Source organism: Zonotrichia leucophrys, chromosome 1A, assembly GCF_028769735.1.
Source record: "Zonotrichia leucophrys gambelii isolate GWCS_2022_RI chromosome 1A, RI_Zleu_2.0, whole genome shotgun sequence".
In the NCBI taxonomy this organism is placed as follows: domain Eukaryota; kingdom Metazoa; phylum Chordata; class Aves; order Passeriformes; family Passerellidae; genus Zonotrichia; species Zonotrichia leucophrys.
The window spans coordinates 39,657,200-39,725,806 of record NC_088170.1 but is presented as its reverse complement, the minus strand read 5'-3'; the positions used below and the strand labels follow the sequence as shown (position 1 = coordinate 39,725,806).

Sequence of the window (68,607 nt, the reverse complement as noted above, 5' to 3'; positions counted from 1 at the left end):
CCATTCCACTATTTCAGGGAAAGAACTGATGGCATGTGGGGAGAAAAGAGTGTCTGTAGGGGTGAATGTGAGAATGCCACAAACCCAGAAAAGCTTGTGTGGGGCAAACAGAATGCTGTTTGCTGTTTCAGGCTTCCCATAGAAGATGCTTGCTCTAGGGCACTGTTGTGTCAAACACCTGGAAGGTGATCAGGGCTCCAGAGCAGGGGATCAGAACAGCGAAAATGATGCCTGCAGGATGTGGGTCAGTTAGACAAGAGACCTATTGTCTTCCTTCTTCTCCGTGGACCATTTCTTCCTCTGGCTACTTTGAAGCATTGCATCTGCCCTCAGCAGCACCTGTGAGGCTTGGGCACATCTGCCCCCTCAGAGGTGCACTGCAGCTCACACCAGCAGTGGAGGCACCTCTGCACTTCTCCATCCTCACCCACACTGGCAACGGGTGCAAGTGTGTTAAAATGGATCAAGATAAAGCACAGATTCCTGCCTCCCCCTCACCCAGGGCTCCATTTACAACCTGCCCAGGTAGATGGGGAATTCCCTAATCCTTAGCTTGTCCAAGCTGAGAGCTCTACATCCTGCTCCCTCCCATCTTACCTGTTGCAAAGAGAGACTGGGGAAAGCGTGAAGTTTTGCAATAATTCACAGGTCATTTGTGAGTTAAGTGACATAAACCCAGGAGACTGGATGGTCTGTGGAATGAGAAACTGTCGGAAGCTTTTGATTTAAACCTTCTGCCTTGGCCCTCAGTGTGGTGTAACTGCAAGGCACGAGATCACAGAGATCTCGTGGGTGAAGGAGAAGGTATTTCATTATTTGAGGGAGCTGTGCTTGTGCCAAAGAGGCCTGGAGCCTCAGCACCCTCTGCCCACCTCCTGATAGCATCTTCAGAGTGAGCCAGGCTTGCAAAGGGCAACAGTTTCCGTTGTCAGGAGGGCGAGAGGTGTCCATGCGAGGTTGGTATGGGTGTTGGCATGCGTGGGCGTCACAGCAGAGCGTGCACTGAGCTGGCCCCTGAAGCCTGGCATGACTGGGCCAGGGCCTGCTTTTCCACTGTGGTCAGAGAAGGGCCACACCACACGAGGCAGCGTGCAATTCACACTGCCCTCAAATGCAGCTGTGCCCCACCATCCACATAGCCTTGAACAGGGTCCACATCCAGCCCTCTAAATCCTGTGGGAGCTCCCAGCCAGCAGTGGGAAAGGGAAGGTGAGAGAAAGGAGGTCTGGGCAGGCTGAATCCACTGCTGGTGCCTGGCTGCAGTGTGCTAGATGGAGGGAGGTGGCAGCTCTGCTTGTGGCACTGAGTGATGCTGGCTGGGGTGTTGCATCACCCCCTCTGCCTCTCTGGGCCCTGGGAGATGAACAAGGCTAGGGTGTGAGTGAAGCAGGCTGTCTGGGAGGTTTGGGAGAGGAGGAAGGACAGCAGGCTGCAGCAGAGGGGAAACTTGCTCCAGTGCAGCGTGGCAGCCCCTGAATAGTGCACTGATGTGGGGCAGATCTTGCACCATAGCTGGCAGCTGAGGCAAGGCCAGAGACTCTTCCTGTGACTTCCCCTCCTGTGACAAAGGGGATGTGGAGCCAGGTCTTTCCTTGTGTCCCTGCTCTCCCTGGTGCTTTGGGTGCAGGCACATCCGCCTGTGCCCACCTGCAGGGTTCAAGGGCCTCCTTCATCCTTTTCTTGTCCTGCTTCTCTCATCCCCTTTCCCACAGCTACCACAGGGCAAGGAGCTATTGCAGGGCCTTCAGCTGCTCCTGACTTGTCCCTGGCATGTGCTTCCTTTCCCAGGGACAGCTCCATGTCCTGCACTCCACCTCCTTTCTCCTGCTCCCTTCCTTTCCTACCTGCAAGACCAGAGACCTGCAGGAAGGCAGTTTTCAGGGACAGCCCTGTGATAGATGCCTTGAAAAAACTTCAGACATGTCCACAGAGCCTTTTGCAGCAGAGCTGGGATCACTCCTTCAGGGGAAAATATAGGCACAGCTCCAGGGGTAGTGCTGTAGCTGTGCATCCCAGGGCACTTGCTTGTCCAGGAGAGACATTCTGGCTGTCACCAACCCCTGAATTACATTCCACAGGGCAGCTCCATTGCATGGAAAAAAACACAGACCTGGGGTGAATGAATGAATGAATGAATGAATGAACAGTCCCATGGCCTTCTGGGCATGGGTGCACTCACTGGCAGGCCAGCAGGGCTGACATGCCCCATTCTAGACCTTGCTCCTTCAAAGCATTGCAGGGTTCCCCTTGCCTGATCCGAGCCCCACCTGCAGCAACTCCCTGGCTCATTCATGGTGTGATGGGTGGCACCAGCTACAGACCCTGCATCTTACCCCAAGGGATTTGGCTGAGGAGAGTCTTCAGGGGCCAGGCTGAAAGGCTGAATCATAGAAAACTTTTCTTGAAGATCTGACTGCACATTTCCTGTCCCCCCTCCCTCCCTCTCTCCTTTCCTCACCTTTTGTAAGTGTGACAAAGTCACTTCCAATCTGCCAGCATCTCACCTCAAGGAACAGGAACACGCACAAACACAACCACTACACTTCCTGAGGACACATTTTTATCTGCTTCCTCAGAAGTAAATAAAAAATGGGAAGAAGGCTGGGCTCTGACCTGACAGAGCATTGCATTTACTAGGATATATATAGCCCTTGCTCTGGGCCTGTCACAGGACCAAAGAGGCCTGTAGGGATGTGTATGATTATGTATTCCACCCTTTGCCAAATGAAGTGTCTGGTACACATCAAACCACAGGAGAAACTATGTGAAGGCAAATTAAACTCAAAACAGAAGGTCCTATATGGGCACCTTGTCTTGTTCTTTTGCCTGTCCTTCTACCTCAGCTGGAGTCCCCTCAGTCCAAAGATGATAAACCATACCCCATGTACCTCTTTGACTTGGACTGAGACCACAAAAGGCATCTCCCTGTCCTTAGGATTCTGTCCTTCCAGATCTTTCACTCAAGCTTACAAATCTCCAGGCCCTGCTCACGTCTTCCCTTCTCCCTCAACTTTATGAGCAATTGCCACTTGTCCTTCCACCCCTGACCTGAACCTCAGGCCTTTCTCATCACACACAGATCTTCCAAATAAGCATTCCAGCTTAACTCTGGAACTCCCACTCATTCCGATATTAGGAAGCATAAGTGTCCAGTCAACAGTTTACTGTCCCTCCTACACTCTGCTTCCTGGCCTTCAGCTCTTGGCAGAGAAAAGAGAAATGCCATAGGGAAAATAGTGCTTACCAAGTACTTGATAGAAGAATGTGCTAAAAAAAATTCATATGCTAAAGGGATCTGATCTCCTTTAAGAGAACTCCAACATTAACCCAGCCTTCCTCCATATAAATAAGTACTTGAAGCCTACTCCTACAACTCATTGTATTGTCCTGGGAGTTTTTTGGTGATCTCCAAAGAATCCTTTTCTGAATTTGCTGAAAGCTTTTCCAGCAAAAGGGAGAGGGTTGTCATAATTAGAAGTGTTCAAGCAGTTAATATTTTAAGGTAATTGTTCCTTGCAAAGTAAACAGACACAAGATTGCCAATGATTACCCAGGGAAGTTTCAGAGCTGAGTTAAACTCTGTACCTGTCAATTTCAGGCCAGTGTCTTTTCCATCACATCATTCAGCACTAACCAGAACTAGGAGGAATAGGTTGGGAGAGAAAAACAGATTTAAGTGCAAAACAACCAAGGAAAAAAGTTTAATACCACTGAAAAAAATATATATATACAAAAGTTCTTGGAGTTTGTTTGGTTTTGTTACATAAAGCACCATTAATTCCAGAGTACATCACAACTCAGCCTACTACACTTTCCAGAAAGCACCCAATACTCCTGAAATCTGATTTAGCACCAAGGGAATGCCATCTTGTTTAGCACCAGAAGCCTGTTAAACACACCCTTTGGTCCCCTACCCTCCTCTCTCAAGTGCATCAGGCACCCTCTGGCTGCTCATAGATAGCACAGGAGACCTGTCACCAGCATTCAATCACCAAATAGGAAAGGAGAAAGAAGGAAGTTTGTTTATGGAGATATTCAGTGTTAGAGAGGCTTGCTTCTCCTCAGGGAGGCATGGGGCACTGTAAATTGACTATCTTTGGGTTTGCAGCCTGTTAAGGAAGAGAGAAAGGGATTCAGTCCCAAGCATCACTTCCAGCTTTCTGCTTCCTCGGCTATCTGAAATCCTGTCTCTGAGCAATTCCACACACTTGACCTGCTAAGGGAGAGGAAGAAGCCCACAGTGTCCTTTAGTTTCCATGATCCCTTCATCACATGTTTCCCTGTGAAAAATCCGCCTTGCCTTAGTGAAACTTTGTTTTTGTACCCATTGCCTCACTGACAGTGGTGGGGAGGATCCAGAGCCAGGTTCCTGAAACTCATTGCAGTCTGTGCAGCTTCCTTAAGCATGGAGAGTAAGCAAACAGGATAAGAGAGAAAATGCCCTGCAATTTTTTCAAGGTCAGTTTTAATATTTAGCCTTGGTCCCTGTACCTTTGCTATCCCGGGCTGTGTGTACCAGACATAATCTTGTACAATGATGCACATTTCTTCTGTGAGAGCCCTGGAACTCCCAGGTGCTATAGGCAGAGACCATGGCAGAGAGACAGCAGAACCCGGGTAAGTCCGAGGATTTCGTGACCAGTGATGAGCAGAGGAGAAACACCTGTGTCTCTCCTGCTTGTCCTGCCCTGAGTCTCAAAAAGGAGACAAGTCCTGGCACTGCTGTTTATGGGAGCATCACATGTGGAAGTAGGTTTCCTAAAGTGCTGAGCCAGCCTCACCTGCTCCCCCAGGACTGCAGCATCCCCACCAGAGGGATGCCAGTGGGAGCAGTGATAGACCAATATAAATAGTACTAGAAAACCCTACCAGTGGCATTCCTTTCTCACTGCGACATCTCCAACCTGACAAAAAGAGCGAGGGTTTGTTTAGCCACGTGTTTTCCTCACTTACTCTGATGAGATTGCCAGAAAAGGGCATGGAGCATACAGCAGGGAAGCTTTTAACGCTTGGGCAAGGTGCTGTTGTCTCACCTCCATCTCTGTTCCATCACAGAGGCAAAGACAAAGCAGCTTGTCCACGTTTGGAATGGATTGAACTGCAATTGCCCCTACAGCCTCAAGCTCAGGCCCTGGAACAGTGGTCCTTCAATACCACTGTGGGAGAACCGCCTTCAGGAGGACAATGAAATGGCACCTCTGCCAAAGGAGAGCAGATTTGGGTTCCCTCTCTGGACTAGCTTCCCATAGCTGATGAGCCAAGACTCAGTAGCACCCCAGGGGAGGTGTGGGAGGGGTTTTCAAGGTTTTCTCTCTCTGTCTCTCTTTCTGTACTGCTGATCCCTAGTGGAAACAGAATGGCTGCCTCTACTGAATCATGGGCAGATGCCCATGAAGGGTCTGGCCAGCTGTCTGGCCCTTCATCCCTTTGGAGAGCTAGAGTTGGCACAGAGGAGGACAATCCCACCACGTCTAGGTTCAACGGCCAGCCTGGAGTCTGACACAGAAGAGTGTCTGTGGAAAGCCAGTTTAGAAGGCCAAGTGTTCTCCTTTTGAAAAGACAATATCCTCTCCCAGTGCTCCTACATCTTCCTTGTGCTACAGGAGACCATCAGACCTCAGTCTGCTCTCCAGACTACAGATATCAGAGGTGACATCAAGACCTTGTTTCAGGCTGCAAAACTGAAACATGTCTAGTTGGGATGGAGAGGAGCCAGGATGTACCTCAGCAGTGGGGACTTTCTAGTCCTTTCCACAGGAGTCCTTTGTGTATGAAGCCCCAAGGAGGGACACAGGCCCGGGAGCAGCATTTTGGCTTCCTCTTGCTCTAGAACCCTAAATGCCAGAGGCAGCTTACTGGCAGATGGAGAAGAAGCCAATAACCTAAATTGGAATTATGAGGTGAGGGGCAGGAGGTGGTAGTGTCATGATGTAAAGTGGACAGATACAGGTCTGGCTACAAGAGAGCGTGAGGTGGGAGCCAGTGTGGCAAGTTTCACACTCGGTGCCTGAGATTTGACAGGCTCATTTCCAAGTGATTTGCAGTGGTTACGGGCAGTAAAGAGAGAAAAAGAGAGAGAGAAAGGAAGAGAGAGGAATAAGGAAAAGGCCTAAGAGCTCTAAGGAAGAGGACTTATTCAATGCTGGGCTTGACCAAATACCCGCTGAAGGTGATGTACACATCAACATCATCACTGTAAATGGCATTCTCCCGCTCCCGCTTGTAGAGCCTCACCCAGATCTCATCATTTTCCTGGAGCTCCAGCATGAGGCTCTGGCTCTGCATGATGCTGCGGTCGCTGGGTTGGGCATACAGGATGACAGCCTCCTCTTCGTTGTGCATGATGTGCATGTAGGTCTCCTTGAAGTTCCAGGTGTGGACATTGAGGCTGAAATAGTAAAGTCCACCCACTGAGCAGTAGAACTTGCCATTGAACATGTCGAAGTGGCTGTAGAGGTTGACGAAGACGGTGTCAAAGATGAGGACCTGGAAGCCCTCGCTGCTGTGCAGCGCTTTCTTGCGGCCCACGGAGAAGGCAGCGTACTGATGCTTGCAGGGGTCTCCCGCCGTGCCCATCTGTCCCTTGCTGCCCTTCTGGCCCTGGGCACCCCGCTCGCCTCGCGGTCCTTCTTTGCCCCATTTCCCTGGCATCCCAGGCTCTCCCCGGTCTCCTTTCTCTCCTACAGGAGGAAGCAGAGGACAGAACTCCTGTGTGATACCAGAAGATGTGAAAGCGGCAGTGAGAAAGCTAATGAGGAGGAAGAGGATTGCACAAGAATGGGGCAATGCCAGAAGAAGGAACACTTCTGAGGGTGACAATACCACTGCTCTTCATGGGAAAGCAGCTAGAAGAACTCTGGGAGTGACGGGAGTCTCTTCCCCAATGAATCCCCTGCTCACCAAATGATGTGGCTCTGCTGGAGGCACCAGGATGTCTCCCTAGGAGACTTCAGCCTCAGAGGGAGCCCAGCAGCCCAAAGTACTGCTGGGGCTCTTGGCCTCTTCTTCTTCCCCCATACTCCTTTACCTCCAGCACAGCCTTACCTCCCATGCACCTCTCCTATGACCCAATTATCCACAGAGGATGCACACTAGTCGGGCTGTAGGCTGCAGGAGGGGAGGAACTGCTAACACCTGTGGGGGAATATGATTAGGGAGGGACAATAGGGTGGGTCAGAGGTAAAAGATCCAAGCTGGACAGGGTAGATGGAGCACTGCAGCTTAGAGGGATGATGCTTTCACAATACTGGCGTGCTTTGAGCGTCTTGTATAACTAATACTGCAATTCTAACGTGGAGTGTGTGCACCGCCCATCACACACTTGGGCAGTCATCAATACATAGAGAGACCAGCACCAGAATGTACTTGTCTATACAGAGAAGAAATGGGACTCAGAGCAACCTCCAGCTCTAAGTGACAGCATTCAAAATCTGTATCTTGTTCTTTTCATCCTCTCCATTCCCTGCATGGTATTGAAGGTCCCCCTATGACACCCCACTCTAGTCTAGGCCTCTATCTGCCCTTCTGAGCTTTGATGGATTATAGCTACTTCCAGGCAGGGCAGGGAAGGGAGAGCCTCCACCCAGTTAACCCAGAAAAACCACAGAGCTACAAGAAGCATGTGGCAGCATCCAGCTGGGAACAGGCTTTTGCCCACAGCAAAGGCTAAAAGGGGAGTCCTGAAGGGAGGAGCTGATCTAAAATAGGGAACCCTTTCCCGTTAGCCAAGCCAGCCACTGCAGGGTGGAATGAGCTGGGGGTCATTGCAAGTTTAACCTGGAGGTGCTTGCAAATAACTGCTGTTTCCCTTTGCTCTCCTCATGGTCCCAAATGCACATGACCCATAGTGCTGGAGAAGGTTTCCCCACAACCTCCCTGGGTGCCAATGCCCTCCAAACAGCTTATTTTGCAGTTGATAAGGAGTGTTCCTTCCCTCAGGCACTATAGGACTCTGTAAGTCTGAGACAAGGAATGTGTCCTCCCAGCTTGGCAAGAGTCTGTCCTGTGTTAGCAAAGAGGAAGAATTAGCAGCAGGCACATCCCGAGATCACAGCAGAGATAGCACTGACTTCTATCCCCCCAGGCTACTCCTCATCACAGCACAAAACACCTAAACCCTGGGCACAGTGTGTGAGGTCACTCATTCTCCAGGATGGCTCCTGATGGTCTCTGGACAGTAATCCAGCTGTCACCTCCACTGCAATGTCATCAGTCCATGAGCCAGCCTTGGCATCCCGGGGCAAAGACTTACCCTTCAGAATGGTGATGTTGATGTAGGGACGGATCTCTGGCACTGGGTAGGGAAAGTGGTGGTGGCTGGGAGGGACTGGTGGGGTATCTGTGGAAGAGTCCAGTGAGTCACAACAGCGCTTGCAAGCACCAGGGCCTGGTTCTGTGAGGTTGGGTTCATCAGCGGGTGCCCCAAACACAACAAGAGGGAGAAAAAGGAAGGTCAGGGATGTGCGCAGGTAGGTTATGTCCATGGTGACCTGGGAAGATACGAGGAAGTGCCAAGAGTGAGGTATAAAGAAGGGAGAGGACATAGGGGATGGAACAGAGATCATGATAAAACATCTTTCTGTGACTGGAGCTGGGGTGGGATGAAATAGCATTGTCCTGTGGAGGGAGCTTACAGGCCTGGTCAAGGCTGCAATCGGAGCAGCAACCGCATGGCCCATGCGGATGCCCCATGCCCTTCTGCCCAGGCCAGGGGAGACTCGGTGCTGACTCTGGGAGAAGGCTTGGTGCTGACTAGGCAAACCATTAAAGCCACTAGAATATGCAGTCCTCAGGCTGGGATAGAGGAAGAAGGCAGAATCATAGAATTGTTAAGATTGAAAAAGACCTCTAAGGTCATTGAGTCCAACCTTTATAGCTCTTTATCAAAAGCATGCTCTGGTAGGCTGCTCAATCTGTGGGACTCATTGTAAAAAATTCTCCAGCCCTCCTATCACTGCATACCAGCTCTTTATTGGAATCTAACTCCAAAATCCCCACGTCCCAGCAGAGATGCCTCTTCCCCTGTGGGCTGGGAACCTAACTCCAGCCCCCTCCTTTCCCCACCGAATTCCACCCGTCCGGCGGCTCGGTCCCCTCCCGCCAGCGGGTTCCCAGGCAAAGCCCAGCACCTTCCCGAGGGGCCGGCCCCACGCAGCCTTCGGGCAGGCCCGAGGGGAGCTGCCTCGCTGCCGAGGGTGAAGGACGTGAAGCTCCGCAGCTCGCAGAGAGTGTGCTTACGAAAGACAGGCCCGCCAAGCAGCGGAGAAAGCCCCTGTGGCGGCCTGTGCCCTCATGGTGCTGCCTGGCCCCGCACCGCGCAGTGCTCACCCCGCGGGCCGCAGGGTCCCCGCTCCGCGGCCCAGCCCCGGCTCGCCGGCTCCCCGTGCCTGCGGGGCAGGCCCCCGAGCCGTGGCTTTAAGGAAGCCGGCTCTTGGCACAGGCCCTCTCAGCGCTGGCCGGGCGCGCAAGCCGGGCTTGGACCGGCTCCCTCCCCTCTCCTCTCCCGCCTGCTCCCTCCCTGGCTTTTGGGTGCTCTCCATCCCAAACCGGCTTGGGTTTCAGCGTCTTTTTAACTCTTTCCTAGGAAGCGCCTTTTCCTTGCACACGATGTTGGTTTGGTTTTATTCTCTGCCTTTTCAATTCCAGCCAGCAAAAAAACCAGGCAGCACAGACTGTGCCCTGTGCGAGGGGTGGACAGCAGCAGGGCAGTGTCCCACCCTTGGCATCTCAGGATGGACATGGTAAGGTGCATTGGTGCAAGAGAGACACTTTCCTTCAGGCAGGGTGCTGCAGAATTCTGCCCTCAGTCCTTTGTGCTAGTCCCTTGTCCCAGGGCCATGCTTGGCCATGCTCTCTCCCCAGCTGTGCCTGACCCACTCATGGTCCCCAGACTTCATCTTTCATTCTTTCCTGCATTGTTTTTTCTGCACATCACTGTGGCCTCTTGCCCTAGGCATGATATTTCTAGCAGGAGCAGCTGCCAACTGGGAGAGGCATCAGTTTTTTCCCTCTCTGGTCATCCCCTCTGCCTGGGCAGAGCCCCAAGCCTTGTGCTCCAGCACGTGTCATCCCTCGGTCATGTCCCCTGGTTAGGTCCTAGGCCGAGCTTTTTGGATGGGAGGGGTGTGCCTGCTCTGAAGCAGAGCCTGGCTCCTGGGAGCTGCCTGCCAGCAAAACTGGGGATCTGGAAACAAACCCTGGCTGTGACCATTGTCCCCAGCTTGGCGCCAAGCTGACAAGCTTGTGCCTTTGGGGTAAGCACAATGTGGATGCACCAGAACATTGGAATGAAGGGCATTTTGGAGGGGAGAAGAATGCAGGGTGGGAGAGATGAGAGATTTTTCTCACACTGCAGAGTCTGTTGGGAAGAGGATTGGAGGATTCTATCCTGCACCAAAACTGACCTGGGTATTTATACCCTGGGTATGTTTGGGGTGGGGGGGTGTGTGCACACACAGATCTTTGGGAGGCAGAAGGAAGGGTGGACAATATCTCTGCTCTGCAGGGGTCAGAAATGCCAAGTCTGCACTGTGCCTCCTGCAATTTCCAAGTGGAGCTGCAGAAGGCTCCAAAGTTTCTGAGGGGAATCAGGTTTTGAGCGTGTCTACGTGTGCTGGGACTTTTTTTCCCTGTTTCCCTTCTCCCATTTGTTTGGTTTAGGAATGGGAGGCCCCGCTTCCCAGAGAGTGGCTGGCGTTTGGCAGGACCCCAGAACCACTGGAGAAGCAAGCGGAAAACTCTGGGAAAGTATGCACTGTGAGCTGAGGGGGAAGGGAGGAATGGGGGCTGGGAGACCTGGAGATATTCTCAGGCTGCCTGTCAGCCTGGAGCTCAATGAACATGGAGTGAACATGCCTTCCAGCTGGGGCAGGAAGAGGATGGAGAAATGCACTGCTGAGTGTGGGAGCTCCTCACTGGGCTCCAGCACTGATGTGCAATGAAATCCACTGCAAATTGCCTATGTTTGCCTGTGCCTCAGTTTCCCCTTTTGGGAAACAAGGCGGGGGAAGTTTACGGCAATATATCTGCTAATGGAGCCTTACCAGCTGACAGAAGAGGAGTTTTGTGATGAGTTGTGTTGTCTACTCCTGGCTGCTGCTGGTGGGAATTTTGGCAGCTGGCAGTACTATTAAAGGCAAGAAGAATTTCTGGGGTGCATGAAAACTTGGAGACTGATACAGAAGACAAAGCTTCTGCACTGTCTCTCTCAGGTTCTCTTCCCTGGCTTATTTCCAAACATGACATTACCCACTTGGGCTTCTTGGCCTTATGCCTGGCCTCTTCCACCTTTCTAAGGGAAACAGGTAACAGGGAGGCCATTGTCCTCATTTCCGTCCCACATTTCCATCTGCACTCCTGAGCTGCTCACAGCCAAGCAGATGTTCTTCATGGGGGACCTCATCTGCTGGGGGCCTTTGCCTGTGTCTCATCTGATTGCAAGAACAGCTCACAGTGGGGAGCGAGCAGGACTTTGTGTTTAATGTCTCATCTGGGCTGAACAGGGACCTGCCAGGAGCCAGCAAACAAAGATGTGCTCTGGTGGCATTGCCCAGCTGTTTGTGCCAGTAAAGACACTTTTGCTAGGGTAATACTGCCCTGCTCCCCAAAGGGAACAGTGTGTACCAGCATTATTTTGCCAGGGCTGTTACATTTACAGGAGATTTTGAGAATTCTATCCAGGAAACCTGTGCCAGCATGCTTTAAAGTGCAGTCCAAGCCTGAGGGCACCTTGTGTGCCCAACAATCTTCGCTCTCCCTCATCACACACTTTGCCTTGGAGGCAGCCCAGGCAAGCACTGTCCAGATTTTACTGCAACAATCCCTGCTCAAAAGCAGCTGTTTCCTCCTCCTCCATTTCCTCCCTTTTCCTGTACCCATCACAACACTGGCAAAGTAGGGGGACAAAGACTGTCTCTACCTCAGTGGCTGCATCCATCCTATTACCCCACTCTACCACAGGTATGGAGAAGGAAATTGATGCTTTCTCTCCTCTCTAGCCCCTGTGAACAGCTCAGCTCCCCTGTGGCACATGTGGACCTGTTGCACACACACACACACACACACACAGACACTCGCCCTTCGCAGCTCCTCCCTCACCAAACCTCCAGGGTGAAGGGGGATCATTTGCACGAAGAGTCAGAGGAAGAGCCGCTTCTCTTCCCCTTCCTCACTGCTTCTCCTGCACCACAGCTGCCTTTCCTTCCCCACGCTCCCCGCGCCTCTGCCCCTGATGTTCCAGAGCGCCAGAAGCCGGGCGGGGCAGCGGAGCAGCCCTTACCTCCGCTCCCCTGGGCAGGGTCCCGCGCTGGGTTATCGGTATCCCGAACCCCGTATCCCGTATCCTCAGCTGCTCCTGCTTAGCAGCGCGGGAGGGAGGGAGCGAGGGAGGGAGGGCCGCCGGGGCCCAGCTGACTCCAGCCAGATGCTCGCCAAGTGCTCTTATGTAATTACTGTCTTTTCCATCCTGCCTCCAAGGCTTTGTGAGTGCCTCCCCTCCTGCTCTGGCCCGTGTCAGGCTTGGCTCTCCCTCCCTCTCTCCCTTCTTCCCTCCCTTCCTCCCTCCCTTCTTCCACCCACCCTGCACAGCATCACAATTTGCTCAGCTCAACAGCTGATTCCTTCTGGAAGCAAAGTTCAGGCTTTTGGCTACTGCTGTTACTACCCTTGGAGAGAGCTCACATGTGTTTCAAGAGCTGGGAAGGGATCAGCAGCCCTGCTCTGCACTTGCCTCCTCTCCACCCCAGCCTGGCTGCTCCTGGGTGGCTTTGCCTTGCCCTTCCATAGTGCCTGTAATTGGGGAGGGGTGCACCTGACACTTTAAAAGGTGCCAGTGTGGTTTTTTGCTTCAGTAATTTGTGGTGCCCTCGGGTTATCCTGTAACAGCAGCTGTCACTCTGCTGTATCAGGATCGCTGATCATCTCTGGCCAGGCAGCAGAAGAGGCTGGGAAGAATAGATGACCTTTAAAGGTCCTTTCAAGCTCAAACTATTCTGTGATTCTATGATTAGATGAATCTTTTCCAGCCTGGGGACTCCACGTCTGTGCACAGGGCTTGTGCAACAGCCAGCCTGTGTTACTCAAGAGCACCAGCATGGTTCAAAATTACTGGCTTAGAATACTTTCTACGTCTCTAAGGATGGGCAGAGTTATTCGATGTCTGCTGCATGGCTACATTTCTCTTTAGACTTCTGCCCATGTGGAGCCTGGACCAAGTAGAAATGACACGTTCCCTGGCTTTATGCAGGCTGCTGCTGAGTTTGAAGGCACTTCTGCCAGCAGGGATTTCTGCTGTGTGCTGCTTGGCGGCCTGGCCTGTCTCACACAGAGATCAAGGCCTGGCAAAGACTCTGCTTTTTTTTTTTTTTTTTTTTTTCTTTTTGCTGTGCATTGCTGAAATGCCACGTGGCTGAGGAGCAGCTTGAAGAGCCTCACCTGCACTCATTGCTAGACCTGGCAGTCTCCAATACTGAGCATGAAAGTGTGAGCTTGTCTCCTACATCCCAGTGCCCCCGCAGCCAGTCCTTGTGTGACGCAGCTGAGCAGGGAGGGAGTCAGACACTGGCTCACAAGCTGCATCAGCTGGAGATGCCTCACAGCATCACCCAGGCTGCCCCTCTCCCCATCAGCAGCTTTTCCAACTTGAGTGTCCCATCTCTATTACCCTGGCCTTGTGACCCTGCCTGTGAGACCAAGGAACGGTGCTGGTATCCACCCCAGGCTCTGGCATATAACTACAAGGACTATCCCTACTGCAACAAGGAAGTTGCAGGAAGAGTTTGCTGCTTTGTGAACATCTAGATCCAGCAGCTTGGCTGGGTGGGAGATACCAGGTGACATTGTAGCCTGTTTGAACCAGTTCTTAAAAATAACCTTCAGGCAAGCCTGCTGCCTTCTGTTTCTCAGAATCTACATGCACCTGAAGGCCCCTTCCTCCTATCCGCTCCTGTGTAGACCCAGAAGATTTTACTCTTTCACCACTTTCTTCTATGCAACCCCCTCCTCGACCTGCCCGTACCACTTATCAACAGCAGATCACTGCTCAGGGCATATCAGCTCTCACAGGGAGTGCTGAGAAAGTTGCACAGCGGTTTGGGTGAGAAAACTTTCTTCAGAGATAGCCATGAGCTTTCTCACCAAAGAAACAAAATCTTTGTGCAGGGAGGAGGGGGTGGTGGGGCATGAGAGGACAGGTGGATGGGCAAGGAAGCTGGTGTTTAAGAGCTCACAAAATCTTGGATCTGTGAGGGGTGCTTTCTGCTAAGGGAACCACACTGACATGACAGAATTATAGAATCACAAGATGGTTTGGGTTGGAAAAGACCTTCAAGATTATCTAATTCCAAGCCCCCTGCCATGGGCAGAGACATGTTCCAGTAGATCAGGTTGCTCAAAGCCTGGCCTTGAATGCTGCCAGGGATGGGGCAGCCACAGTGTCTTTGGGCAACCTGTGCCAGTGCCTCACCACCCTCACAGTGAACAATTTCTTCCTCATATCTAATCTAACCCTGGCCTCCTTCATTTTAAAGCCATTCCCCTTTGTCCTATTACTACATGCCATTGTGAAAGGTCCCTCTCCAGCTTTCCTGTAGTCTCCTGTTAGGTGCTGGAAGGGACTATAAGATCTCCATGGACCCTTCTCTTCTCCAGGCTAACAACCCCAATTCTCTCAACTTGTCTTCAGAGGACAGATGCTCCAGCCCTCTATCTTCATTAATGTCATCTTGGACCTGCTCCAATATGTCCATGTCCTTCCTATATTGGGGCTCCCAGGCTAAGATGCAGCACTCCAGATGGAGTATCACCAGAGAGGAGAAGATGGCAAGACGTGCTTGCCACGTTTCGTTTGATGCAGCCCAGGACACAGGTGTCTCTCTGTGCTGCGAGTGCACAGGTCCCTGCGGATGTCTGACACCGGGGGGTTAACACGGAGAGGCTCCAGCGCCGCTTGGCAGCCCCGGTGAGCAGGGCAGGAGCCGCTGCCGGCCGGTGTCCGATCCCCCTCTGCAGGACGCGCCGCGCAGCGCCCGTATCCCCGCACCCCCGCCCTGCATCCCCCGCCCCGTATCCCCGTATCCTCGCATCCCCCGCCCCGCATCCCTCGCCCTGCCCTCCCGCCCTGCTGCGTGTCCCCCGGCGGTGTCCCCCGCGCCCAGGAGCAGGGCAGCACCGGGACGGGCTCTCGCGTCCCCTCCGCCCGCAGCTCCGCGTCCGCTCCGGCTGCCGGCACGGCGGGGAGCGCGGCGGGGCGCTGCCTCCCCGGGCCCTGATTGCCAGTCGAGGCATCCGTACTGCCGTGCCCCGCGGGCCTGTTTGTCACGGAGAGCAGGCTGCTGCACGTGTCCTTGCCCGGCTGCATTGACGCACTGGCTCTGTGTCTGTTTGTGCATGACGCGCCGAGTGCGAGATCTGCGTGAGCCGGCTGCGTGGTGTGTGGCGTTTGCATCGTTTATGCTTGGGAAGGCAAAGAACAGCAATTTTTCATGAGCAAATATTTGCATATTTTCCACTCCTTCGAGCAGATAAAGCATTTCAATTCTCTGTCAGATCCTCGGGAGAGCTAGGAGCATCTTCTTTTGAAAGGTGTTTTCCCTTTTTCTATTCCCCTGTCTCTTTTCTCTGTAGGCTACTCCATTACAACAATGCTTCCTGCCCCCTCCACACACCCCCTTGTTCCAACAGCAGAAAGCAGAACATGACCTGGACAGTTTTGCTGTTGCCTGATCTGAGCTGCTGTGATTCCCTGCTGATGACAAATACAGCGGCTCCCTAACAACAGCTTCGAATGACATTATGTGTGGGCTGTGCTGGTAGCAGCCTGGAAACACACCCTCGGTTCTCCACACTGGAGCCCCTCTGCCATCACCATTCAACACCCTTCCAGTTTTCCTACTGAATATCCACTGCACGGCAGAAAGGCCACACTGAGTGGGTCAGCAGCTGCTCCAGACCACTGTTGTGTGATTTGGTTTGGCGTGTGTATGTTTGTGTGTATGTATGTTTGGGTTTGGTGTGTGTATGTTTGTGTGTATGTGTGTGTGTGGGTGTGTGTATGTTTGTGTGTGTGTGTGTTGTGTGTGTGGAGGGCCCTTGGCAAGGCGCAGCTGCCCCCTCCCAGCCTGAGCCTATTGCATTAAGGTGAATGTGCTGAGTTCTTGGCGTTATTGCTTAGGCTGAGCAACACACAGAGGTCTGGGTGTGTGGGCACCTCTGTGGGTGGCCCCATATGGTCTCATGCACACACATATGTGCTTGAATCCGTGCATGGCATGAACATGTCTGTATGTTTATACACATCTATGTGCACACACACACACACACAGGCATGCAATAATGCAATAAACACTCATTTGCATGCATGCATGCATGCACAGCACACACCAATGCCTCTCTCTATCTGCTCTTGTGGGCTCTGACGTGTGTGCACAAACTCTCTGACAGAATGGGGTCCCCATGTCTCTATCACCCCATCTCCAATCACACGTTTGCTGGGAAGAGGATTGCACAATGCTGCTGAAATCATTGCAGCCCTTTCTAGTCTTGCAGCTCTGATTACTACGTGACAAGAATGAAACCTTTTGTGCAGCACAGGGCTTGATGAAGCCCTTATCTCTGTGTCTCTGCACCCAGAATAGAAAAGCACTTTTCCATAGCTGACTGGAGCAAATCCCCCCTGAACACTTCCAGACTTTCATTTAGCCACTGCACATGGTCCCCATGGCCTCTGGGCTGCCCAGGGCCAACCACAGCATCGTTAAGGAGAAGGAGAGGGATCACAAGGGCAGTCAGATTAATGCCATTACCACAGACAACTCTGGGGATTCACCAACAGGGAGACAGTGCTGAGGAAAGAGCAGGGGTCAGGAGACAGTGACCTCCTGATCATCGTTCCAAATGCCTGTTCCTATGAAAACCAGCCTTTAAATCAGTGGTGATTGTTTGAAATTTTTTTGTGGCATTCATTTTCTCCTCTTGAATTTTGGAAAAGAAATACCTTTTCCTTCCCCTCCCCCAGTCTTATTTTCTGTTCATCTTCATTTTTGTTTCCCTAATTTGTCACTGCAAAGCAGGATACAGCCTAGGGGGGCGAAGAAAACACAAGACAGAAAAACGTGATGCTTGTGTCTCTTTTCTTTTAAACCCCTATTTAATCTAAAGATCTCCAGTTGTTGGGGTTTTTTTTTTTTTTTTTTGCAGATCTCCCTGGAACACATTTTGTTTGCCCCAGCAGGCTGCCCTGCAGAGCTGCCTTGGTGGGAGCTCAGATTCCGTGTGTCAAAATGATGTCTCCTTGGCACGCTTGCTTGGTACTGGCATCGCAGTGCTTGGGCTCTTAAGGAATGTTGGTATTTTAAGAAGCCAACCAGTCGACAGAGTTTCTTGAATGGTGATTTGCAGCAGATGGAGCTGCAAAGGCATGTGAAATGAAGTCTCAGCTCAGTGTGGTGGTGAAGGAGACTGTCTCTGTTAAGTGTGTTGGCAGCTGGGGAACTCCCCCCATCTCCCCACAGCAGCTGGGCTGCCACTCCATGGATAAGGAAACCCAACCTATATTTGCCCCCATCCTCCTGAACTGCCTCCTGCAAGGTCCTTGATCACAGCCACATGTCTTCTTCAGTGCCTGGTCATCAACCACAAGCAATGTTACAAGCTCCTCATACAATACAATCTCTGCTCTGTCCTGCAGGGATTGCTCTTGTAGGGGAGTCCAGCACTCACCTGGCTCTGCTCTCTCTGCAAAAGGAGCAACACAGACTGGAGTCTGAAGTGCTGTGTTGTCCATCTATCTGACCATTTGGTTGTCAGCCCTTTTAATCTTTCCATCACTTGCTGCCCCTTATAGAAGCAGAAGCTTTGGCAGTCCACCCTTATTCTGGCAGGATTTCTTGGTCGTGTTGCATCCAATGGATGTAGCAGGAGCTCCCCAAGAAGCTAAACCAGAGGCTTTTTTTAGTCCAACAAACTTTATCCCACGCCCATGAATAGTTTGGCTGCTTTTCTGACTGGGGCCCATGGTGTGGGAAGCTGATGCACGGATTGAAGGAGAAAAAGATGTAAAGACATAGCAGAAGATAGAAACTGGCTACTAAGCTCTTTCTTTTCCCCATGAGCTGAGCCTGCACTCCTGGGTGTCTGACTGCCCGTGCTCAGGTGGGTGCTGTAAGGGCAGCTGAGCAGTTCCTGTGTGGTCTGGCAGGCAGCTCAGCTCCTGAGGCTGAGCCTGCAGGCATGGACAGCTTGGCACCACCATCCCAGGCTTAAAGAGGAAACATGAGGATGTAGGATTTCAGGGGACAATCATTGTTGTGGAGGTGGTGGCAGTACCAGTGGCTGAGAGCACAGCTGAATGTGTTTTGGTTGGTTATGTCTGCAGTCCCTGCCTACCCTTCCTCTGCTCTCTCACCTGGCTAGGAGATGTCTGTTCATCTGACATCCTGTGACTTTCCTTTTCCAAAGTTGGGTGTCCTGCACTGCAGAACACAGTTCTGAGGCCTGCCAGGCCTTCTCACATTGCCTTTGCATGACCTTGACTCTTGCTTCCTTATAAAGTGGTTCTGTTCCCATGATCCTCAGCTGCTGCAGCTTGTTCTACTTCCCAGTCCAGGACTTTTGGCTTCTGTCCCAGCACACCCAACCCCATGCCACTCCTTCCCTTCTCTTACCTTTTCTCGAGTGACCTGTGAGACATCTTTCCATTACCCAGCTATCTCCCATAATTGACCTTCCACAAGTGACCTCTTGCAACATCTCCTGACCTCAGGGAAGTGTGTGTCCTTCTGGTGCGTCCCTCCTTCCCCTTTCTCAATATTGTTTTTAGAGAAAACTGCCCAAAGGGCTGTGGTATGAGGGTCATTTCAGTGGCTGTAACTTAGCAACCGCATTCATGGAGAAGTTAAAAGTAATTTTTACAGACATTTTATATTCAACAGACATTTTAGCAGAGCTGCAGGAATGAAGCCAAAGTGGAGAGGGAGACCTTCATCCCACCCACCCTTGTACAGTGCTGCTCCTCTAGCCTGCACACTCAGATGGGCCCATCCACGACTTCCCTCCAACAAGCAGTGTGCAGGAACAAGCACTCATCCAACCCCACAGCAGCACATTTGCTCTCCAGCTCTTATCCAAGCACTCACATCTGTACTTACACATCCTGCAATTACATAAACACACTCTCTCACCTGTGTTTGTGTACACTTACACACATGCACACCCCCTTAGGTACCCCTGCACACATGTGCACACCCCCAGCAGATGAGCATCAGTGCCCAGGACTGGCACCAGCCTCCCACCAGCCCTGACTCCTTGGTCTCTGATCCTCTTCAGCCAGCCCCCTACATGTACAGTCCAGGGAACAAAGTTTTGCCTACAGCTACCTTTGTGCACATGCACACGCACACATCATTTGTTCACCATTCTGGGCCAAATACTCTACCACTTCCTACAGGATAAATTGGTTCCTAGTATTGCTCCGAGTCTTTACAACCACAGCTCTGACACACTGGAGATCCCCTGACCTCTGTCTGCTTCCTGCCCCCATCCTGTACTGAGAGCTGCCTTCACCTCCTGTGCCAGCAAAACATGACTCTGTACGGAGATTGACTCAGCTCAAAGACATTTTTTATTCTCAGGAGAGCCAAATCTATAGTGCTCCCTTCCCTAAACACATAGAACAGTTTTGCCTATCTGGCCTTCCAAGTCCAAAGGCTTTTTCTTTATTTATAGTAAAGCTTAAGGAGAAGGAAAGAAATGCTGCCTCCAACTCATGTCTCATTGTCTTCTTCTCTACCCTTGTTACACCTCCCACCAGAGTGCAGAGGCACCAGGAGAACCCTGAGGAATGTGGAGTGTAGGAAAGAAATTATCGAACTTTTTCTCCCAGGTAAGTCTCGTCATCCTGCCCAGAGTCCATAAGAGCTCTGAAAAGAAAGAGGAGGTTTTGAGCAGTCAGTGGTCTCCAGCCAGACCACCACAGGCAGGAAATCTGTTCCCAATACTTTTTGAAGAACTAGAGAGGGCCAGCCATGCATGCAACTGGCTAGTATATCTTTGCTGCAGACATTTCTCTTTCCTGTTCATCTTTTAAGGCAGACCATTTCTCATGTTTATAAGTCAAGGCACTGGGTTGCCTACATGTGGTATATGCCATCTGGGGACTTCCTCAAGGTGCCACCATGAGATGGCAGCCTATGCCCTCCAAAGCTGGATCACCTAAGGGCAGATCACCACTCTAGGGCTGACCTTGTTTCTCTGTACTCCCAGTGCCCATCACCTCTTCAGCTCTCCCTAAATGCAGTCTGCTCTTTACCTGGTGTTGCCAGATGAAAAATCATTTGCTCCTGGTGGCAAATACGATGCTTATTCTTCAAAAGCCATGGCCTATGGAGCTGCACAATGTTTATTCTGTAGAAAGAAGAACTCAAAAGCAACCAGCCCAGTTATGCCAACTTTTACCAGTTCACCAGGCAGTCAGGTATGACTTTGGGGTCACCAGCCATAGGGGACCACCAAAAGACTCCCATGACAGAAGAATACATGTGTAAAGGAGAGGGAAAATACATTGATGGTTTTGGGGAAATTAATATCATATGTATGTTTATACTGGGAAAATTAATGAGCATGTATGTAAAATATAGTACATAAATGGGAGCTTTTTTGTACTCAGCATGCATGATATTTTGAAGGAGATATCCCCTCGTGCATCCAGCCAAATAAAGAATACCTGCTTCTGAATGCTACATTAGTGTTAGGGAGGTTTTATTTTTTACCAATTTCTGGTAACACTGGTACCACACACACCTCAGGTGTCTCTTCCAAGCCAAGAACAATGCCTTGCTTCTTCCACAAGATCATGGGGCCCTATTCATCTTTAAGGCTACTCTTGGACTTTATTATTCCCTTGTATCATCTCCCATTGCCTTTGGAAGTAGTGAAGGTGAAGGGGATCCCATGTCCCGATGTATCTTACCACCCCTTTCATCATAAATAGCTGACATGCAACTTGCTGCTCTTTTCGCATCCCGCAGGCTCCTCGGGGAGTGGTTTTTGCTCATTGCTTTTTCCTTCCCCACTGCTTAGAGGGTGCTCCTGCCTGCCATTTCCATTCCTGGTGATCTTGCTGATCTCACCCTCTTCCCTTTCGTCATCGATCTTCTCAGGGGGGCATGCTGGCACCTCCTGGCTCTGGACTCGGCGGGAAGGCCTGAAGATGGCCCTGCGGAAGCCCTGCTGGAAGCGGTAGGAGAGGAAGCCATAGATGATGGGGTTGGCGCAGCTGTTGGCATATGGCAGCACCACCACAAGGAAGTAGACTCCAAAGAGGGATGGCTCCTCCGGCAGCGGGCACACAACATTGATTATGTTGAGGACATAGAAGGGAAGCCAGCAAAGGACGAAGACGGCCACCACAGTCACCACCATGCGGGTCACTCTGCGCTCTGAAAGCTTGTGCTTGGAGGACAGAGCCCTCACCCGCCTGCCGGAGGAGCGAACCTTCACTACAATCAGGAGATAGCAGAGACAAATCACCAGCAGTGGTCCAAAGAAGCCCAGGGTGGCAGTGTAGACGATGAAGCCAGCTCTCCACACCGAGGCAGGCTCTGGCCACTGGATGTGGCATGTACTCATCCCTAAAGGGACATCTGAGAAGACAACCACGGGCAGCACCACTATGGAAGACAGCACCCACACAGTTACACTCACGGCCTTGGCCACCCGTGCTGTCCTCCATTTGGAGGACTTTCCGGGGTGGACCACAGCCAGGTAGCGGTCAACACTCATCACTGTCAGGCAGAAGATGCTGGTGAACTGGTTGATGGCATCCACAGCCATCACCAGGCGGCACATGAAAGAGCCAAATGGCCAGTAGGACAGGGCATTTTGTGCAGCCAGGAAGGGCAGGCCCAGCATGAAGAGCTCATCAGCCAGGGCCAGGTTCAAGATGTACACGTTGGTCACCGACTCGCTGACAGAGTGCCGTAGGACCACATAAATGACCAGGGAATTCCCAGCCAGCCCCACCACACAGACAATGAGGTAGACCACGGGGATGAGGACGCCGCTGACAACTACACCAGGGCTGACAGTGGAGGAGCTGTTGGGGATAGTGAAGCCTGCCCAGCTACTGGAGGCATTCCCTTCCTCCAACACTGCTGGCGTGGGGAGGCTAAAAGCAGAAGTGTCCATAGCAGAGGCAGGGAAGAGGGCAGGGGCAGTGTCCTTGCAGGATCAGTTAGCAATCTGGAGCTGAAGGGAAGAGAAAAAAAACATTGATACCGGGGATATGACAGCTGAACAAGCCACAGGTAAAATCATCACATTAACTATGTGTTAGGTATAGGAATGGGAAATCAAGGGGAGTTTGTGGATGCTAGCAGATGCTGGAAAATCTAGGACAATATCAAACCCATCTAGGCCTGCAAGGCACAGTGCACATGGAGGGACAAACGGGGACATGGCTCAATGTGGGCCTCTCCTCTAGCAAAAGATCCTCTGGAGAAAGAAACACAGACTAGCATAAGGACAGGGAAAGTTTTCATTTTCTGCTAATGGATCCAATACTGAGGACACGGTCACCAGGGGCTTGGTTCTCATTTATGAGTGGCAGGTGCTTTACAAGCAAAAGAGGGAAAAACATCCATTGACTAAGTGCCTTTCCAACTCTGACTTTCCTATTCTCTGAGTATTTATTCTCCTGCTTGCTGAAGCTCTTTTTGGACTGGCCAGGTTATTGTTAGCCTCACAGGAGAAGGAAAAGCACTTTCAATCCAAGCAGAGAGGCTTAGCTCAGCACCTGAGCTGAAGGGCAGTTGGTTTGTGTTATGCCAGTTTGAGAGTAAAAGAAAGATAATTTTGGCTACACCAAGAGGGATCGGTCCAGATCCCCCTTGTCTCTTTTTCTTCTGTTCTCCCTGCCACTCTCTCCCTCTCCTTCTGCACGCTGCAACACACTGCTAATGGCAGAGGCTTTGCCTGCCCCACCTGTTTGCAGCACCAAAGCAGCGTCCCAGCCTCTCTAAGCTGAAGAGCCCAGTGTGTGTCACGCGAGGGTTTGGCATGGAAACAGCACTCGGCTCACTCAGAGACAGCCTTGAGCAAACAAGCTCTCCATCCACCACCAGCTCGCTGCTGACACTGGAGAGGAGCTGCAGGGAGAGAAGGGACAGTTAAGGGATGGATGTGCCTTTTGTCAGGGCTCCATATGTGAAACACAGAGCCCAGCACATACTGTGGACCAGAGACACCCTGGAAACCTAACGCAGGGGAGATTTGTGTTTCTTTCAGGATTACTCCAGCTCTGGAAAAATTTCTGGAGGTGGGGACTGACAGGGATGTCCCTCTGAATTAGGTCCTTGGAAGGGAAGATGACTTGGTGGAAGTGAATGGGGACATTAAGGCTCACCTTTTCACATCTCAACAAATCTCTTAGGGCTCTGAAGCTTCTTCTCTATTCAAATTAAAACTGGGGATACCAAAGGAAAGAACTCCCAACCTTAACTACTTTCAGGAGGCCAGAGACACTCCAGAGAATTTTCTTGCAGATGTGATTTTCTGTAGCACCACAACTTTCTTCACAAATGTCTAATATTACAGTATTTGGAGGTTTTTTGTTTGGTTGGGTTTTTGTTACTTGTTTGTTTGTTTGTTTGTTTGTTTGTTTTGTAGATGCCATTCCAAGTTCTGGAAACCCTAGGGGAGACCTGAGCTTTAGGATTCCTTGGACACCAGACAGGCAAACCCAATAGACCCCACAGATGTATTAAATTTTACACTGAAGGAACCTCATCTGAGAGGCTCCATAAAAACACAGTTGAGCAACTATGTCTTAAGGCCATTTCTACCAGCTATTGTATAAATGTTTCCTGCTTTAGAGCATTTGAGCTTTGAAGGACTGAGATTGTTTAGATTTTTTTAAAATTTCCAGGTGCCTTGGGCTGTGACACACTGTCCTGACAGAAGCCCATCTCATGGGGTCCTACAGTCCCACACATCATGAGTGGCTGCACTGAATGAGCCGAATAGGAAGTGATTTGAAACTCTAAGTTAAAGGCTGTTTCCTCTGATATTTTTTCCAATTCTGTTCTAGTGACACAAATCACTTGTTGGAGAAAAGAGGAGGGCAATGACTTGTCTAGGGACAAAGATCCCCACAAAAGGTGGCAGAAGCCAGAACAGTATGTTCATAAAAGGATGACCTTCTGAAAGATGATCACATAGACAGGAATCTCTTTGCACTTTCCTCCTGCATGCAAAAGAGTTTAAAGAAGAACAAGGCCAAACATTTGGAGCCTTACAAATACCAAATATGGATGGAGATACTTCTGGTTGAGCTCTAAAGCATTTGGAGAAGCGTCTGGGGTCCAGACCTCAAAGCCAGCTGTTCAGAGTGTTGTTTAACAACACAGTAAATCCAGCTTCAGGGTAGCTTCGGAAGCCCTATTAAAAATGCTAAGATGTGCAACAAAAAGCATGGATTTCCTATTAACTCATTTTCCTGCTCAGGCAGCTGCAGAGGAGAAACTTGATCTTTAAGCAGGTGCAGTCTGTTGCTGCCATTCTAACTTTGTCAAGTACCATGGACCAGCTCAAATGCCATGTCACACATTTTGGCTAGTTTGGCAGGAAAAACACTGGGCACCAGTGCTCCATCTAGTCTGGGTCCACTCTGCTGGTGGCTTTGGCAGCACATGCATAGGCAGGAGTTGGTGAGGAACGCTGGCCTCAGACTGACAGTGTGCTGGCATCCTCTTGGATCGGTTCCTGATGTGCACAGCACCTGTTGCAAGAGGCTTGGGATCCTCTAACAGGTGCTACCAGGATATGCCTGGTTCATGCAGCTGGAGAGCAGGAAGAAGGCAGAGAGGTAGCAGGAGATGGGAAATTGGCACTACTTCTTTCCTTAGGTTGAAAAAGATAAGTATATATATATATATATATATATATATATATATATATATATTTCTGCATTGAATGAGAGGAGGAGGTGGATGCTGAAAGCTGAGCCTAGTCCTGGTAACAAACCATGAATAGCAGCTGGGAGGGACAACGCAGCCAAATAACCTGCACCACCTCTCTTGACCCCCTCCCCTCCTGTCCCCCCGGTTTCCCCACGGCCCTGCTCCAGCTCAGGACTCTCCCGTCTCACCTCGGGGCTGAGCTCTCTCGTAAGGACCAGGCTGGACTGGCAGAGTTGGAGGGTCGAGAGCGAGGGGTGGTCGGCAGGTTTCCTTCTCTGGAACTGCAGACTTAACTTCTGCGTGGACTCATGCCCGCGGGAGACATCCGGGAAGAGCGGCCAGAGCCGCCGGCTACTTACATGTCGTCGGGATGCACATTTTCCTCCGCTTCCCCCGGAGAATCCGTGTCATGCTTTTCCCCTTCCCCTTTCTCAAGCGCGACCGAGCAAAGCGCTCCCGTGGGGAGCGAGCCCCGCCGGGCGCTGCCGGAGGCTCGAGTCCCTGTGGCCGGGCTTGCCCATCGCCCCCGCCGTGCCCGGCGCGGGAGGGGATGCGGGTGGCGGCCCCTCAGCCCCGCGGCCCAGCGTCCGTGCCCCGCGCAGCCCCCGCCATCCGCGGGCTCGGGCAGAGGGAGCCAATGGGTGCCACGCACGGAAACACCGGCAGGAGAAGGAGGAGAAGCAGGGGATGGACGGCAGGGCAGGAGAACAAAGATGAGCGGGGGGAGATACCGGGATGGAGAATAAAAGCGGGAGAGGGAGGCGCAAGGAGATGGGCAGAGGGATGAGGGGAGCGCAGAAGAGGGGAGGATGAAGGAATGAGGAGTGCGGTAAAAGAAGCTGAGGACAGTGGGGGGAAGAGGGAGAGGAAGAAAAGAGGGATTCAGAGAGCAGCGATGTGATGGGAGAGGGGCAGGCAGAAGGGGGCGACTCGGCTCGGCTCTCCTAGGGGCACCGTGGAGACGGGCCCCTGTTCCAAAGGTCTTGCAAGGCAGGACTGGTGCTGCTCAGAGCTGCAGGCACACAGCAAATCCTTCTGTCTGGCAGGGTGCTCAGAAATCGGGCAGATGTTGAGCACACAGACCCTTCTCCCTTCTGTTCTGCCCTGTGAGCACCTCCAGATGGATGGAGATGAGGGCAGATGGGCAGATAGGGGACTGTCTCTTTCATCTCTTTCCTGTTCATTCCTTGGCTCCATATATGATCTCTCGTCTTTTGCACCTTCATTGGGAAAATGTTCCAGTTTAACAGCCCCAAGCTTTCCTACCAAATTTAATTTCTGCTGGAAGGCACAGACCCAGAAGAAATGAATCTAAGAAAGAAATTAATCTTTGTGAGAGCAGTTGTCCCATGAAGGATTTTCCATCCCATTCCCTGCACAAAGGTCTTCCCTGTCATTCTCGCCCCCTTTCCCACCCTCCAGCCAACATCAGTGACTCCTTGTACTGTGCATCACCATGTTCTTGACATTTGGCACTGCTATTGTGAGCATTTGAGCCCCTAGGGTAAATTCCAGCTTTAACAAAAGAAAGTAGTATCTCTTCCAGCACAACACCGCCAGGGTCTGGCATCCAAACCTACTTCGGCAACTTTATATGCAGCCAGTGCTGCTCAAAGGTGAGCTGATGAAGGCAGTACAGAACTTCAAAGCTGCCAGGCCTCTTTAGGCCAGAACTTGGCCACAATGCTGTCTGGAGACACAGAAGAGAGAGGAATCCTCATTGGGAAAGGAATGGCATGGGTAGCACCCAGAGGTTTTCTTTGCCATGGCAGGGCAGGTGTCTGTAGCACCATGACGAAGCCCCCAAGCTCCTTTGTTAGAAGAAACAGCCGTGAAACAGCAGAGTTCTACACAGTCCTGCTAACCTTGCATAAACACAGTCATTGCATCACAAATTCCAGGTCTCCAGATCACTCCCTGAATGCTTTAAGGTGTCCCATTCTCTGCCTCAGCTCCAGTGGGGGGCTGTGCAAACTGCTTAAATTGTGCTGGGAGGAGAGCTCAGCCTGTGCACCTCCCCAGGTAGGCAGATACATGAATTTTGTTTCATACACATCATATGCATTGCTGTGTGTTACAGGGGGTGGGGCAGACTGAAAAGGCAAAAGCCAAGGCTTCAAAACTGGAGAGAAGTAATAAACCACTGGGAATATATTGCTTTGAGTCATGCTTAGGATGCTTAAAGGAGGTTAGATACCATTTCAAGTACTTTGTGTCCCTCACCCTTTCACAGGTATATGCCCATACCAGAGGCTTCATTTTTACTCTTCTGGACTTACACTGACATAATTTGTATTACCTTTGGGTGGTGCCTGGGCAATTAATCCGGCAGCCCATGTGCAGTGCAGATATTTGTGGAACTCCCTGCCACAGGGTGCCTGCCAAGGGTTGCTCTGAACTGTATCAGTAGGAAATGTGTCACATCACTGAATTAACTGCCTCATTCAGATCTGATTGTGAATTGGAACTGCAGAAATCTCCCTGGCAGCAGGGCACTTCGGGAGCTTCCCTGTGTCTGGGTGCACCTGGCATCACCAATGCTCCTCCTCAGTGCAGGAAGCAGCCGTTGAAGCTCAGAAGTGTTGCTGCATCCAGGAGCAGTAAACTGGCTCACCTCCACAGATTCTCTGTGCCCTCCTAGGACTGCAGGATTTTGCAGTGCCAATCATCACACCCTGAGCCCTCCCCTCTCCTGCAAGTAGTGGCAGTAGCAGCCACCCTGTAACACTTCCTCTGGAGTCCCTGCAATGCATCAGGAAAGCAGGTGCTCACAGTTGCCAGATCCATGATACCGCTGGGACCACTCTCTTCAGCTTAATTTTAGTGTCTTGGAGGCAATTTGTCTGGGCTGGTGACTCATTCCTCCCTTTTAATTTTTTTCCCTGCCCTCCTCCTTCCTATTCTCACTCTGCCTGTGTCTGGCAGTGTGAGAGAGTGCCAGAGCTTAGAAGGATTAATGCAGCAATGTTTTGGTGAAAAGATGTCCCCAGCAACCTGCGGGGGCAGTCCCCAGGGAGAGGAGTCTGCGTCCAGGTGTACCTTCCCAAGGCTTGCATCCCATCCTGTGTGTGGCACAGAGGGGAATCAACTTTTCCTTTCAACGCATGGATACCGAGAAGATGAAAGGCAAAAGGAATGCGGGGGGCTCAGGTGAGAACTCAGCACCTTCGCAATCATCCTCCAGCCCTCAGGCTCCCCGTGGGGCTGCCAGAGGAGGGGCACAGCTCCAGCCCCGCCGCCCCACTGCTCACAGCTCCAGGGCTGTGTCCCCCGAGGTGCAACACATCAGGGACATGACACAAATGTACAGTCTGTTTATTAAGTCTTATTCACTACATTGTAACCTCAGGGGCCCGGAAGGAAGGGAAGGGGCAGCTGGGCAGGTGAGGCAAGAGCGGAGCCGTTCTGTGAACATCAAACCAGTGCTACAGACCCACAGCAGTCTTTCAAGCCGGCAGAAGGAAAAAGAAGGAAAAACCCCAAGATGCTGAGCTCTGGGCTGCTGGAGCCATCACTCTCCTGTGTGCTGGGCAGCTCCTGGTATCAGGATGAGACCGGGATCTATAGCCAAAAAAATGACAGACCTCATAATACCAGCTCAATTATTTTCCTGCTTTCCTTCCCTCTCCTCTGGTGATGGTGGGAGTATGAAGGGATAGGGTCCAAACTAGCAGGCTCTCATTCTTCTCTGTTATCAGGCTCTGACCAGCTTTGACTCTTGTCCTGAGGCCTCTCTCCTCCCTCTGCTGCCCTGTACTGAAGTGGAGGCAGGTCGAGACAACATGAGGAGTAAAGGACCCCTGTAGGAGAAGCTGCCACTTGCCAATGAACAACACAAAAAACCACTTGAGGTGAGCAGGACTTGGTAAGAGGAAGGGCCACTGGAAACTGCTATGAATAGTGAACAACTTTTTCTTTTTCTTTTCCTTTTTTTTTTTTTTTCTACAGGCAAAGGCTATGGCCTCATAGGTCTCAGGGCAGGTCATCCTCAGGGCAGCCTGGATGTAGTTCCCTCTGCAGCAGAAGCCAACAGACAGTTCTTCTTTGTAAGGGCACATGTGGAAAATTCTAGGCTGCCCCACATCAAGAGATGGGAACAAACTTGCCCACAGTCAAGCAGTAAGGAGGGGGAAGTTGATCCTGGGTGCATCATACCATGTTCTGTCCTTTCCCCAAGCAAGATCAGCTTCTCCCTCTCTCTCCTTGAAGGTGACCCACTCCAATAGCCTCACCAGGACACCAGAGTGGCCCCGACTGGGTTCAGGAGCAGGAAAGCACCACTGGTGTCCCTCCCAGAGATCCCTGTCAGACTTACTTGCTCAGAGGAGGCTGCATGCCCGTTTCTTTGTCCGGGTGGGCTGTGGGCACAGGACTGCTCGGATGGCCTCGTCAAACACTGTCTTGAGGCCTCGCTGCGTCAAAGCCGAGCACTCAAGGTATTTCACAGAGTCTGTCGGGAGGAAAGCAGCTGTTGCACTGCGGGGGAAGGCAGCTGAGTAGGCAGTGGGGATACCTAGGTTTCTGCTCCTTATGCTAGAAAGCACAGCACCTGGCTCCTGCCCAAGCTGAATAAACACATCACAGGTGATCAAAGACATTACACATTGTCAGGACACATTTCACTCACTCAGACAGTCTTGACTTCAGGGCAAAGCTTGCCAGCTGCACTAGACCTAGGTTTGCCTACTGGCTACCCATGTAGCCAGAGCAGAGCCATTTTGTGAGTCTGATCATGTCATCCTGGCCAGACACTCCCTCTGCTGAGCTCCTTCTTGGAAACTCCCTCAAGCTGTGTTTCTCACCCTCTCTCCCATTTCTGTGTGCCACAGATGAGAAGAGCTGGATGGTGGGGTAAGACACCCATACCTGGGATTGCATGTATAAGCCCCAGCAGTCAGAAGCAGAAACAGGAAACTACAGTTGCAGTTCTTCCTGAGAGAGGTTAAAAACCTCACTTCTGCCTCTCCGGATATGGAGGAGTGGCCTCTACCCACTGTGCAGCTGTGGCTTGCACAGAAAAAATACTGTCCCAGATAGAAGCAAGCAGAGTAAAAGGGGAGGAGAATGTGAAAGTGTGTGGTTATGTGTTTATGTGGAGGATGGTGGCCAGAGAAAGGCAGAAAATAGAGAGCTGAGGGGTTGAGCCTTCCTCAAGAAGCAGATCTCCTTCCTGAGTCTCCTGAAGTGCATTTTGTCCCATGACCCTGGATATGTCTCCTTGTGTTCCCAGAGACACCACTGTGCGATACCACCACAAAAGCCTCGCTAAATTGAGGTGAAGCCCTTTTCTTCTGCCTCTCTCCTTTCAGTAGGTCCAAGAGGACTCCCAAACACTTACCTATTTCCTTGGCCAGAGCAAGACCCTGAGGATATGTTATGGGGGACAGCTTCTTCTCCTTCAGCTTCTCAATGGTGTCCTTGTCATCGCGGAGATCCAGCTTTGTGCCCACGAGGATGATGGGGGTGCTTGGGCAGTGGTGCCGCACCTCGGGGAACCACTAGCAAGGCAGCAAAATGCCAAAGGGGTGAGAAGAGGTCGCACATATGGGCATGCACATGGGAAACAAAGAGGCACTCCTGAAAAATGTCAGCTAACAGCCTGTCCTTTCTCACATCCATTGTTGGCGCTATAGCCTGGCCCAGGCCAACTCCTGTTGCTGGGTCCTCAGGCAAAATCTCTGACAGGGAGCTCAAATTTTGTTATGCAAAAGCACCAGCTGTTCTCAGCCCTCTACCCTCCCACGCAGGGAAGAACATTAAAGTGGTAACAAGGACATACTTTTGTTCTCTGTTCACCAATCTCTTCCTTTTTTCCTCACTTCCCATTTAAAAGCTGTGGGTACCTGCCTTTATATCCTATGGACCAGTCCTGTGTGTCTGTGCTTTGACAGTCCTGGCTGAAAGATGCCACCAAAATATAAGTCTATGATCTGACAACACAAGTTGAATAGTAGCCCATTGGTAGAGTTGTCTGCCTTCTTTAAATGAATCAGAAAATGCATCTGAAGGAGGTTTCTGACTAACAGAAAAGAGGTATGACTTCTTGAACCTAGATGTCCTACTGGTAGTCCCCACCCATAATCACTGTTCTTGCAAGACCACCACCACCATCACCTCCCTCAGCCCCTGGTGGCCCTGGAGAGGGTCTCACCTTAGCACGGACGTTTTCGTAGGATGCCGGGCTGACAAGGGAGAAGCAGATCAGGAAGACATCCTGCAGGCACACAACCATGGTGCAGAGTTAGGATGGGAGCATGGGACGGCATGATGAAGCAGGAAGGAGGGAGGGGAGGGGAGGTCTGTGTGGGCAGCACCCTCCCTCTGCAGCAGAGGGTTGTGCTTGGGAAAGCTCTCTCTATAATATAAAAGTCCTGACTGCTGCTTCTTGCCTCCAGTGGAGAGAAGGATCTCTGCTCCCCTGAGTCATGGTAACCATAGCCACCATTATCAGAAGAGGCAAATGGTCAGCTCTGAGGATGGGGTTTTTGTGGTTGGCACACTCATCCTCATGGGAAACGGCCTGACAGCGTCCTGCTCATTTCTCACGGAACACCAGAGGGCTTTCAGGCCAAAGTAATTTTGCCTACAGTTGAGACAGACCTAGTTCCAGCCTAAAAAGTACAAACACAGGACTCAGAGGAGGCAATTTTAGGTTTCCAGGTAAGCAATTCTCCTGGGCATGGTAGAATTCAGACTTCCTTTAAAACCAAAGCAAACCAAAGCAAACCAAAGCAAACCAAAACCATACCAGCTCATCAAGGTTGTAACTATTTCATCCAGCTTCACCTAGCTGGAGCAGTGGTGCCAGATCCAGCCTATCCACTTCCATACTTCTATGCCATCAGAGACAAAAACCTTGGAGAAACATTCCTCCACCTATCCTTCAGATATGTCCCAGGGTGGATGCAAGCATGCTGTTGAGAAATAGACCTACTTGCACTGACTGCAGGCAAAACCATCTTATACCAGGTGTCTGATTCTTAGGTGGCTGAACCTAGCTCAAACAAATAATTTCTAATCAATTCCTAACCTTTTTGACTGCAGTGGCAACCTTCAGACTAATGTCTGATGCAGCAAGGTCTCTTTGAGCTTGCCAAAGCACTGCTTGAAACAACATTCTCCAGAGAAGGTGATCCTCAAATCCTCAAATCACTCTGTCAGTGTGGTGAAAGACTGGTGAACACAGTATCTGAGGCACCCATTTGTTCTGCTAGAGGCAGCAGATCAAACACATGCCCACAAATCATATCTTTTTAAAGGCAGAAGTCAGGAGAGTGGGGTTCACCGAAATGTGACAAGCTCCTGCCTCAGCTCTTAAATTCCATGAACCATCTTAACTTTACAAAGAGAAGGTTTTTTCCAGAGCTGTGTAAGGCATCTGCCTCACACAAAGTCAGTGTCAGCTGGGCTCAAGAGTGTCTTTGAATGTCTCGTTTTCTTGCTCAGTTACAGGAGTTTAGATAAAGGCTCCAAAATATCCTTTAGGTATCTTTCAACTTTTGGTTTCAAGGCAGCTGTATATCAACAGAGATATCCTCAGGCCAGAGAGAGGCAGTAACAACCCTGCCACTGTTCCGTGGCGCACGTTGAGTTTTGCAGTGAGGGATGGAGATGTACTGAGGGAGGAAGGGAGGAGGGGCATGGAGTGTGACCCACCGTCTGCGGGTAAGAGAGCGGCCTCAGCCTGTCATAATCCTCTTGTCCAGCAGTATCCCACAGTCCCAGATTTACAGGCTTGCTGTCAACCATCACGTTGGCAGAATAGTTATCAAATCTGAAATTCAGAGACATAGGCCATGGCTCAAACAAGAGAAGAGGGAGCCCTTCCAGTAGCGTAGGTGGGGTTCAATCACTATGTGCACCCAGGAGCAAAGGCTGGTGATTGCTCTTCTCAGCTCAGCTCAGCTGGGTGACACTGGTTTCCTGTTAACCTTCACTTCATGGAATTCCCACTCATCAACCTCCTCCCCATCATTCAGCTGTCCTGGACAGGTGCCTGGCTGCAACTACACCTTTGATACCTTGCATGCAAATTCACAAATTGCTTTCTTTTCCCATTTTTTCCCCCAATATCCTTCCCACAACTGTGCCTGCTGTAGAGCCAAGCCCCTGTTTTTCTTCTGTGTTCTAAAACCTAGTTTTATTCTTAGAAGTGAAGAAGAATCCATGTCTCTGTACTTTGCTGTGCTCCTCAGCAGCCCTGCTGGAACTGGGAACAATGTGTCCCATCACCCTTTGACAAGCAAGCTTGAAATATTTTAGAACAACTGTCAGGATTGCATGCTTAGGAGTAAAGTCTTGGTAGGAAAAAAAAAGGATAACAAAGCAACAGAGAAGTTCCTGCCCTTATCCTAGAAAATTTTACTTCCTGGTCCTTTTGGTACTTTTTTTTCCCAGATTAAGGGAAACCAGTAATAGGGAGGAACTAACACAAAGGTCTTTTGAACGTGTTCATGGCATCTGCACGTTAGAAGGGACATGATTTAGTAGAGGGCTTGGCTAGTGGTTGGACCTAATGATATCAGAGGTTTTTTCCAACCAATGCTGTGATTCTGCTCCATGCAGAACCTATGACTGCTCCAATGACAGCAAGTGCTTTGGACAGGGAAGGAAGTGGGGTCCCATGTCCATCCACCTGCCTTCTCTTGGGTCTGGCCCAGCTGTTGTAGCCTTGTGCCTGTTTGTTTTGGCCAGCAGGATTCCATCTGCTACTTGTAAACTTAGTAATCAGACAGACCTCAAGCTGGCTGGAGTCTCCCAAATATCCCATTTATACCAGGGTTTTATAAGGTTGCTTCTCGTGAAAGGTGACAGATCCAAAGTTAGAAAGACCTTCACTGGATTTCCTCTGCTTGGCATGGAGATTGTGACCCATGGAGTGCACAACAAGGGGTCACTGAGCCCCTTCACATCCTGCTTTTCATGCCTCCCACCCACTCCAGGACCTGTTTATGAATTACTCACACAGTGGGGATGTATTCTCCTGGGAAGGCATTGGTGGTATAGCTGATAAGGAGACAGGTTTTTCCCACAGCCCTGGAAGAGAAGGAAAACAATGGCAGGAATTCATGGAAGTGCAGGCAGCCTTGCTAGGCTGAGATGGAGATGGGGCAATCCTTCCATGCCTCTAACCTCTCCAGAGATCCCTGGAAACAGAAACGCATTCACAGGGCCAGACAGCGCACAACCACGGGTTAGAAACCTGGCAGGAAGAAAGACAGGGTGTCGCCCAGAAATGTTTGTTGTCTTTGAGCATGAAGGCTTGTTTTATGGTCTAGTACAGAGATGACTCTGAGATGGAAGTGGGAGCCCATTCTGCAGGGCATGCTCACAGCCAGGACAGGTGCACTGGCTTGGTATGCCATGACAAAGCTGCCGTGCAGCTCCAGCACTCGAGTACAGGCGTTCCTGCCTGCTTTTCAGCTGCTGTGGCCAGGGACTGGTAGCAACTTTTACTGACTTGCCCAGTCTTCCCCACCTGCAGTGAGCTGCAGCAACACCTGCACAGAGAGCTGTAAGGAGCCAGAAAGGTGCCTGCCCCCATGGCTGATGGAGGCTGCTGGTGATGTTTCTGAGCTGGGACCTGGTGCTTCCTCTCCCCTGAGCCTCCCCCACAGCCTTCTGCAGCAGGGTGGAGTGCAAGGCAGCAGCACAGTCCAGACTGGGTGAGAGCATTGGTGGGATAAGGAGCAATAAGGCTATCATGTGGGGAAAGGTGTTGTGGGCAAGCTGAAGCCTGTGGTGAGGGAAAGAAGTGCAGAAAAATTGGAAGAAAATAAAGCAGCCAAGACAAGTGTTGGAAAGAAAATCCTTCTCCTGCTGGGATGCTGTTTCTCAGGTTTGTGTGGCCTAGGAAAGCTTGGCCTTGTTTCAGTTACAAACACAGGAAATGGAGGTGGTGACAGCAACCTCCCCCAACTAGCACAGCCCAGAAGGAGGGAGAGGTCTTTCCTGGGCAAAGGTTGGAATTCTGCTGCTGGGGGGCATCTCACTGTACCTACCATCTCACTGTACCTGCAAAGTCCCCAGCCACAGGGCTGCAGTTCTGCCTTTTTGTGTGTCCTTGATATGCGCCCTGGTCACAAGGCACCTGCCTCTGTCACTGGACTGCAGGGCAGCTGAGGAGGAAGCTGAATTTTCGGCATGCTCTGACATTTGCTTCTTCCTCCTGCCACCCCCCTTTCTTAGATCCTCCTCTCTCAGTCCTGCTCTTTCCCCAGGTGCCTTGCTTCCTTCTTTTCATGGAGTTATGGAGGGAGGTGAAGCTCTGTCAGAAATGCCTCAGGAGATCTGTGGGCCTGCCAATGGATCAGTCAAGGACGAGGGGCAGATTCTGAACTGGTGTGGCTGAACAGAGAGCTGTGCAAAGGGTCAGTGAAGGGGAGAAGGCTACAGCACAGAGGGGAGGTTGGTGGCATCTGCAGGCTCCTGTGGTTGAAGCCAGGGCATGTTGAGAGGTCAGTGATGTGCGATGGAGAGGATATGGGAGGAGAACAGCTATGGGAGAACACGGGAGTTGAGTGATAGGAGAAGGTCCTGTGGTTGTTCGGGTTGAGCCAAGAGGGTGACAATGCTGGTTGGTATGCCAGGAGGGAGGTAAGGGGTGGTGAACCAAGAGCTCAGAGCAATGGGGGCTGTGTTGCAAGATGGTGAGAGGTGCACAGAGGTGCAGCGTGCAGAGAAGCAAAATGACAAGACAGGAGACTTTTAAGACAGGTTAAAAACAGGACTGTTACTGATAATAACAGTCTATTATTGGTAACACAGGGCGTATGGTGGGGTAAACCATGATGTGAGGGGATGCTGCCTTGAGGGAAGGCTGCAGAGCTGGTGCTGTGTATGAGGGACAAACTGGGGGCTGGGGAGGTGGGTAACAGATAAATGCCCAGTGGAGTTGTTAATCCAGCTCCAATTTAAAGCCTTCAGGGGGCTTTTCTTAGAGGTTACATTTTTTCTTTGGGGCTTTGTCTTTCCTCTTCCCTTCTCCCCGCCCCTTGCCCCAGCCCCTGAGAACATGTCTGACATGTATGTGTGCAGACATCTTCTTTCCCAGGCGAGGTCTAAAGGAGGAAGTGACTGTGGGGAGCAGCCCTGCTGCAAATGTCTCTTCATCTGCTACCTTACAGCTGTCCCAGAGAAGTCTGGCCAGCTTCTAGGTGGAAAGGAATTAAGCTATTCCATTCCAAGCACAGACTCTCCTCCTTCCCTCCCTTGCATTTACTCATCTCACAGGGCAAGAAGAAGCTCTGTCCACTGTATCCTTCCTGCCCCAGGCAGTGATGACTGCTTAACTCATTGACAGCTTGGGTCAGGCCATTTCCAGGCATCAGGGGACACGGGCAGAGAAGCCACCATGTTGTGAAGGCAAGGATTTGTTAGCTCCCACTCCCAAAGTGGCCTATATGTGTGTCTGTCCCAGCGGAAAGACCTTCTTCTCCTTGTGCCCACAGAGGGCCCTTGCCAGCCGTCTCCAGCATGCCCCAGTACAGGCCTAACCTGCTGAGAAAAGCTGAATATGGAGATCCTGAGACATCTTGCCAGGACCAGAGTGCCATGCCCTCTCCCAGTCATTCCCAGTGAGCACACGGCTTTTGAGGAGCCATTCACCTGCAGGAGAGCAATTGCACCTAATGGGTTTTAAATCTTAATGGGTTTTAAATCTACCTCCTGCCTCCAAGTTGAATCTGGCAGGAGCACCATCACCTCCTGTGCATGGGACAGACCTGCTGCACTTCCCATGGATGCAGATGGAAATGCAGACACACGATCAGCATTCCGTGCAGATGCCCTGTGAAATGCCCTCTTCCACGCTCTCCCAGAGGAATGTGCCTTGCTCTGCCGAGGGAGGAAGGGCACGTCTGCAGTAGCAGCAAGGCAGCGGGAGGTCAGAAGCCAAGCGGGGCAGTTTCACCAACATCCCCCTCTCTCCGTGCCCGGTCAGAGGCTGTCCCGCCCCGCTCCCCCGCAAACCCCGGGTACGTACCCGTCTCCCACCACCACACACTTGATGGCTTGCATGGCTCCGGACCCGTGGCGAGGACGGTGCCCGAGGCAAAGGGAAGTCAGGCCAAGGCAAACAGCAGGGAGGGATGGGCAAATGTGGGTATCAACAGCAGGTTGCAAGGAGGGAGGAAGTGGAAGAGGGAACTTCTCTCGGCGATCACCCTCGGGTCCCTCCGCCCCTCACCGCAGCCGCAGCGCTGTGGCAGAGGCCGCTGGCTGAAGGCGGAGCCGCTCTGACTCCTTGGTTGGGATGACAATTGCTGTAATATTTCTCGTTCTCCCTGCCTGTCTCACCCACTCCCTTCCCACCTCATCCCAATGAACAGCGGGGGACACCAAACTGCTTTTCCAGGGCAGCTGGACAAGGGTTGGAAGCGGGGTGAGAACGTGGAAAGGTGGGGTTTCTCCCGCCTCCGTTATCCGCCAAGCTTTGGAGGAGGTGTTAGGGAAGGGAATCTGAAGTAGGAGTACTAGGGTGATGAGGGGTAATGAAGGTTTTTCAGGTCTTCCCAATGCCCCCAAGTGTCAAGGGTGGAACATCACAAGGAACAACAGTCTGCGGAGGCTGAACAAGGAAGTCGTGCAGCCTCTAGAAGGCAGCTGCGACCCAATGGCCGCTCTGTTCCTCCTCTACTGTGGGGATAAGCTATTGCTGCACTTACTTACCTGCCCAGACTACTAGTAAATCCTTCTCTCCCTCAAGGTGAACAACCCCAACTCTCAGGCAGTCCTCATTGTCCTCAGAAAATAAAAGATTTTTATAGCTAAGCATCAAGAAGAAGACAGCAATCACCCTAAGAAAGAAGAGACAAGAGCAGAATGATCCCAGGAAGCTCTACTCCTTTCTTTATTGAAATGAGGATTTGCCTCCTCTTCCTTCTTTCTCCTCCTATGCAGCATTAAGCCTTGAAAAGAGTGTATGTGTGCACATCTGTGTGCTCCAGCCTGACCTTGTGAGTAGATGGGTTTTATAGAAGATGGGATATTCTGGCAGGAAATTAATTAAGAATTTGGAGGTCAATCAGAGCAAGAACAGTGGTTTTGCAGCTGGGATGTTCCTGAAGGAAGGAAGGAACTCTGAGTGAAGTGTTTCTCCAGAGGCTGATGACCTTTGTGCTGCTGCAGCCACAGGAGGCTGTTGTGAGTGACCTGTTCTGGAGAAAAGCGCTCCCAGCTGTCTCCCAGCCCTGGCTGCAGCCCAGAAACCTTCAGCCATGGAATGGTTCCAAGCCTTCCTGCTCTTTCAGAAGCACAAAGTGACCAGCTGTACGAGGTGTTCCCTCTGTGGGTGGTAGGGAAAGGGAGGAAGGAAACCCACTGACACCTCTGAAGGTGATGAGAGCAGGGATGGGACACAGGAATCCAGGTCAGAGAAGGACAAAGGGAAAGAGGGACAAAGGCTTTTACAGAGGGGAGCTGGAAAGGACAGGCAGGGACAGAATATATGAATTCAGTTAGAAGGCAGGTGTATCAGGCTCTAGGGAATGCTACTGTGGAAAGACAAAAACCATTCTAGGACCTGGTGGCAGGGATGAACAAGGACCACTGACCTGCTGAATGAACACCTGAACAGCAGTGTTTGCTTTTGTCCTGGTAGAGTGGCATATGGGCTTGTGGGACTGGCAGTGTGGAAGGGATCAGTGAAGGCCACTTTAATTGGTCAGGGAAGAGGGGTTGTTGTGGAGAACCCACACAGAGGTGGGCCCCATGTCAAAGACACTGTAAAGATGCATGTCAAGCACTGAGCTATGAAGTCCTGTCAAGAGCCCATTTCTGGGCAAATTCCTTTTGCAAGATAATTCCCTGCAACTGCAATGAACAGTCAGTTCTTGTCCAGTCAGAAGTCTGTGCTGTGAATCTATAAACATCCTTCCTCCACCAGTGTCTCTGTAGAGGGACAACAGGGATCTACATAAAAGCTTTCAGGATGTTTCTTTCCATCACATTTAAATGGGATTATTTAATAATGGGATATTACATTCAAACAACACATACAGTAATCACTCTAAGAACAACTGGCACCTGCTGCATTAGTACCTTTCAATTGTACATGCTGCAGGAAAAGGAAGGAACCTGCAGGAAACAGGCTCATAACCCCAGACTGAGCATATACAGATGTGTTACTGCTGCTCTGGTGTTCTCTCACACCACCAAGAGGTGCTCTTGACATGAGTTCCCTTCTGCATGTGCAGCAGGGCACACATCTGGGGTTTCTTGTTCCCTCTGCTGAGTCTGAGGGAGATGCTAATGGGAATTAATTGCTCAGTGAGACACTTTTGTTCTAGGAGGCTTTCAGGGTCCTGAGCTGGGTCACCTCAGAGCGACGTGGATGTGCTGGGTTTGCATGGCACCCACGTGAGACTGCAGAGCAGGGATGAAATACATGATGCTGCTTTTCCCCAGCAAGGATACAAAGCAGTGAGGACCAGCTATCTCTCCCCTTCTGGGGTGTTCTGCCCCCTCAAGGATGATGGAATAAAAGTAAGGGGGCTCTTTCAGAAATGATGCTTGCACATCCCAGCCCTGTACAGGAGGGCAGGAGCTGAGCAGGAGGCTTGTCCTTCAGCACAGACAGAATAGCAGGGAGGATTCTTTCATGGAGGCAGCACAATGCTCATTACTTTGCATACGCAGGACATGGTCACAGCATGTCTTCTCATCACCCTGGATATTTTTTGATGTGACCTCTCTCTCAGGCAGTCCTGAGTGGCCATGAGAATTTTTCTCTGTGTATTGGGTGCTCACCAGGGTAAACATTAATTTGCTTCAGCCTGCCTGGGCTGCAAACTGTCCCCACTTCCTATATTCCCCTTTTGCACCTTCCCACTTCCCCTTTGACACAGCTTCATATCATCTGGCTCCTGCTTTTAGTTCTTGCTTTGCTGCTTCTCTTTTCCAAAATTCCCACTCCTCCCCATTGCTGTTTCCCCTCCCCCATCACTGCTGTGGTTTCTCAGACTGCCACAGTTGCTTGAAAAGCCTGCCCTGACTTAAGGGCTTAGATCATAACTGAAGTGGGCAATGATGTTCTGCAGTCCCTCTAGAGAGGCTGTGGAGTTGTTTCATGCAGAGTCTCTTTCCTGATGGGGCCCTCCTCTCCAGCCTAAATTTGTTCTATAAAACAAAAGCTTAGAAAAAAAATGAAGTTTCAAATCCAGCCTCACTGAAGACAAGCTACCAACATTTGTATGCATCATAGGCAACTCAGCTTGCAAAAGGTGCTTGCTTATTCTTGTGCCTGTCTTACTCATGGGCTGTTCTGGAGACCAGCCCTGCTGCAATCAGGGGCAGATGGCCTTGTATTGGGGAGGTTTCTCTGTTTTCTGAGTGTGGGTGCTCTCAGCCTTTCCACTTTGGGCCAAAACAGCAGTTCTGCTGCCATCTTCCTACCTGGAGCACTGAAAGAGGTTCACCTCCTCCACCTCCTCCTCCTCATCTTTTCCCTTGTGGATCTGGGTAAGCAGAAGAGCATGGCACAAACCTTTGGGCTTCATGTTCTTTGTGATGGTCGTTTCATACTTGTACTCCGCTCAGTCAAGAAATTGTTCAGACACTTAATCATACCACGGGTTTGTGGCTTGACCTTATCTGGTTCTCTGTACTTCTGGATGTCCCAGTGATGCTGATGTGGGTTTTCATTCTCAGGGACATTTTACTATCAGCCAGTGACAGCCCCCATCTTGCTGATGATACCAGTATGCCACTTTAATATCAATAAATACAGATCAATATCTGACTGTGCATTCTTTCCCACAAGGTGCTTAGACAGCTGAACAACATTTTTTACCTTCCTGTTGTAGAAGGAAGGCAACAGGGACTAAAGATTATATGTGTAAATTCAAACTTGAGTGTCAGCTGCCTGACTTGATTCCCCTCCCTGCTAGCACTCTCTGTATGTTATCAGATATTAGATACACTGTGTTTCATAAATACAGATCTTTACTCGTAAGAGATGATGTCTTCTAGGAAGGCTGCACCAGGGAAGTGAAAAGAGCTGTTGAGAGTACTAAGAAAATCTATAGCTACTCTGTTTTACAAGACTCATATTTCCTGAACCACCAAAGTAAAATCTTGTGCTTCCCTTCCACCATTTTATTTCAAAGACATAAAGCTTCAATTTTGCTGCACTTTCAAGTCTAACAAAAAAAAAAAAAAAAATCCCTCTGGCTCTTCATTCAAGTTTATCAGACTCTAAGTGACCCTTCTGTAATCTTTATAAGAGGGTTTCTTCTTGCCTATGGTCTTTTATAATCACCATCTTTCTACCTTTAAAATATACTTCAGTCCCTAAGCCCAAACTGAATGGCAGCCTAAGCCTCCTGAAGGGGCTATTGAATTTGAACAGACCTGTACATTGTTGCTCTGTGGAGATTTGTGGGAATACAGCTGATATGCTCAGCACAGAGAAATACATGGCACTTTGCCCCGCCTTTATGCCCTTGAAAGCAGTAGGAAATATTTATATGTCCTTTTTATTTACACAATTATTTTAAGCCTCTACCAAGGAGCAGCAAAGTGCATGCACATCCTTAATTTGATATTTTCCGTCATGACCACCAGAACAACAGATATTTCTAGCTCAAATTTAAGTTTTTGTGTGCAGTCAGGGAGCATGTGGGGAGAAAAACTGGTCCCTGGCACAGGAGGCACAGGGAGTAATGGTCTTCTGAGAGTCTGTATCTGCCAGTTGATGAGTAGAGCTGGCCACGCTGATGAGTTGATACATGGCCTGGCTGGACCCCCCTTGCTACACTGCCCCTGTGACAACACACCCACATGCTTTTGACCCATTCCTGAGCAACTCTGACACACCATACAGCATTTGAACCTCATTTTCCCTAGGATACATCTGATCCTATATCCTTCCTTCCTTCCTTCCTTCCTTCCTTCCTTCCTTCCTTCCTTCCTTCCTTCCTTCCTTCCTTCCTTCCTTCCTTCCTTCCTTCCTTCCTTCCTTCCTTCCTTCTCCCTTCCTTCCTTCCTTCCTTCCTTCCTTCCTTCCTTCCTTCCTTCCTTCCTTCCTTCCTTCCTTCCTTCCTTCCTTCCTTCCTTCCTTCCTTCCTTCCTTCCTTCCTTCCTTCCTTCCTTCCTTCCTTCCTTCCTTCCTTCCTTCCTTCCTTCCTTCCTTCCTTCCTCCCTCTCTCTGTCACTGTGTTTTGTGTCTTCCTTTGGGTGTTGTCCCCTGACCTTTTTTACTTGAAACAATGAAAGTTCTGTTTTGTAGTCCATTCATGGTCTTCTCGTGCCATGCCCACAGAACATGTGACACCTTGAGGGCATTTTCTGACACACTGCTGGCTGGGGTAACGTTGGTACCCATCTGAGTTGACTACAGATCTGTATTGCCTGGCTGGGATGCTCCAGTAGGCTGACTTCTCAATGGTTCTAGGTTTCCTCAAGAGAGGAACTGGTTGTATTGCTCCAGGGTAAGCCTAGAACTGAAGCAGTTTGCCCACCATGAGAATTAGTGGAGGACTAGGACCACGACAGGGAGGCATGCCTTCCCTGAACTTCAGACAGAATGAGAGATGCTCTAGGGTCAGTTTATTTACATGATTTTGTCTGTTGTGTACCCTCATGAGAAAGCATCTCACAGGTGCTTTGCTTTCACATGACATAGACTCATGCAGTTTTTTTATCAGTGCATTCCCCATTCAGACTCCTCTGGCTGAAATAACTGAAAGCATTTAATGTCCATCAAATATTACAAGCAAGGCTACCAGACCCAGAGGAATGCATGTGGTGGAGGTGATCACTGAACTGAAGTAGGAGCAAAGTCTCCAAACAGGGCATTCAGGCATTTCAACAGACAAGTGGTAAAAGCTTTGAGAAAGAAACATCAAGGAGCTAAAAGATGAAGGAAGCCTGGAGGAGAGACACAGGGCCAGGCTTTGTACTCTGCTGGAGTGGCTGGAAGTACTTCTGTAGTGCACAGAGGGATCCATTCTGGTGTTTGCAGGTCTTTGTGGTTTGACCTGCTCTCACACGTGTGTAAGAGCCCTGATCAAGCTGCCTGTATGTGGCTCCTGCCTTTGCGGCAGGCAAGATCATGTAGGCACACAGCTCGTGGTGATTGGGAGTGGGGCTGTGGCCAAGCCTTATTGGAATTCAGGACATCTCTCTGGCTGTCCTGGACTGCCAGGACCCCTGCCAGGGTGCTCAGAGACCTTGGCACAGAGCCCAAAACACCTGTGGGTTTGATTATGACTCATGGAGCAAATTACCAACCTTATATGAAGATCTGCAAGCCACGACAGTTTAAGTAGAATGATAGTGAATTTATCACAGGGTGAAAAATAGATTTTTTTGGGTTTTTAAAAGGGGGGTTCAGGGGACAAGATGGAGGAATCTGGGCATGTCCAGCCTTTCTCCTTCTTCTTGGCCCTCATCTTCTGCTGTGATGTTGGCACTTTTAGATTGGTTTAGAGTAGAAGCTCACTGTCTAACATAGGTCATAGGTATTGGAAAGTAATTGTAAATATTGTATATGTAGTTTTTAGTATAAAAAGATAACACTGCCCCGGGGACAGGGAGAGTGCCTCTGACTGTCTTGCTGAGTGGACCTTGGCAGGTCAGGAGAAATCATTTTATAGATAAGATACAATAAACAACCCTGAGACGGAGAACTGAAGAGTTCTGACTCCTTCTTTGACCACCAGGCTGGGAAAAGAGACTTTCTAACATATCTGGGGGTCACTCTGACCAGCTAGAGATCCCAAGAAAGCCTCCTCCCCAATGGGTGCAGCTGTGAGGAGCAGGTGAGCTGCACTGGCAGCAATGAGCCATGCAGCGCCCAGGGGCACTGACCCATCACCAAAGGGAGCAGAGGGCACACAGGTGCAGTGCATGGACATGAGGGGTATGAAGGGTTGGGCTAAAGAACAACAGGAGCAGATGCTTGCAGCCATCTGGAGTGAGCTGGTGTTAATCTGTGTGGGCTGAAGCAGTCTGAAATTGTGTGGTGTTGCTCTGTATATCATGGCCATCTCAGCTGTGATGTATGCTGTGACAAGATCACATCTTTCTAGTGAGTGCTTCAGGCTGGCATGTCTGCTTGATGCCAGCTGCAGTACTGCTGAAACTCTCTTTTTGTAGAAAAGGGTGATGGAAGGAAGGACTGGAGGTCGTACACTAGAAGCAGCTCCAGTGAAAAAACTGGGGGCTCTGGGCCAGATTGTGGGGTAGTGAATTCTCCTCTCATGCAGCCCACAGTCTCAAGACAGAAATTTAGTTTGCCAGGAGTAGGGTATTGACAATTTGTGACCCAAGTGACAAAGCCTCTAATAGCTTTTAGGTGTGGCCATTTTGTGTAATGAAGATCTGGGTGAAGACATGGGTGTAACAGCTGGAAATGACTTTGCATTCATGTAGCGCACTCCCTTCCTCTTTTTTTCACTCCCAAGTTTCTAACTGCCTCTTAGTAAATATTTTTAAACTGGCTGTAGAAAGCGAGTCCTAAATGCACACCACCAGCTCTTCCTAAGGATCACAGGTTGTGGCCTGACCTATAGCTGCCTGTGTAAATTAATTCTGGATTTCTGCCACTGCTTGACATGCATAAGCTGGGGATATCTCCCACTCTTCACTGGAGGTTTATTCAAAAGCAGGACTGAACTTTCAGCATAACCACAGCTTAGAGCAAGACACTGGGAGGAAGGGAGGACAATCTGTGTCTTTCTTTCTGAGGCTGAATGGCCCCAGAGCAAGGGACCAAATCGGGAGATAATTCTGTAAAGTTTTGGGCTATTTCCCTACACCAAATTTTATCTCAGTATGAAAATTCTTCCTTTCAGGAAAGGGAATGAAATCTTGTGAATTCAATGAGGATCAATTGGGCAAGCTTCAGTCCCTATTCCTGCACTTCAGGTCATCCCATTGGCTTTTCTTATTTTCACATGCTATCAGGTTTGTTTGGGTTTGGGTTTGTTTAAATTTTCAATTTTTCTGTTTCTCTACTGTTTCTTTGTTATAAATTTTTCAAAATTTCTTATTTCATTCCTTTGCCCTTCAAGAAAGGGAATAAAATAAGAAATTTAAATGAGGATCAATTGGGCAAGTTTCAGTCTGTATTCCTGCACTTCTGGTCATCCCATTGGCTTTTCTTGTTTTCACATCCTATCAGCTTTTTGTTGTTGTTGTTTTTTCTTGGGTTTTTTTAATTTCAATTTTTCTGTTTCAATTCTGTCTCTCTGTTAACCTTTCTTTCCTGATTTTAGGGATTTCAAAGGGAATCATTTTGGCATGTTTTGTTCTATTTCCCTACACCCAATTTCATCTCAGTACCATTGGTTCTAGTCATCCCATTTCAAATTTTCTGGATTTTCCAGTTTCATTTGGGTGAATTTTCTGGTATTTTCAATTTCATTTTTGATTGACCGTATCTCCTTTTGGGAGTGTTTGTTCAAGTCTGACCTCCGATTTCAAGATTTGCTTCCCTTTCCTGAAAGGAAGATCTCATTTAGGAAAGGGAATGAAATCATGCAATTTAAATGAGGATCAATTGGGTAGGCTTTGGTCTGTATTCCTGCACCTCAGGTCATCCCATTGGCTTTTCTGGTTTTCACATCCTATTTGGGGTAGTTTTTTTCTGTTTTCTTTTGTTTTGTTTTTCTATTTCGATTCTTCTGTTTCTCTTCTTTCCCTTTTTCTCCTCTGTCTCTTTGTTTACCTTTCTTGCCTGATTTTAGGGATTTCAAATGTGCCATAATTTTGGCACGTTTAGTCTATTTCCCTACACCTTATTTCGTGTCAGTACCATTGGTTGTAGCCACTCCATTTCAAATTTTTTGGATTTTTCAATATCATTTTTGATTGACAGTATCTCCTTTCTGGAGTGTTTGTTCAGCTCTGTCCTCCAATTTCAATATTTCATTCCTGTTCCTGAATGGCTGCGAATTCCAGCTCTCTCACCATCAGGAATATTGCTAAACCTGAGAGAGGACTGCATTTCTTCTTAGTTCTCTCTACCCTTGCTTACAAGGTTTCACATGAAAAACACTTTGTTGTGGGGGAGAAAGGAGGAAGACTTTAAGTTATGAGCATTGAGTGAGGCAGAAGAGTCTGACAACTCTATCCGGCCCTCCATCAACCATCCTCCAGTTCTGGAGCCTTCATTCCCATCCCTGCCCCCACCCAACTCTGCTGCTGAATTAACATGGGAAGAATCTTCCCTTTAAAATGAAACCACTTCCCCAATCCGATGGGTTTTCTGAATCAAGAACTTCCTTTTTCCCTCTTTCTCCTCTGACTACCTCAGGCCAAAGCCTCTCACCGCTCATTTTAATCTCCTCAAACAAAGATTCCTAAAATGCTGCTGGGATGGAAATGCATTTGTGCATTTGCATTTAAAAGTAGGCAATGAGCCCCTGTAGGCTCATTAAAACATGCACAGAGTTTTCTGTACTGCCACAAGCTTGTGATACATGACAAGGAGGGGAAGGAGGAGTCACAGGGAAACCCGCCCCCCCCAAAGCTGCTGCAGTCGCATTTGCTGCCTCCAAGTTGTTTCAGTTCTGTGAAGCATCTGAACAAACCAAATACAAGGAGGAACACCAGTTGTGTTGCAAATATATCGTGCTCTTCAGGATGGACCTTTGTCCTGCTGGTAAGCCTCAACTATTGTGTGTCTTTTTGGGGTGAGGGCTCTGTGCTCAGTTTGATGGAGAAGAGCACACCATGAAATCCCAGCAGCCAGAGTGGGTGCTGTGGCTGGAGGAATGACATGCTGGAAGACCCCTGGTGGTACAGTTAAATGCTTATCAGTTTTCAGCATTAGGCATGGGCTTCTTTTTACTTGCTCTCCTTTCCCATCGGGAGAAATTTCCCCACAGGTTTGAATGGCCTTTGTGCTGAGAATGTTCCTGCTCTGATTCCTTTGGCCAGCGGTGCTGGGCCGAGCTGGGAACTGACTCCTCGGTGTCAGTGGCATATGTGACACCTGGGGTGGTGACCATTGTAGGCTTTGGCTGCTCTCACTGAACTCTGGCAAGCTCCTTGCTGGTGTTTCCCTACAGATGCCAGGAGCTGGCTTGCCTTGGTGGAGCCTCTCGTGCAGTTGGGCATCCCAGTGTAACACCCGTGCAAGACTTTTGGTGCTGGGGCCTCCCTTGCTTATGGCCATGTTCGAGGTAGACAACTGTATTGGGGTTCTGGAAGCTCCAGGGGATCTACAGGTGGGCCTGCCTGGTCCTGAAATAATCTCAGTGGGCAGATGTGAATGAGGGAAAATGAACCACATCTGAGGAACTGAGAGAGATCTTAGGTTTTATTTCCTGCCTTGGAAGGTGGTGGGTAAAGTGGTTGGGATTCAGCAAGGAAAGGCATGCACCAGACTGAACATTTCCAGCTTCTAGCTGAGGAAGCTCTGAGTGTGTCAGAGAGGGAGAGCTGAGTGGGAACAGGCTGAACAAAGGAGGAAAAAGGATCACCTTGTACTATCTCTTCTCATTCAGACCCTGTCCCCTCAGGCTTTTGTGTATAGGACATGGAGAGTGAAAGCAAAAAGCAGTGCCAGTTTCAACAACTGTTGTGCACTTTTTAGCTCGGAGGTGTGTAGGCAAGGAAAGGGCATGCTCAAGCTGCATACCAACCTTGCTTGCCAGGGAAATTGGTGGTACCTGTAGGAGCTGAGTTCTTGTCAGCATCTGACTGGTACTGAATGTTGGTGAAAATGGGTCTCCTGATCACCCAGCCCTCACTGTCTGAAAGCAACTGTGGGCAAAGGTTCTGCAGGACAAACTGGGCAGGAGGAGGGATAACTGATATTTTGCTATTTATTTTGGACTGTGCCTTCAATAGAAACTGGGGGTCTCCTAACTGAAGGTCTGACACAGTCATTCACTCAAGTTACGTGTTACTGTATTAATTATGTCTTGAAAGTGACACGTTCAAGCAAGTGTACTTTCAAGACAGTATACACACTGCAATATCACAAGGAGATCCTATTCAGGCACTGTGGGGCTTTGCTCAGTTCTGGGTAGAGGCAGAGCCTGGAGACAGGCAATGCCTGGAGAGATGTGATGGCTCTGACTGATGGTTTTGCTCAATCCCATCCTGTCTTTCCACAGCTGGGTCAGAAAGTGGGTTTGTTTGATGCTGAACTCCCTTGGAACCCAAGGCTGCCACCAGAAACATTTTCCAGTGAGCTTTAGAGTACTGAATGCATTTGGAATTGCTCAGTTGTGGCATGATTGTCCTGAAGGTCAGAGGTGCCTGTACACCTTTCTCTGGGGCCACTCCTACCTGGAGACATGATGGTCCTGCTAAGTGCACATCTGTTCAATGCTTTGGGGAGGCTCCTCTCACTGCAGTGTGTGTCCTCTTCCAGCTTCCTTCAGAACCCTCTCAGGACTGTCTGAGTGAGGCCACAGAGCAGGTGTGCCAAGCCCTTGAGCTGGATGTGTGGCACAAAGGAGAGCAGACTGGTGCTGTGGTGTCCCGTGCTGGATGTGTGGTCAAAAGTCATGGAAAGCTATCCTGAAGAATGGGTGTAAGTTGTCACATGAGATAAGGGGACCAGTAGACAACATAAATTCTTCTTCCCAGCTTCCCTCCTGTAGCTGGAATGTGCAAATTAAATCTATTGGGATTTATATTGAATTTGCTCTCACACGATCTGGCAGAGAACTGTGGAGTGCTGCAGGAGGGAGATGTACATGGCTGGAGGGAATTGAGGAGTGGAAGGCTTTGTCATCTCTCTGCTACTAGACTGGTACCTATCTGTGGAGGTGGTGGTCTGTACTGGAGATTACACAGCCGCCATGTCAAAAAAAAAAAAAAGGAATTTCAGGTGAAATTTTTCTACCAGGGAGGTTCCTTCAAGCAGAAGCTGCCTATTGGGCTGCTCTGCTTTTGTGCTGCCGTGGGTGGAGGTGCCCAAACCCTTTAGCAGCGATACTCAAAGCCCTCCATTGCCTTGCAAATGAGCCTGATGAACCTTTGCTGTCTTACCACAAGTGTGTAACATGGGTCTGCAGCAGTGGCACAGATACAATCATTCTTCTTAACCTCCCGCTGCTGCTTCTGCAGTTCATCCTTCCAGCCCTCCTGGGTGGTCATTTCCCACTTACCTCTGTGCTTCAAAAGCCATCTGCCTATTCCTATAATTTTCCATGGAACTGAAAGCCACTGAACACCTGGGTGGTTGAGCACAACCCTTTGCAGTGGGAAATGAAACCAGCAAACACAGAACTCTCTGCTCGCCACACAAGTACCCAGATGTTTGGGCAACTCTGAGTTGTCCTCTGAGCAGGGAGGCTGAAGGCATAAACCAAACAACTGGAATTGAAGTTTGTCCTTAGTGACAGCACTGAAAATACAACCCCGGTCAGTTTGTGAAGAACTGGCAGGTCTTTCTATGTGGGTCTGCCCTGACAGTGGGAAAACAACCTCGGGGCAGGTGTAAGACCCACAAATGTGATGCTGATGCACTTTCCTTTCAACATTTGCTCTCTGAAAATAAATTCCAACCAATGACCTAATGTTCTCTCTGGAGAGGATACTAACCATTTTTTGTGTGTCTGAACTGGAAAACTTTGGTGTTGGCTGGGCTGAGAGCATCCTTCTGAAACCTGCGCATGTTTTTGTGGTGTGTTCTTCATCAGGGTGAAATTTCCCCCTGTGCAGAGAACCCTGACCAGGGCTATGCTTCACCTGTGTGCTGACCTAGTCCTAGAGGGAAGTAGAACTGAGGTGGTACTGAGGACTTCAACAAGGCATGGACCATTTTCTAAGGCAACCAAGGACTTAAGCTGTATAGGAAACCTGACAAAGACTGTCTCTGCAGCTCAGTCTAAATTGCCCTAAAAGTTTGATCCATCAATTTTTTCCAAACTCTGTCACCCTTTCCCACCTTTTTACCCCTTTATTCCTTCCCCTTCTCTGTGACTCCTCCTTTTTCTCCCCTGCCCTCCCTCCCCAACACAGTCCTTCCCACACTTTTCTCATTCTGACAAACTCGGCAGGTGGGAGTTGGGGTTTCCAGATGTTCAGGAGGGAGGGGGCCTGTGTTAATTACAGCCTTGTTGGGGGTCGTGTGGGTGAGATGGCATCCCCGGGGAGACTCTTTGCGATGCTTTAGTAGACACAGAACAACTGAAGCAAAGCAACCAGCCACACCACAGAGTTTGCTGATGGGGTGGGGAAGGCAAGGTTCCTCAGGGTTGTCCTCCTATGGTGCTTTTGTGGAAAGAAACACAGAGCAAAAGGTCTTTGTTGTAATTTGTCAAGGAGTCACCCCAGTGATTCCACAATTACAAGCCCTGACAGGTATGAGAGAGATACAGATGGAGAGATGGAGATGCCAGCCTGATCTCCTGCAGACACCACAACTGCAGGATACAGAAATTAAGCTGAAGAGCCTGGGCACTGCTCAGAGGCCCAGGGCTGACATTTAAAGGGAAGTCAGCAACCTACCAGCCAAGTACCAGAGCTACTGCATGGTTTTGGTTGGTTTTCTTTGTGGTTTCTTCTCATTTGTTTGTTTTTTGTTTGCTAACCTTCCTGCCTGCTTTGGTTTTCCCCTCACCTACAGGTTTGGCCGTTGCAAGCTTTTGGATGCCTTTTTCCTTCCCTCTTGACTGGCTTCATCAATCAGACAGCTTCTTGTTGCTCTTCACAAGGGCTGCTTGCAGGGCTGGGAGGGCACGTGGGTCCTTCCCAGCCTGGATTCATGCTGGCTTCTTGTCCTGTGCTTTACCCCCACAGACTCAGCAGCCTCTCCCCAGGGAATGCGATGCTTGAAACCATCAGGAAGAGTGGCAGGAAAGAGGCCGAAGCTGAGAAAAATAACAGGAACATACTTAGCACATGGAAACCCAACCAGTCAGAAGGATATGGGAGAGATTAGGATTGGGGAAGGAGAGTCTTTCTGAGCTGTTGTGGCCATGACAGGAAAGAAGCATACTAAGATGATTGCTCTTGTCGCTTTTCCTTCTGTCTGTCGTGGCTGCTTCCTTCCCTTTTTTTCTTCCACTCACATTTATAGCAGTTGTTTTGCATGTGAGATCCACACTAAGAGAATTTCCAGTGCAACTGGTGCTAGTTCCCCTTTTTCTGGGATGACTGGAGGCCCAGGGGATTTTGTTTTATGAAACAGTGGAGCAGGGCATCCAGTGACTTGTCCTGGCTTCCTGGGGACGCTTTATCTTGCTGTGTTTAGTGCAGCAAGGACCCTGTCTGCAAGTTCACCAGTGATCTCCAGTGCTCTCAGCCTTCTGCAAGCTCTGCTTTTTTCCTGGGGCCTCATGTTCTGCTTTGTCTCCCCTCTAGGGCTACAGCTCTTCCTTGCAGAAGAGGCTGTGGTTCACCTGCATTATATTTAGCAGCAGTACTGTCACCCCATTTTTTAGGTCTTTTGTGAATCATATTGTGGTTGCCTTGGTTTTGCTGCTATTTGTTTGAATTCCTGTACATTACAAGGAAGCCTATTCATATTTCTACATTTTCTATTCACAGAACAACTGTTTACAGAACAGCAGCCACTTAAAGACATTCCTTTTTCAGCAAGGCTTTCATCACCTAGATCCAACTTGGAAAACCTTGATTTTCTCTCTTAAGCCATTTCTGACTCCAGCTATGGCAGATCAACTCATGAAGCCAGTGGTTTCTTGGGAGGTTTGGATGTAGATGAAGTTTTTAGGTCGTAGACTTTCAGTACCTAAAGATGACTGACATAACCACCACCAGAGAGCATTTAGTGAGACCTCTTCACTGTGCTCAGGGCGAGCAGAATTGGCTGAATAGGCAGTGGGTGCCTGCAGGGTCAGCTGAGAGGGCTGTGCAGAGCCTCTGGCTGCAAGGAGGGGGGTATGGTCTGTGTGCACACTCTGGGCTGAGAACCATTGGCAAGGCAAAGGTGAGGTGCAGAGGTTGCAATAGCAGGGAGCGCAGAAATCAGAGTTGCTGTGGAATGACCTTAGGAGAAGGTAAGTGCTGAGAGGTTGGGGCAGCTTTTTCCATGATATGTTGGCCTCAGTAGAGTTTTCACAGGAATCTTTTTTCTTTCAGAGTCAACTGGCTTGACTGAGGCTGAAGAGGCTGAAATAGAGACAATCAGGAAGCACAAGCAGGAGCTTTTGGATGACATTAAGGTAAGGACCATCCTGTCCCTTGTGCCTGCCTAGCCTTCTGAAATCTATCTTCACCAAGGAGCGTCTTTGCATAGCAGTCCAGGCCATGCAGAAGTGCTCTTGCAAAAGAGACATTTTCTCAGTCATGATCCAGCTTCAGTTTTAAACTTCAGGCTGCCCTGGCCTGTTTGCCACCAGGGTACATCCAGCCTGTGGTACTCTCTGCTGCATGAATCATCAGCTGCCCCAGTGGGATGTTTGAGCAATATTGAGCTGGGATTGTAAATGTAGGAGTAAAGAAATGTCTTCACTAAGTAATACTGGCAGGCATCTGGCTCAGCGTTTATGATTCTTTTTAATTACTGATTACCAGCTAATGGCATATCAGTCCCAGTTACCTGCAGCATCCCCCTGTGTTTATCAGACTTTTGTTTGCTTTGTGGACCTCTAGCAAGTCCTCCATGAAGGATCCTGTCTCCAAAGAGGTCTCATGGCAGGACCTTCCACGCAAGTGTCTGTGGCTGGGACTTGTTTTCCTTCTTTTTTTTTAAGCAGACTCAACCATTTCTCCAGCAGCTCCTAAAATGTCTGGAAGTAACAGATTCAAAGTCAGTCACTAAGACTGCATCACAGCCCTGCATGGTTCTGTGCCCTTTCCATTCCGTTCTGCCTCCACCATGAAATGCGGTTTCCCATTTGAGAGAGCTTATAGCACTGAATCATTGGACTTGGACTGATTTTTTTCCACAACATGAAGCTGTCCAGATGCCTAGGGAATAGCTGCAATATTTCCTGGAATGCAGTAAAGGATTAAGCCAAACTATGTGTTACTTCTTAGGCTTCCAGACCTCCTCTCTCTGCTGAAAACCAGAATGGTCTCTTATCCCCCCTCTGCAGAACAGAATGTGAATGTACGTGCCTGGGATTTGCTTGTGTATGTTTGCTTCTCTTCAGTTTTCACAACAGGCAATGGGCACTATAAGAGCAGGATACTTGAACAGGAATGCTACATTTTTTTTCCCCACTATGGACAGAGAAAGGTTGCTAGACTGCACAAGCCCATGCTTTAAAACCCAAAGCCATAAAGCAATGGAATACGCAATGGCCAGTGGAACAGAGTGAGTTTGGATGAAAAGAGTGCCACAGAACAAGAGACATTTTCCCCAGGGGATCTTTTTTTTTCAGAATGTATCTATGAGTACCCTTATGAACAAAGACTTGGGGACATATCTGGAGCAAGGGGAGGGGGGGAAGAGAAAAGAGGACGGGTCTTGGCTTGCCAGTAACGCTGCAAAAAGAGAGCAGTGAATAAAATAACAAAATTGATAATAATTTGAAAGTAACGAGCTGAGATCATGGTTCTGTTACATTTGTGAAACACCTAAAACTTAGTAAGGAACACTCACAGCTCTGGGGACCAATGAAGCAAAACAGAAGGTGGCCAGAGCAAAACCGAAACCCTGAAGTTCTTTTAATTTATGGAATATTGCAGAAATTCAGTTTCTCTATCTGATTATGTGCTCCATCCACATCCTCATTCCTTGATGAGAAAGGATCTCTAGTAAAATAACTTATCTTCCCTTGCCTGTTCTGGCTGGTATGGGGAAGAATTTGGGTGATTCCTAGAAGAGAGCTGTTGTGCACTTTGGCTTTGAGGTAGAACAGAACTGCAGGATGGAAACAAGGAGATATAGACACTTTCATTTCCATGGTAACACAGAATATCCAGTCAAGGCAGCCATGTTCTGTCATGGGCCTAAAGGAAAGTAAATTCCACAACTGATTTTTTAAAATCTGACAGTAATTACTTTACCTTTATTCCTTCTCTCTTTTTTCTCCACTGAACAGAGTTGTCTGCTCAATGGTATTTAAATGACAGGCACATTAAAAATTCTGTGTTTCACAATACAGCCACTTTAGGTTCATATTGCTCTCACAGTTACCAGTTCCACTTCTCCTTTCCTAGATGTGTAGCAAGGCTATGCAAAATAAAAGTTCAAAAGGAATGGGCACAATGGAAGGATTCTTGCATCTGACATTCTTTGAGGAACTGGAATTGACAGTGGGGCAAGTTCTCTGACACTTGCCACATTGATTAAGTTTGATTTTTCCAGTCTTGATTGGCAATAGGCATGAGAACATCCTTCTGTCTCTCTTTCCATCTGGAATCCAGCAGGGTCATTCCAGAGCAGTGCCCATTTCATAGGCATCTTTGGCTGGTCATGACCACCTGTCCTTTTCCTGTGACCAAGGGAAGAAGTTAGACATGCTCTCATGCTTCCTTCGGCTATGTCTGCTGTGTTCCCCTCCATTGCCTTCATCTCTCTGATATTGCTTTTGCAGAAGCTGAAGGAGCAGATTGATGAGATGGTTGCAGAGATTGAGCGTTTCCAACGTGAAGAGGAGAAGCAAGTGGCAGACAGTAATCCTGGAGAGCAGATCAGGTGAGTGGAATGAGTATTCCTTTGCTTACAAAGTTTCTCTTTATAAGTTGAAAAAACAAAAACACTGATGGGATTTGGTTCTCAACAACCAAAATGGAAATGGGCAGGAAATAAATGGGCATGGAAATAAATGAGGCCCTTCTCTTCTCAGATTTCTCATTATTCCTGGATAGTCAGACAACTGTCCATGTGATATCTCACCTTGTGAGTGAAATGACATGGTCCTTTATTCTAAGTTTGACTTTTCCTTCTTTTTTGTGTTTACAGCAAGCAGTCAGAGAGGGATAAAATTCTGTCCCTGGGCCGGAAGAAATTCAACATGGATCCTGAAAAGGTAGGATTTGTTCATTTCACCTGTGAGGGTAAAGCTGGGAGGAAGAGCCTCTGCTGGCTGCTGTTCCAGTTGCAGCCATGGATGTCCAAGGAACTGTGGCAGGGGACTGTGGGGATGGGTTCCCACCTCACTGAGGCTCCTGTTAGGAGCAGCCTGCACCCTGCCCCTGACTGAGGTCTTCTGATATGATCAAGCTGTGTTGCCTCCCCCACCATGGGCTTAGAGGCCACACCATGCAATTCAGCCCAAACCTAAGACAAGTAAAGGGAGGATGCTGTGACGCTGCCAGCATGCCATGAGAGCTGGACTTCCTTCAGCACAGCCCTTCTGACTGTCAGAGGCTAGGAGCTTGCTATAATGTGATAAAGGAGGATGAACTAAGAAGGTGAGAAGTTTTGAGAGTGTGTCAGGTTCCTTGGCTCATTCAGAACAGGAGAGGAGAGAATGCCTCTGTCATTTTGGAAACAGTTTTGGTTGAACTGTGGAGTTAACATAGCTTTTCCACTTTCTGGAGCTCTGACCACTGGTATAGCTCCATAGCCTTCAGCCCTCTGCAGAAAACTCTAAAACTATCATGATTAAGTAGAGAAGATGTAAGAAAGTACCCTCTTCCTTCCTTCTCATTAGTGCAGCATATTTTGAGCTTTTCGAGAAAACCACAAGCTGTGATCAAATGATAGGTGATCATCAGCTCACCACCACAGCCAACATCTTGGGTGGCTGCTGCTCTGTGTGACAGCTGTCCATGCCTCCTCTGTGCCCTGCTGAGAGCGCCAAGGTGCCTTCCGCAGTGTGCACAGCCCAGCTGGAGTGCTTGCCAGTCCCCTGGAGGTCCTTTTGCCAGTGGAGTTGTCTCAGAGCAGCGATGTCCGCACTTAGAGCGTGTGTGAGAGTTGGTTTTATTTTGCCTCTCTGCCTGACCTTGGTTTGCAGCCCCTGAGGCATCTCTCTCTGCCATGCTGTGCAGGAGTGCCCAAACTAACTCTAACCCCAAACCAGTTTAGCTTTATGAGTTCAATGCCAATCAGACTGGTCAAAATGTTACATGCTCTGTGTCTGTATAATGCAGATCCCTGATTATTGCCTCCCTCTTGCTACATGCCATAGCATGGGAGGTGCTGCAATGCAAGGAAATTTCTTTGCCCCTCCTTTCTAAGGTTACACTCCATCCATGCAATGCTGATACTTATAAATTAGTTCCTCTCTCCAAGATCCCATGGAAAGTTCCTGAGGCTGGAGGAGGTAAGCATTAGGAATCCAGTTGATAAACAGCTTTGGGGAGAAACATTTTCTTCTGGAAAATGGGGCCCCATCATCACTGTCACCAACATCTTTTCATAAAAATCCTTTCTTGAGGATTTTCCCTTCTGGGAAGCTGAGGCCCCAGAAAAAGAATGTAAACAATGGTTATCTGCTGCTGTGGAATGCAAGAGGTGCACCTGTGATTGGCCCATGTTGGATGTGTATAGTTAGTGGCCAACCAAGGACCAAGCTCTCTCTGGGACAGAGTCGGAGAGAGCTCCTTTGTGATTCATTCTTTTCTATTCTTAGCTTAGCTAGCTTCCTGAGAACTTTTCCTTCTATTCTTTTTAGTATAGTCATAATGTAATATGTATCATAAAATAATAAATCAAGCCTTCTGAACATGAGGTCAACATTCTTGCCTCTCTCTCACCCTGAAGACCCTTGTGACCACTGTCACAATTGGTGAACCCCGAGTGATTGAGGAGGACAAAACCATCAATTGGTGACCCCTCGTCTGAAGAGCAAATTACTTGGAGAGACCCCCAGAGGAGCAAGTGCTGCACTGGGTAAACCCCGAATGTGTGGCATTGATGGTTGCTTCACAAGTGACCACAGAAGTTGATTCTAGCCAGGAACTGAAGAACTCAAAATCCTGATTTGGACAGAGTTCACAGCAAGGCTGACCACAAAGAGAACCTTCTGAAAAGCCTCCGGGAAGATGTTCGGAAAGCGCACCAGCACCATGGAGCTGGCCAGAGCATGCTGGACTCTTGATTTCAAAAGGTACTGTTGGCTTTTCTCTTCCTGAAAATGCGGCCCTTCGTAGTTTGTGGCTGCTGATATGGAGGACTTCCCCAGAGAGGAGGAGGTTCCTTTCTCCCCTTCAGAGGAGAAACCTATTGCCCTCTGGCAAAAATGGGATGAAGAGGACGGAATTCTCCTGTTGGAGACAGATTTCTATGAGTTTTTTCAATGGGCAAAGCTCTTTGGGTTTTTCACGGATGTGCTGTATGCACTTGATGTGTTCGTATGGGAGTGCATGGACTCCATTTTCCAATTCATTTTGGACCGTGGGTTTGGATACCTCTGAGCCGAAGTATTTTTTACTGTGTCTTGGGAGCATGCTCAGATGGAGCGGTCTTTCTCCCCCCCTTCTCTCTCTCTCTGCGGGGAGTGAAGAGTGGGCGGCGCCACCCCGGCCTGCGCCGCGAGCACCGCCCCGGCCTGCGCCGCCAGCACCGCCCTGGTCAGCGCCGCCAGCACCGCCCGAACCCGCCCCACGGCCGCCTCCCTGGGCGGTCCCGCCCGTGGCTCCACCGGCTTCCCCGCCTGCGCCTGAGGGCTCAGAAACACCGCTCCCTGCGGCTGGGCCGCTGTTGCTGGGCGACGACAACGCGGCTGCTGCTTCCGGCTCAGTGGGGATGCATTCTCTCCGGCCTCGCCGCCTCCGCAGTCGATCCCGGAGCCGGCAGAAGACGCTGCCGACCCCGTGTCGTGCCCGCCAGCCTCTCCCGCAGAGGCAGAGCAGCCTGCGGTCCCGCCGCTCCCGGCAGCAGCTGCCGTGGCGGCTCCTGCACCCAGCGCGATTTCCCCCCCGAGTTTTTCGGGTTGTCCCGGGGCTGCCCCTGCGGGGGGAGCTGGGACAGGAGAAGAGGGCGTCGGTCTCTCCTTATGTGGAGCAGGCATGGCCCGACAGCTGGGGGCGGGGGCAGCCCGTCTGCCGACGTTCGAAATCAGCATTCTCGGCGGATTGGGGGGTGGTTGGTCAGTTGCTTCCCCTTGAGGGGTGCGAATCTCTCTGGCGCCCCTCGTGCGCCCCAGCAGCGAGGGGCAGGTGGGTCCCGAGAGTTCTGCCTTTGGTCCCCAGCCCAGAGGGGTTGGTGCCGTGAGGCAGATGGGAGACACACCTGTTGCATTTGCATTGCAGAGCCAGAGGGCACAGCGGGAAGCGATCATGGCTTGTTTGCTGTGGGGAACAAATATTCCTAGACCTGAGATGAGGGTTCTTGGGACGGCTTCTGTTCCCCTGCTGCTGGCATGCCGTGGTGATTTTGGGGAAAAGAAGCGTCTCACCATCCGTTCTGCCATTGTACTGGCAGCAGGGTGCAGGCCTGTGGCAAGGCAGAGACTGCCTCGTGGGTTGGGCCTGGGCTGTTGGGCTCAGGTCCCTGGACCAGGGCCACCTCCTGGCCTCCTGATGGGTTTGGGGGTTTTCCTTCCCTCTTCTGGTCCTGGCCCGCGTTTTTGTGGGCCAGATCTGGGGTTCCTGATCCCTCTCCGTGGGCCAGGGCCCCCCAGGGCCTTTCTCTGGCTCCGCTCTGCTGCTTTTTCCGATTAAAAAAAAAAAATTAAATTAAAAGAGTTGAAATGGCTGGCAGCAGCTCTGAAACACTGAAGGGCCAAAAATTAGCTTCAGCCCAAAGCTGTTCAATAAAGGGCTGTGGCAAGAAATCCCAGAAGTTGTCTCAAATTGTTTGAAATTGTTTGTGACTGTCAATGGACTTTTGATAACTATTGATGGACTTTTCTGCAGCAAGCCTGTTTCAGGACCAAAAAGGAGTTTCAGATATGGCAAAGAGGAACATCTTCAGTCCATGGACTTTTTCTGAAACTCAGCTGCTTGAACTTGAACTTTCTTTACATTGTTTTGCATTTTCTTATATTGTAATATTGTTTTGGTGATTTGATAGAATTGTATGTTCTACAGGTGAAGAAATTCCCTGTTCATTCCACACCAGCACTTGATTGAGATTTGGATTGGCAACAGATAACCTGTCAAGTTTGTTCTTTCCTCTGCATGTGCACAGCAGAGAAAATTACAAACATTTTTCTTTTTAATTTAATAAAATTAAAAGGGAGAAATGTCACCGACATCTTTTCATAAAAATCCTTTCTTTAGGATTTTCCCTTCTGGGAAGCTGAGGCCCCAGACAAAGAATGTAAACAATGGTTATCTGCTGCTGTGGAATGCAAGAGGTGCACCTGTGATTGGCCCATGTTGGATGTGTATAGTTAGTGGCCAACCAAGGACCAAGCTCTCTCTGGGACAGAGTCGGAGAGAGCTCCTTTGTGATTCATTCTTTTCTATTCTTAGCTTAGCTAGCTTCCTGAGAACTTTTCCTTCTATTCTTTTTAGTATAGTCATAATTAATATATATCATAAAATAATAAATCAAGCCTTCTGAACATGAGGTCAACATTCTCGCCTCTCTCTCACCCTGAAGACCCTTGTGACAACTGTGACACATCACTGCAATGCTTTTCAAAATTAAATTGATCTTACTGAAAATCTCTCTGGGGAAAAAGAAAGGAAAATAGAGTGGAAAAAAATCTCACAAAATTTTTGATTTCTTTGTTTAAAACTGCTTTTTCTTCGGGGCCTTTTAAAAATAGTTTCATATATATTGCAAAAGAAAGTGAAATGATTCTCTTGAAGTAGAACATGCTGATGGATCTAAAACAATTTTCATTCTTTTATTGTATATTGCAAGGAGAATTGCAGTGTGGTCTGGAGAACTGCAACATTGTGAGATATTGTCAAGAATCTTTTGAAAAAAGCCTCAGCTTTTTCTCTGCCTTTAAAAGTCATGAAATTCTGTCTAAAATAGGATATTGACTCTTTGTACAACCCAACTCACAACCTCTATATTCCTTAAAAAGCAAATTCCATCCTTATTGTCTAGGAGGGATGGAGCTGAAAAGATTGCAGACTTCTCTGTTCTGTGGCATAGAAGAAAAATCTAGGAAAAAATTGTCTCAAGTTGTTTCAAGCCCATATTTTTGTCTGAGTACATTTTTTTTTATTATGCCTTCTTTAAAATAAACAGTTTTTCTTTTAAGTTAAGTTAATTTAGGGGGAAAAAGACATTTAGGAACAGAACAGGAAGACATTTTGATTGAAAACATTGAAATTTATTATTTTGACTTTTCCTTTTTGGACTTTAAATCTACATTGCCCTATTTTGTTTGAGTTTCCATCCCAGTGAAACATTTAGCCAAATCTAGGGATGAAATGAAAATGGGACTGACAACCCATAGTGGATGAAGAGGGATTGAATGAAGATGAGAACGTGGCTGTGGTCTCCCATGAAGGGAGTGGGGAGTAAGAGAGGAGCAAGTACACTAAAGCTAAGGAAGGTATCAGTGGTATCAGCTGGTATCAGTGTTGGGATCCTGTTTTCTCAATAGATCACAGAGCTGCTTTACTTCCCAGTCTTGCTTCTCCTTCCCAGGGGATCCAGTACCTGATAGAGCACCAGGTGTTGTCTTCAGACCTTCAGGAGATTGCCAGATTCCTCCACAAGGGTGAAGGCCTGAACAAGACAGCCATTGGGGATTACCTGGGTGGGAGGTGAGCAACCCAGGATGAGGAGATCTCTTGGAGTCCCTGTCCTGCCCGGACCCTCTGAGCTACCATTTTGGATGACCTGTGGCAGACCTCTTCCAGGGGCCAAGACTGAGCATATCTCCAACCACAGTGGGCTGGGTGGGCAGGACACCCCTGGGAGGGCCTTTGGAATGTGACTAAGGCTGGCTGTATGGGCTACCTTTTCTCCTGCCTGTAATGGGATCAGTCATCCCAGAATGAAGTGTGCACCTTGGCTTCTTCTTGGTCAGAGGGGAAGTGAGACTGGGATGGAGCCAGGTGCATGCTGTCACACCAAGGGACATCCAGGCAGAGCAGGCTCAAAGCTCTCTTCTGACCTTTTCCCTCTCTGCTCTCCCAGGGACCCCACAAACATTCAGATCCTGCAGGCCTTTGTGGCATGTCACCAATTTGCCAACCTCAACCTGGTGCAGGCGCTGAGGTGAGTGAGCGTGCAGGGGACAGTGCTGGAACCTGCTCAGCCACTGGCCCTCACTACACAGGAAGGTCAGGAAGTCCTCTTGGGCTGAAGTGGGAGCTTCCCAAGGCCCTGCTGTGTGTGCTGGCTCCAGGGCTGTTACTCTGTGAGGCATCAACAGTTTCTCAGGGGGGTGGGAAGCACTTCAATTGCCCCTTGATTTGGTTGCCCATGTGCAGAAGAGTGGGTCACTGTGGTTTCAGTGTCTGGGGGATGAAAAAGGTTATTTTTGGCAGCAGGAAACGTCTGTCCTCAGTGCCCATTACATCAATAACAGTGACTCTGCTTTAGGGCACTTGTTTTATTAAGGCTGCCTCCTGGCAAGATTCTTTCTCCTGAGGCCTCTGCTGCCTTGCAGGGCTCTCATTAGGGGAGCAGAGCCGTGATTTCTGGAAGCCTTAGTTCTCCTTCCTGCATTCAGGATGTTGGAGGGTGATGTATCCAGGCAATTTCCAGAGAGGAGCAGAGCTCCTGCTCCATGGCCTGTGTTGTCTCCCCAGTGTGATGGGGTGACTTCTCTTATCTTTGTGGTGTGGCACGGGTTGAGGAGAGGCACCCCTGTCCCTTGGACCCCATCTGACTGGTGCTGTGACACTCTGCTCCTGACAGACAGTTCCTCTGGAGCTTCCGGCTGCCTGGGGAGGCGCAGAAGATTGACAGGATGATGGAGGCCTTTGCCAACTGGTACTGCAAGTGCAACCCAGGAGTGTTCCAGTCCACAGGTAGTTAAGGGAGGAAGGCCTGTACAGCAGAGCTAGGCTGTTTGCCAGGGAGAGGAGCCTTCCTTTTCCATTCACAAAGCACAGGCAGCATCGCTAGGAAGTGTTTCCCCTTAAGCTAAAGGAGGCAGCTCAGTTATTGTGAAGATTTTCAATAAACTGAGCATCTTCAGGCCTCCTTTTGCTACTGTGCTCCAGGCCCTCCTGATGGGCACCAGACTGGAGAAGGGCTCCCAGCCTCACATGAGGTGTTACCTCATCCCAGCAGGGATAGCACGGACAGATGCAGGTCTGCAGAAACTTTCCTGCTGGCAGAGCTGTTATTAGACTGCATCTGCCCAACATGCCCCATTATCCTAAGGGTATGGCATCACCTCCCTCATAGGAAATCAACTGTGTCCCTCTTTCTCCTAGCAGAGGGAATCCTTCTTCTCCTACAAATGAGAGGATGACTCTCTTCTTCAGTGATTAAAATCCAAGCCACCTGTGGTGTGGATTGATCCGCCCTCTAAGACAAGTGCCACCCATGCTGATTTTCTTTCTCATTGCTAGATACCTGTTATGTACTCTCCTTCTCTATCATCATGCTTAACACCAGCCTGCACAACCCCAATGTGAAAGACAAACCCCACTTTGAAAGGTTTGTGTCCATCAACAGAGGCATTGACAATGGAGGGGACCTGCCAGAAGAGCTTCTAAAGGTAAGAGGAATTCCCATTCTCTCATCCCCTTTGCTTCTCATCCACTGAGAAGCAAAGGTGCAGAGACAGGAAATGCATCCATTAGCAAAGCTACAGCTGGCATTTTCCTGAAGGCTCAGCAGGCATGGGTCCTGCCCTGTGAGGCAAGGTAGAGGTGGGCAGCCTGCTTAGATGTGTCTGCCTTCACCCAAGGAGCCTGGCCCAAAAAACTTATGTCAAAGGGGCTGCCTACATCCCACACCTGGGCTTTGCTGAGCAGCATCCCCTCAGCACAGAGGCTTTAGAGCTTTCTCCAGAGTGTTATTTCTTTCAGGCAATTTAGGGGAGGTGCAGGAACCTGTAGTCTCTTTTTTCCCCCTTGGCTTGGGATTTGTGTAGTAAATGATGGCAGATACAATGATGTGAACAACATTTCAGTATCCTTTGAGAGCAGTACCTGCCTCCCTGTCACTGCTGTATGAATGTCACCCTTTGTGCCCCGCAGTGCCAAAGCTTTGGTTCTGTGAAATGTGCCTCCTTGTGGCCATGTAGGTCTACGTGCTGCTCTCCCGGCAGCATTTGGCACCACCAGCCCAGGTTCTAAATGGGGCTGCACCTCTGCCGTGCTGAGTCCCATCCTAGTGCCTTAATATTACCCACAGCAGCACTTGTGACATGCTGGGTTTGCTCACTGCAGCCTGTCTTGCTATGGGAGCACCATTTCATGGCTGTGGTTCTCCAAACTGAGACTCTTTTTAAGGCACAAGATGCAGAAAAGAGCTGGTGATCCCCCTGGAGACCCTGTGAGGTGCAGACTGGGGACTGTTTTACCCCCAGTGCTCATCATGTGCTCTCCTGCCCTTCACCCAGCTTGCCTTGTAAAAACAGAGTGGTGGATAGATGGACCTAGGATAGTTGTGTACAAGCTTTATCTGAAATCAACCTTTCTCTGTCTGTCCTTCCCCACCAATGCTCTGGGGCAGAATCTGTTTGAGAGCATAAAGAACGAGCCGTTCTCCATACCAGAGGATGATGGCAACGACCTCACCCACACTTTCTTCAACCCTAACCGTGAAGGCTGGCTGGTGAAACTAGGTAAGGGAGGGGCCCCCCTAGCTCCTCTGGCTCCCCGTTTGCCTGCCTCCCACCACAAATCTGCCCCAGGAACCTACCGTCATCTCTGCTGTCCTTCCCTCCCGTCTGCTGCGGCGGGCTGAGGCTGACACCTGCTGTTGAAACCAGCTGCCTGCTCCCTCGTCCCAGCTCCTGCAGGCTCTGTCTGCTCAGAAAGGGACTCAAAAACATAGCCCTCCCCATTCCCTGACCCAGCAGAGCAAAATTGGCTCTGTGTGTGAGTGTCTATCACACAGCATCATGTCAGTGGTGCCATGGTGTCTCTTTGGGAGACAGCTACAGGGAGAGCTGGGAGGTTGTGACTGTGTGCATGTCAGGAGCTTGGGGGAAGGACAGAAAAATGTGTGACTAATGGCTCCTGAACCTCACTGCCTTTAGGAGGACGTGTGAAAACCTGGAAACGCCGCTGGTTCATTCTGACTGATAACTGCCTCTATTACTTTGAATATACCACGGTAAGGGCTTAACTCATGGCTGGGTGGTTTTGAGCCTCTGAGGGGCCAGGGAGGAGCAGAGGCAAGTCTCCCCCTTTTACCCTGTGCTCCCAGACTGATCTCACACCTCCACTCTCTCCTGTGCTGTTTCCTCACCTCCCATGTGAGGAGGAGAGAGGCTGGACACTGCGGCTGTGGTCTCCTCTTGACTAAACTCCCTCTTGTGTCAATGGAAGGGGTCTCCTGCGGCAGTATTCTGCCCTTGTCACCTCCACAAAGGCCCACACAGGGGAAATCAGAGAGGTTCTGAACAATAAATTTGGGGAGTATGTTGGGTGTTAATTCATGTTTCCTTGCCTTCAGGACAAAGAGCCTCGGGGCATCATCCCCTTGGAGAATCTATCAGTCCGGAAGGTGGATGATCCCAAAAAGCCAGTAAGTGTCCATTGGCTGGCACTCTGCCAACACAGGCTATCAGATGGTTGGGGGGAAGAGAAGATGCACACAGATTACTCCTACCCTACACAAATTGCACGTGTTCTACTTGCTTCTCAGAGGGAAGGTGCTGTTGCAAACTGCCTTGTTTGCCCCATCGAGACACGGCTGTGTTTTTAATTTATGTTTTTGGTGTGAGTAGAGAGCTGTCCTTTGGCTGACTGTATTGTATGTTTTCATGTGTGTATGTGTGTGTAGGGGGGCAGAGATGAATGCACACAGCTGACTCCCTACTTATTTTGCACCAGGAGACGTGGGTTTAATTTCTCTCCTCGGGATTCTCCATAATGAGTTACAGCACATGTAGACCAAACAGAACTGTTGGTGTTAGGGAACTTGCCCAGGAAGTGACTCATTTCTTCTGTGTTTCTTTTGTGGATACCCACTTTTCAATGTGTCATGGCTCTGGGAAAAGTGCCTTCTATCTGTGTGGTGGCAGGCAGAAAAGAGGATGCTGCATCTACTTAGGAGGGGGAGGGATTTTCATTAGTGGAGTGGAGTGACAGATCCTAGAAGGTGTGTTTTGATAAGTGTTGATGCTCCATCTCTCTATAAAGCCTGGTTTTAGTGTCCAGTTGCTCAGAGGAGGGGTGTGCCTACCTAAGAAGGAAGGTCATGTAACTCATAGGGAAATTTTTGGAGTGAGGGAAGATAGGGTCATTTGCATTTTGGAGACTCCTGTCTGTTGAAAGCTCTCTTGGCCTGTTACCCATGGTTGAAGGCAGCAGCCTTCTTTGTCCCCTGTCTAATCCTAATGCTCCACTTTGTTTCCTTTTGGTCAGAACTGCTTTGAACTCTTCATTCCCAACTGCAAAGGGCAGAAGATCAAAGCCTGCAAAACAGATGGGGATAGGAAGGTGGTTGAAGGCAAGCATCAGTCCTACAAGATCTCAGCAGCCACTCCAGCAGAGCGTGATGAGTGGATTGAAGCAATACGGTGAGGAGAGCTTGAGGCTTGAGTTGCTTTTTTTGGTCATCAAGTGGTCTCAAAGTTTATTTGGTTATCTTTTATCAGAGCTTGAAAAGGGGGGTGGAAAGAAATGTTTGCAGTATAACAACTATGGTATTCCTTGACTTTAAAGAGTTTTGAAGTCCCTTCTGGAAAATCTCTAGCCACAGCTAAATTCTCTGCTGTAAGTCTGCAGATATCTAGTCCTACATTTTGATAAGTGGTGTCTCTGTGCAAGTTCAGTTAGTTTGTCTGTGCTGCTCTCCATCATTAAATCTCTTACTTTTGCTCCTATTTCTTCTAATTTCCAGGACCAACATCTCACAGGATCCTTTCTATGATCTGGTCTCTGCCCGTAAGAAAAAGATTGCCAGCAAAAACTGAACCATGACCTGGTCACGGCATCAGAAAGGTGGAGGTTATTGGACAGCTTCCCTCTCACACTGGGCTCTTCCAGTGAGGAAATTTGGGAGCTTTAGTTCCATCTGCCTCCCACCTGGCAGGCAGATGACTGACAGGACAGCTTGCCCTCTGCCTCTTCCCCTTCCAAACTGAAGGCAGAGGCACAGGGTGCGATCCACTGAGGACTCAGAACTGTGGGCAGGGGGTTGCCCATGTCCGAACATAAAGGCTCAACAGCAATTGGCCTTTGGGTTCTCCCATGTAGGCCCAGACATGTGGGACAGGATCTGAGAGGAAAAAGGAATGTCTGCAGAGTGTCTCCAGCCCTGCCTGTTGTCACACCAGGCCAGGGTATTTTTCTCTGAGGAACCATGGAGCTGAGCATCTCCCAGTCAGTTGCAGAGCAGAAAGGCCCCAATGGTTTCTCTTCCATGAACAGATGTGTAGTGGTTGTGGGGTGGAGGCCACAATATTTAGAAACTTGCTGTGAAACCAGATGTCAAAGTAAGATCAGAAGCCCTCAGTTCAGAAGAAATCCCTCTCTCCCTTCCTACATCCTGTAGTGAGGGCTGTAATCCTGGGAAGTCCCTCAGTCCCACAGTAACTGTGCCATAAATGTTAAAAAGTTAGAGATAATTGAATCCCTATCCAACATAAGGGCTAACTGAGCAGAGAGATGCTGTGGGACCAGGAAAGCAGCTCTGGGTGTTTTGTTTTTCTTTTTTGAGACTCAGGGATCACCACAGATTTCCTTAGGGAAGAAATCCAAACTCTAGCTCTCCTCCTGGCTGATGGCTCCCTGACAAAGGCTGGTTCCTTGAGCAGCTCAGAGGCCTGGGTTTTGTATCTGAAAGTTTTGCAGTCAGATGGCATGAAAAAATGGAGGTACATACACCTACCTCCCCACCAGCACACACACAGAGGCATTCATTCCCATCTTCATACAATGGTATCATCTGGAGCCTGGGGTTTTGTCTCTTGTGTAAAGAGAGAAATAAAAAGAGGTTAAAACAAGCCCAAAACTCAGGGTAACGTGGTCATTTTCATGATAAAGTCAGAGGATGTGAGATAAGAGTGTCACGTTCCAGCAGAGCAGCCTGAGCACTGCTGCAGTCTCTTGGCTTTTTCCTTCCTGCAGAGGGCTGTATCTACCAGGCAATCTGCAGCAAGGCCAGCACAGCCCCATTATTCATTCCAGCTCTTTTTGCCCAAGCCTCAGGAATGCTGAATTAATTTCAAGAGGCAGGGAGCGTATCTCAGAGCTGAAGCACGCGCTCACCCTGGAGAAGGAGCGTGAAGGTTTTCTTCTGCTCATGCCTGCAAATGTCTCCTGCACTGAATCTCTTTGTTGCTGATGTGATGCAGAGTGAGTGTGCTGCCCACTGCTCTGGAGCACACATGTTTGCACACACACATTCACTCCTGCTTTGGGTTCAGTGCAGAGGCAGGCTCATGTCCAGAGGTGGAAGGGAAGGCAGAATATGGCCCCTTAGCTTGGCAACATCTCCCATATATGTAAGAGAAGTACAAATATGCATTTGGTTGGTGAGAGATGCCCCAGAGCCCAGGACTGGAGTGAGAAATGTCTGTTCTAGTGCTTCTCAGGCTTATACTCTGTGTGACAAAAGCCATAAAAATTTAGTCTGGAGTCTCCATTCTACCCATAGCTATCTGGTGTTTGGTGTGGGAATCCAGGCTAAGCCCTTCCTACAGTTTACTTGGATCATTCCTCTGGCAGCAGGGTCTATCCAAGCTCTTCCCCATTCCTCCTCATCCCCAGCCCTTCTAATTCTCTTCTGGCTGCATATGTCCTTTCTCTTCCCTGCTTCCCCTAGATACCCACACTGCAGAGAAAAATTACTCCCAGGGGTTACAGAGTGGGAAGTACAACTTGAGAGAGGCAAAACAATGCACAGAGACAGGCAATTGTGTAACTTCCATCTGTCAAGCTAACCACAAGAGTCAGGAAGGGTTGGACCATGTTTTGTTTCTCCTAGAAACTGAGGCAGGGAGACAGGCAGTGAATTTGGGTTTCCATTGCCTTTCCTTGACTCCAGTGGAGAAAATGCATTTCTAAACTTGCTGTGTGATGCCCTGATCTCCTCAGTGCCATGAACACAATGGCATGTGGTGTTGCCCACCAGAAAGGCAGCATGTGCTCTCTCTGAGTGTGGCCTGACCTCATCCCTGCTGAGTACTCATGTGCCTGGTGTTGGCCTGGGTGTCCAGGGACAGGTCTCTCAAACTGAGCCCCCACTCATGTCTGTGTGCTTTGACAGACTCTCTTGGAGCCCTTAGGCATTTATGGGAGGAATGACTTGTGCAGCTCAAATGGCATCACCAGGGCGCGTGCTGCTGACCACCCTCACACATTCTGTGTGCTGAGGGCAGCTGCAGCAGCTCACACAGGCGCACACACCCAGAGCCCCTCAGGTGCTCAGTCTGACAGATTGCTATCTGCATGGTGGAGGTATTTCTCTTCCACATAGCCACCATGTGTGGCTCACACAGGCATACATGCAGAAGACTGACACTTATTCCCTGCCTGCCTAAGGATTCCTGCACACACCCAGCCATTCTTTTTCATAATAAATGTCCATCTATTTTCATAAAAGGGCTGGGAGGAGAATAGTGCAGATGTGTGGAATAAGCCACATTGCTGCATCTTGCCTCTTTCCCACTCCTTCCTGTCCTCCTATCCCCTGTTTATCAGCTCCTTTTTGGAAGGTTAATACATTTTTAAAATAGCATTCTAGAAATTGTTTGCACTGACGGAGATGGAGCAGCTGTGAGGAGAGCCAGCAGCCTCCTGCAGTAGAGCTTAGGCAGAGAAAACCTCTGTGAGGTGGAGGGGTAGGACAGCGTACAATTGGAGGCACATGGGACTGAATTATGGAGTGAGAGTG

The 68,607-nt window shown here is 49.6% G+C and overlaps 4 protein-coding genes across 8 annotated transcripts; 1 reads left to right on the top strand and 3 right to left on the bottom strand.

Moving 5' to 3' along the window:
• Positions 1-3,677: 3,677 nt before the first annotated feature.
• Positions 3,678-12,401, bottom strand: C1QTNF6 (C1q and TNF related 6). 3 transcript variants are annotated; one of them, XM_064732234.1, is made up of 3 exons: positions 12,278-12,401; positions 8,252-8,489; positions 3,678-6,680 (listed from the first exon to the last, which is right to left on the bottom strand). In XM_064732234.1, the coding sequence occupies exons 2-3, from the start codon at positions 8,481-8,483 to the stop codon at positions 6,133-6,135; spliced, it is 780 nt and encodes a 259-aa protein (XP_064588304.1). In that variant the 5' UTR covers positions 8,484-8,489; positions 12,278-12,401; the 3' UTR covers positions 3,678-6,132. The 3 variants fall into 3 exon arrangements, with proteins under 3 accessions (XP_064588304.1, XP_064588321.1, XP_064588312.1); XM_064732251.1 differs by lacking the exon at positions 12,278-12,401 and adding an exon at positions 11,043-11,050; XM_064732242.1 differs by lacking the exon at positions 12,278-12,401 and adding an exon at positions 9,328-9,427.
• A 7,975-nt stretch (positions 12,402-20,376) lies between these two features.
• Positions 20,377-25,901, bottom strand: SSTR3 (somatostatin receptor 3). 3 transcript variants are annotated; one of them, XM_064702452.1, is made up of 2 exons: positions 25,310-25,901; positions 20,377-22,239 (listed from the first exon to the last, which is right to left on the bottom strand). In XM_064702452.1, exon 2 carries the CDS (start codon positions 22,177-22,179, stop codon positions 20,974-20,976), a length of 1,206 nt encoding a protein of 401 aa, XP_064558522.1. In that variant the 5' UTR covers positions 22,180-22,239; positions 25,310-25,901; the 3' UTR covers positions 20,377-20,973. The 3 variants fall into 3 exon arrangements, with proteins under 3 accessions (XP_064558522.1, XP_064558521.1, XP_064558523.1); XM_064702451.1 differs by having other exon boundaries at positions 25,139-25,900; XM_064702453.1 differs by lacking the exon at positions 25,310-25,901 and adding an exon at positions 22,975-23,167.
• A 2,347-nt stretch (positions 25,902-28,248) lies between these two features.
• Positions 28,249-37,102, bottom strand: RAC2 (Rac family small GTPase 2). Its single transcript, XM_064732220.1, has 7 exons — positions 36,934-37,102; positions 33,915-33,986; positions 32,607-32,724; positions 31,102-31,164; positions 30,289-30,448; positions 29,266-29,400; positions 28,249-28,511 (listed from the first exon to the last, which is right to left on the bottom strand). Exons 1-6 carry the CDS (start codon positions 36,966-36,968, stop codon positions 29,270-29,272), a joined length of 579 nt encoding a protein of 192 aa, XP_064588290.1. The 5' UTR covers positions 36,969-37,102; the 3' UTR covers positions 28,249-28,511; positions 29,266-29,269.
• Positions 37,103-46,465: 9,363 nt separating this feature from the next.
• CYTH4 (cytohesin 4) lies at positions 46,466-66,718 on the top strand. Its single transcript, XM_064732206.1, has 13 exons — positions 46,466-46,557; positions 51,960-52,042; positions 54,365-54,465; positions 54,733-54,799; positions 60,277-60,395; positions 60,772-60,852; positions 61,498-61,610; positions 62,160-62,308; positions 63,271-63,382; positions 63,800-63,876; positions 64,219-64,290; positions 65,133-65,287; positions 65,611-66,718. The coding sequence occupies exons 1-13, from the start codon at positions 46,539-46,541 to the stop codon at positions 65,681-65,683; spliced, it is 1,221 nt and encodes a 406-aa protein (XP_064588276.1). The 5' UTR covers positions 46,466-46,538; the 3' UTR covers positions 65,684-66,718.
• The last annotated feature ends 1,889 nt before the right edge of the window (positions 66,719-68,607 follow it).

Excerpts from the sequence above, each read along its gene's own strand:
- C1QTNF6 (XM_064732234.1), bottom strand. The coding sequence starts at position 8,483 with ATGGACATAACCTACCTGCGCACATCCCTGACCTTCCTTTTTCTCCCT. Across the intron at positions 6,681-8,251 it reads CAACATCACCATTCTGAAGG|GAGAGAAAGGAGACCGGGGA; the intron begins GTAAGTCTTTGC and ends TTCCTCCTGTAG.
- CYTH4 (XM_064732206.1), top strand. Across the intron at positions 61,611-62,159 it reads AGGAGTGTTCCAGTCCACAG|ATACCTGTTATGTACTCTCC; the intron begins GTAGTTAAGGGA and ends TCTCATTGCTAG. Across the intron at positions 65,288-65,610 it reads GAGTGGATTGAAGCAATACG|GACCAACATCTCACAGGATC; the intron begins GTGAGGAGAGCT and ends TCTAATTTCCAG.
- RAC2 (XM_064732220.1), bottom strand. The coding sequence starts at position 36,968 with ATGCAAGCCATCAAGTGTGTGGTGGTGGGAGACGG. Across the intron at positions 33,987-36,933 it reads TGTGTGGTGGTGGGAGACGG|GGCTGTGGGAAAAACCTGTC; the intron begins GTACGTACCCGG and ends CTTCTCTTCCAG. Across the intron at positions 32,725-33,914 it reads GGAGAATACATCCCCACTGT|ATTTGATAACTATTCTGCCA; the intron begins GTGAGTAATTCA and ends TCTGAATTTCAG.
- SSTR3 (XM_064702452.1), bottom strand. The coding sequence starts at position 22,179 with ATGGACACTTCTGCTTTTAGCCTCCCCACGCCAGCAGTGTTGGAGGAA.